This window comes from Hordeum vulgare, chromosome 6H, assembly GCF_904849725.1.
Source record: "Hordeum vulgare subsp. vulgare chromosome 6H, MorexV3_pseudomolecules_assembly, whole genome shotgun sequence".
In the NCBI taxonomy this organism is placed as follows: domain Eukaryota; kingdom Viridiplantae; phylum Streptophyta; class Magnoliopsida; order Poales; family Poaceae; genus Hordeum; species Hordeum vulgare.
Window position 1 is genome coordinate 93,007,098 of NC_058523.1, and position 72,089 is coordinate 93,079,186.

Sequence of the window (72,089 nt, forward strand, 5' to 3'; positions counted from 1 at the left end):
GTGCAACTAGTTTTAGCTTTTGAGTAAGTTAGTTCGCGAGATATTTTGCCATGTTGCCCTCTTGTTTATTTCATAGGATTTATTCTGTGCGTCGTTTGACGGAGTTGTCAACTAGGAAGTTGTTCTTGGGTGTTTAGACTAGCCTATGGTATTTTTAGTTGCAATAGAAATGCATGCATAGGTGTGGTTTGATTGCCCTCAAGTTGCTAGAAATAGTGCTGATTTGGAGGAGCTGAAATATTTCTAAGTCTGAAATATGTTATATTTTGTTGTTGTCTTGTCTTGCTTGTATCTTGTGATGTGTAGCTCTTTTGAGGTTGGTCCAATGGAGTTAGTTGTACCCCTTGTGTTGCTCTAGCATGCTGTAAGTTTTCATGTCATTTGGAGACCTGTAGCTATATGTTTTGCTGCTGTCAATATAGCTTCAGATCGAAAACTGCACTTTCGTGAGGTGTAATTTTCACTAAGTCTGAAATTGTGTGTGAGATGCCATTTTGTGTCTTCTTTTCCTAGTGCTCCTTGCTGCCATGCTAGTTGTTGTTAGTTGTTCGTAGAAGTGATTCTTGCCCTCTTTTGTGTCATGCCGTTCTTGAATTTATCGGAGTTGTGTAGCTCGTAGTTGTGGGGCGTAGAAAATGCTATGTGGCTGATTTTGGCAGATTGTACTCAGTTCTTGTTTTGCTCGTAGTTGTTGAACCGTAGCTCCGATTTGATCGTGTCCTACATGAAACTTGCTTAGAATCTCGTGTAGTTTCATTTTCTATTGCTGGATGTATGTTTTCAAGTGCTCGTGACAGTCGTTGCACACATATTGCATTCATGCCATCATATCTTGCGGTGCTTGTAACTTTTGATCCGTAGCTCCGTTGGAGATGTTCTTTATGTGTAGATTGCGTGAAATGACGCGTAGAATCACGTGAACCTATTTGGTTTGCTGTTTAACAACTAACTAAATGCATTAGTTCAGATCTGGACAGAATTGTAAATTAACATATGAGGTCGTCTCGGAGATGCTATATGTCATTTCCGACCTCATTTAAAATGTCTAGATAGGTAGATTAATTTCCGCTTCACCTCTCGCATGTTTGACAACATTAATATTGCCGTGTATCTAATCGGGATAGAACTAAATAATTAAACATTGAGTTTCGCCAATATGCAACTCGTTGCAAATTGAACTTCACTTAATGTGTAGTGTTTGATTGTTGTGATTGTCTTGCCTTGCATTAGACCGTTCATGCATCATATGTGTTGTGCACCGTGTGGTGAATTCTCTGTGTTGATGCTTGTTTCCGTTTTCCTCCGTCTCGTTAGAGTTCCGCAAGCGTGTCGGATGTGAGGACCCGTTCTACTATGTCGGTTCGTCTGCTTCACAGAGGCATTCTTCTTCCAAGCGGGACCTCAGGCAAGATGATCATTTCCCCAGATACCATTACTATCATTGCCATGCTAGTTTACCGTTTCTATCGATTATGTCTCGTTGTCTACCACATGTTAAATATTAGCCTCTCAACAATGCCATGAAACCTTCAACATGTTCAACCTAGCAAACCACTGATTGGCTATGTTACTGCTTGCTTAACCCTGTGTTAGCTTTGCTAGTTGCAGGTGCAGTTGCTTCCATGTGAAAACATGGGTTCCTTGTTATATCACCATATCAATTGCTATCTAATTTAATGCACCTATATATTTGGTAAAAGGTGGAAGGCTCGGCCTTTCTAGCTTGGTGTTTTGTTCCACCTTTGCCCCCTTAGTTTCCGGCTACCGGTGTTATGTTCCATAAATGAGCGCTCCTAACACGATCTGGGTTGTTACGGGGACCCCCTTGATAATTCGTTTTAGATTAAGGCTGGTCTGGCAAGGCCCAACTTTGGTACTACATTTGCCTAAACACCTAATAAAATTGCATAGGGACTTTCCGGACCCCGAGGATAATTTAATCAACCCCCGGGCCAGTGCTCCTCATGAGTGTTGGCCCCACCTGAGCGATGTCCGGTGCCCCTTTGGTCACCCGGAGGTTTAGCGATCCCGACGTCTAGCTCATCCGCCGTGTCCTGAGAACGAGGTACGCGACTCCTATCGGGATCGTCGACACGTCGGGCGGCCTTGCTGGATTAGTTTTACCTTTAACGGAATATCTTGTGCATCGGGATTCCAGTGATGCTTTGGGTAATCTCAGAGTTGAGGTTTTCCACTAGGGAATCCTACGAGATCGCGAGCTTCGTGATTGAGGATTTCTATGCGGCTTGTGGTAATTTGTGATGGACTAGTTGGAGCACCCCTGCAGGGTTAAATCTTTCGGAAAGCCGTGCCCGCAGTTATGTGGCAACGTGGAAGCTTTGTTTAACACTGGTTCTAGATAACTTGAAGTTAACTTAATTAAAACTTGCCAACTGTGTGCGTAACCATTACTGTCTCTTTCGTGAGTTCCTTCTCCGATCGAGGACACGGTGGGGTTATGTCTGACGTAGGTATGTGTTCAGGATCATTCTTTTGATCATCAGTAGTTCACGTCCGTTATGCGTAGATCTTCCCCCCCCCCCCCCTCTTATTTCTTGTACTCGTAAGTTAGCCACCATATACATATGCTTAGCCGCTGCTGCAACCTCACCACTTAACCATACCTTACCCATTAAGCTTTGCTAGTCTTGGTACCTTTGGAAATGAGATTGCTGAGTCCCCTGTGGCTCACAGATTACTACAACACCAGTTGCAGGTACAGGTAAATGTTACTTGACGCGAGCGCGTTGATTGTTCATTTGGAGTTGCTTCTTCTTCTTCTTCTTCATCGATCTAGGATGGGTTCCAAGTCGGCAGCCTGGGATAGCAAGGATGGACGTCGTTCTTCTTTTGTCGTTTGTTTTCGTCCGTAGTCGGACCCTGCTCTTACTCTTGATGAATATGTAATATATTGATGTGACTCTGATGTAGCTTGTGGCGAGTGTAAGCCAATTCTGTATATCTCTTCTTTTTAGTACATGTACTTGCAACGATATCCATTCTTGTGACACGACGAGATGCCCTTCTATCCCTGACGAGGCCCTCATGCCAAATTGAGGATAGGGGCGCATCTTGGGCGTGACAAGTTGGTATCAGAGCCGTACCGACCTAGGAGCCCCCTTGATTGATCGAACTTGGCCGAGTCGAGTCTAGGGAAAAACTACTTTGAGTCTAGTTATATATCGGAGAGTAGGATTCTTTTTTCTCCTCTTCTATGCTCTGGTGAGGAATCTTGACGTAATAATTTACTCTACTCCTCTTCCCACTCAAAAAAAATTTAGGATCACGCGGATATTCTTGGAATCTATATGATGCCGATGTGACGGAGTTCTGTCTTGGTGCCTCCTGTCTGACTTGATTTTCTTCCGAGGAGTTGAGCTCCAGGGGATTCTTGAGCACATCGTTATCATTCAGATTTCTTAGTATCTCAGAACGAAGAATGTTCGTAATTGCTTCAATACTAGTAGTGGCGAGATAACCCCGATGTCCCCAGTACTGGTGCAGATTGTTCGGGAGTACTGCCATACTTTGTATCATTGTGATTGTAGATGAAGGTCCGAGATTCTGGTTGTGTGTTGACGGATGTGATACAGGTGACGGGTTAGTATAGGAGTTGTGTGTTATTACTCCTTGTATCCGTGTACCAGATTGCATGACCAGATATTTCGGGAATTCATAGGTGGGAATTCAAGTAGTTGCTTATAGGACAATCTTCTAACAAATGCATGATGTTAGGTTGGGGTTCGACGTCTAGTGGATTCGTTTGTTCACGGTCGACTTAAAGTGGTACACGTTGTGTCTTAAAGGTTACTTGACGCGAGCGCGTTGATTGTTCATTTGGAGTTGCTTCTTCTTCTTCATCATCATCGATCTAGGATGGGTTCCAGGCCGGCAGCCTGGGATAGCAAGGATGGACGTCGTTCTTCTTTTGTTGTTTGTTTTCGTCCGTAGTCGGACCCTGCTCTTACTCTTGATGAATATGTAATGTGCTGATGTGACTCTGATGTAGCTTGTGGAGAGTGTAAGACAATTCTGTATATTTCTTCTTTTCAGTACATGTACTTGCAACGATATACATTCTTGCGACATGACGAGATGCGCTTCTATCCCTGACGAGGCCCTCATGCCAAATTGAGGATAGGGGCGCATCTTGGGCGTGACAAAGAGCTCTCGCTGTCCGTGACTCCAATGTCTCCAAATGGTGTTTGCGTGCTAGAAATGGGAGATGGGTTGAGAGTATAAAAATATTTTTTAATTGATAACTCAATCTACTCAACTTCACACTTGGTCTCCTTCAGAATCTTATTTTGACTCATCCCCGGACCACTAGTCAGGCACAAGTCAAAATGATCCTCTCCTTTTCGGCTTTGAGCACTCATGCAATGGATGAGTGCTACTGCAACAAATGACCTTCCAACGGCGCCAGAAATAGGAGTGTTTCTTGATACTCCTCAGCAACGGCACCAGGAATCCTTCAGTTGCGGCTACGCCTTAAGGGACTTCCTACGCAAGTATGCAAAGGATTTCCCCCGTGGCCTTCGAGCCTTTCATTGGTGTTCCCTCGAAGCGGAAAAGGTGATGTAGCGTAGCGGTGGTAAGTACTTCCCTCAGTTTGAGAACCAAGGTATCAATCCAGTGGAAGAGTATCTCAAGATCCTGCACAAACACAAAAAACTTGCTCCCAACGCTATGAAGGGGTTGCCAATCCCTTATAGATTGTTTGCCAAGTGATAATTGAAAGCAACAAAGTAACAAAGCAAAGTAAAAGCGGAGGTGTAAACGATGGATGTGAATAGACCCGGGGGCCGTAGTGTTTACTAGTGGCTTCTCTCATGAAAGCAAGTAGACGGTGGGTCAACAAATTACTGTCAAGCAATTGATAGAACCGCGCAAAGTCGTGACGATATCTATGCGATGATTGTTTCTATAGGCATCACGTCCGAAAAAAGTAGAACGATACTTTCTGCATCTACTACTATTACTCCACACGTCGACCGCTATCCAGCATGCATCTAGTGTATTAAGTCCATAAGAACAGAGTAACGCCTTAAGCAAGATGACATGATGTAGAGGGATAATCTCAAACCAATGATAAAAACCCCATCTTTTTACCCTTGATGGCAACTACTTGATGTGTGCCTTGCTGCCCCTACTGTCACTCGGAAAGGTCACCACATGGTAGAACCCAAAACCAAGCACTTCTCCCATTGCAAGAATCATAGATCTAGTTGGCCAAACAAAACCCAAGACTCGGAGAGACTTACAAGGATATAAAATCATGCATATAAGAAATCAGCAAAGACTCAAATATATATCATAGATAATCTGATCACAAATCCACAATTCATCGGATCTTGACAAACACACTGCCAAAGAAGATTACATCGGATAGATCTCCATGAAGATCAGGGAGAACTTTTATTGAAGATCCAAGAGAGAGAAGAAGCCATCTAGCTACTACCTACGGACCCGTAGGTCTGAAGTGAACTACTCACAAGTCATTGGAGGGGCGATGATGATGATGAAGAAGCCCTCCAACTCCAAAGTCCCCTCCGGCAGGGTGTCGGGAAGGCTCTCCAAATGAGATCTCGCGGAAACGGAAGCTTGCGGCGGCGAAAAAGTATTTTCGAGGCTCCCCTGATTTTTTGCGGAATATTTGGGAATTTATAGGCCAAAGACCTAGGTCAGGGGGCGGCCAGGGAGGCCACAAGCCTGCCCACCACCGCCTCCCCCCTGGTGGCGGAGTGGGGGCTTGTGGGCTCCCTGGAGCCCACCTGGCTTGGCCTAAAATCCCCCTGGTCTTCTTCCATTAGGGAAAAAATCATTTCAGGGTTTTTCTTCCGTTTGGACTCCGTTCCAAAATCAGATGTGAAAAGAGTCAAAAACACGGAAAAAACAGGAACTGGCACTTGGCACTGAATTAATAAGTTAGTCCCAAAAAAGATATAAAAGGTACATAAAACAACCAAAGAAGACAAGATAACAACGTGAAACCATCAAAAAATATAGATACGTTTGAGACGTATCAAGCATCCCCAAGCTTAACTCCTACTCGTCCTCGAGTAGGGAAGTGATAAGAATGAATTTTTTATGCTTTCATGCTACCTAGCATAGGTGTCCTTTGTAATTCCTCTTATGTGACGTGAATGTTCAGATCCATTAGATTCAAAACAATAGTTTTCCATTGATCTGGAAACAATAATAATTCAAGCAAACTAGCAAAGTAGTCATGAACTTTCAAAATAACAAGGCCAAAAGAAAGTTATCCCTACAAAAGCATATAGTCTGGCTATGCTCTATCATCATTGCACAATGAATTTAAATCATGCACAACCCTAGTATTGGACAAGTAATTGTTTCACACCTTTACTTTCTCAAACATTTTCAACTTTCACGCTATACATGAGTGTGAGCCATGGTTATAGCACTATAGATGGTGTGGAATGTAGTGGAGGTTGCAAGACAAAAAAAGGAGAAGATAGTCACATTAACTAGGCATATCAATGAGCTATGGAGATGCTCATCAATAGATATCAATGTGAATGAGTAGGGATTTCCATACAAACGATGCACTAGAGCTACGAGTATGTGAAAGCTCTTAAGGAAAACTAGTGGGTGTGCATCCAACTTGCTTGCTCACGAAGACCTAAGGCAATTTTGAGGAAGCCTGTCATTGGAATATACAAGCCAAGTTATATAATGAAAATTTCCCACTAGCTATATGGTGGTGACAAAACGAGAGACTCTCAATCATGAAGATCATGGTGCTTAATATGCACAAGTGTGGAAAAATTGGTAGCATTGTCCCTTCTCTCTTTTTCTCTCATTTTTTTTATTTGGTGGGCTCTTTGGCCTCTTTTTTTCTTTTTTCTTTTTTTGGTGGGCTTCTTTGGCCTCTTTTATTTCCTCACATGGGACAATGCTCCAATAATAATGATCATCACACTTTCAACTCAAAACTTAGAGCAACTATGACTCTATATGGAATGCCTTTGGTAGTGTACCGTGGCAATGATCTAGCATGGCATAGACATCAATGGAAACATCATGCTAGCTATCTTACGATCGTGCAAAGGCAAAGTAGACGTGGTGGCACATGTCATGGTGGTAGTTGCATGGCAATATATCTCGGAATGACTTTGAAAAGGCCATAATAGGTAGGTATGGTGGCTGTTTTGAGTAGACCAAACTTCACATGGGAGGAGTCCGTTAAGAGAGACCTCAAGGTTTGGAATATCGACAAAGACTTAGCCATGGATAGGGGTGCGTGGAAGTTAGCTATCCACATTCCAGAGCCATGACTTGGCTTCGAGAACTTTTGGGTTTCAACTCTAGCCTACCCCAACTTGTTTGGGATTGAAAGGCTTGGTTGTTGTTGTTGGTGGTGGTGGTGGTGGCTGTTTTGCGGGAGGCTAATGCTGGTTTTTGTGCACCGGCAAAAGTTGCACGGCACTAAGAAGATAGTGATGGTGGAAGATGAAAGTGCATCTAAACCAACTTGTTTGGGATTGAAAGTAAAAGCGGAGGTGTAAACGATGGATGTGAATATACCCGGGGGCCGTAGTGTTTACTAGTGGCTTCTCTCATGAAAGCAAGTAGACGGTGGGTCAACAAATTACTGTCAAGCAATTGATAGAACCGCGCAAAGTCGTGACGATATCTATGCGATGATTGTTTCTATAGGCATCACGTCCGAAAAAAGTAGAACGATACTTTCTGCATCTACTACTATTACTCCACACGTCGATCGCTATCCAGCATGCATCTAGTGTATTAAGTCCATAAGAACAGAGTAACGCCTTAAGCAAGATGACATGATGTAGAGGGATAATCTCAAACCAATGATAAAACCCCCATCTTTTTACCCTTGATGGCAACTACTTGATGTGTGCCTTGTTGCCCCTACTGTCACTCGGAAAGGTCACCACATGGTAGAACCCAAAACCAAGCACTTCTCCCATTGCACGAATCATAGATCTAGTTGGCCAAACAAAACCCAAGACTTGGAGAAACTTACAAGGATGTAAAATCATGCATATAAGGAATCAGCAAAGACTCAAATATATATCATAGATAATCTGATCACAAATCCACGATTCATCGGATCTCGACAAACACACCGCCAAAGAAGATTACATAGGATAGATCTCCATGAAGATCATGGAGAACTTTGTATTGAAGAGAGAGCAGAAGCCATCTAGCTACTAACTACGGATCCATAGGTCTGAAGTGAACTACTCACGAGTCATTGGAGGGGCGATGATGATGATGAAGAAGCCCTCCAACTACAAAGTCCCCTCCGGCAGGGTGCCGGGAAGGGTCTCCAGATGAGATCTCGCGGAAACGGAAGCTTGCGGCGGCGGAAAAGTATTTTCGAGGCTCCCCTGATTTTTTGCGGAATATTTGGGAATTTATAGGCCAAAGACCTAGGTCAGGGGGCGCCCAGGGAGGCCACAAGCCTACCCACCGCCGCCTCCCCCCTGGTGGCGGAGTGGGGGCTTGTGGGCTCCCTGGAGCCCACGTGGCTTGGCCCAAAAGCCCCGTGGTCTTCTTCCGTTCTGGAAAAAATCATTTCGAGGTTTTTCTTCCGTTTGGACTCCGTTCCAAAATCAGATCTGAAAAGAGTCAAAATCACGGAAAAAACAGGAACTGGCACTTGGCACTGAATTAATAAGTTAGTCCCAAAAAATATATAAAAGGTACATAAAACAACCAAAGAAGACAAGATAACAGCGTGAAACCATCAAAAATTATAGATACGTTTGAGACGTATCAATGAGCGCAAGCAAGATATGTTGGCACTTAGGATGGCAAACAGAATAATGATGGGGAAGGAAGACAAAAAGGGTGTGAAAGGCTCACATCAATGAGGACAACCATGGGCGAGAGAAAGCCAAATGATAGATATGATGTGAGGAGTAGGGATTGCCATGCAACGGATGCACATATGAGCTAAGGTAAGCTCTCCAATGGAACTAGTGGGGGTGCATCCAACTTGCTTGATCATGAAGACCTAGAGCTCATTCGAGGAGGCTCATCATTGGGATATACAAGCCAAGTTCTATAGTGTAAGGGTCCCCGCATAGTTATGCATGAATAATAATCTCTATGTAGTACATATATAAAAATGGAGTACGAGTGTGGATATTTCAAAAGGAATAGTAGTGTTGCCCCCTTATCTTTTTTTATTTCTTTTTTATTTTTATTTATTTTATTTTATTGTGGCCTCTTTCGCTCTTTCTATTTATCTCTCATTTGTCCTCTTTGGGATCTTTTAATTTGTCCTCTTTGGGGTCTTCTCCTCACTTAAGGGCAACACTCTATGTTTTACAAGAATAAAAATAAGATCCACACTTTATAAGAAGTACTCAACATAAAGACAAATGAAAACTATCATGATGTATGCAAATGTATGCCTCTGCCAGTGTAGCAGGATATGCAATGAAACTAGCGCGTCATGTAGCAATAATAAGGGCAAGGCCGAGCCAACATGCGGCTCCTCGATCAAGCAAAAGCATGTATGACAAGAAGATCAAGTCATGAGAATGTGGATGTTGCATGGCAATGTATCTCGGAAAGGGTATGGAAATGCCTTAATAGGTAGGTATGGTGGCTGTTTTGAGGAAATATATAATGAGGCTTATGAAGACACAGCGTATCATGCCAAGGGTTTGGATGCACCGGCGAAGTTTGCACCAACTCTTAAGGTGAGAAAGGGAAATGCACGGTACCGAAGAGGCTAGCAAAATATGGATGGTGAAAGTGCCAACAATCGAATACTCGCATTAGTCTGAAGAACTCATACACGTATTATCAGTAACTCCCTATCTGGTTAGGAAATTCACAAAGATACAAGTACCCAAGGAGGAGTGTTTGGGGGTTTGGTTATCCTTGCGCATCCTTGACCCATGGTAACGTGAGGGTACTCTATATATTCCAACCCCTCCAGAGGTTAGTGATCAATCTAGTAGCTAGAGTTCTCAACTAATTTTTAGTTTTTGAAAAACACACGGATTTCCCAAAATACGACACCTATCACTAATAGGCTCAAGATCTTGGCATCAATAGTCCAAACATTACTCAAATAAATACCTCAAAACTATTGCAAGTTACTACTACACTTAAATAGCAACCTCAATTACCTACTCATGCAAGACACACAACTCAGTGCAACAAGCCAACTCTCTAAACAAGATAAGCATGATAACTCAAGAGAGTTTCAGAAGCAACCTAAATAATAGCTCTTAAAAAGATATAGCATGAAAACTAAGAGCTAAGCATGACAACAGCTATGAAAAGATAAAGAACACACAAAAAGATAAGCATGAAAACCTATATTGTGTTCTAGAGTGGAATGGAGCGTGTTTCTCTCCCAAACAAGGAAGGCAAGGTTCCGACTTGTTATGAATAGCAAGAAAAACTAAAACAAACTAAAAAGTAAAGAGCAGGACGCTCCAAGCATAGCACATAACATATGAAGTGATAAAAATATAGCATGGAGATGGACGAACCGATGTTTGTTGATAGAGAAGGGGATGCACGGGGGCATCCCCAAGTTTAGACGCTTGAGTCTCCTTGAATATTTCTTGGGGGTGCATCGGGGCATCCCCAATCTTGAGCGCTTGACACTCATGGATCTTCTTTCATCATCTTCCATTGCATACTTGAAAACTCCCTTCGTACGAAACTCATCATAAGCTGATTAGAGTGGTTAATACCCATGATAAAATAATTCATTATCTGCTGGAAATAAAGATTTTCACGAAAATCTACTGTTTCTCATGATTCCCAAAAGGTTTTTGCACAGGAAAAGCAAGCTTAAGATTTGCAAAGTGATGAAAACGCAAAACGTGGCAGAATCTGTGAAAAAAAGAACAGCGGGTAGTAAATAATTTTTTCGGGGCACTTCTACAACTCAAATCAGAAAAACTCAGAACAGGCGCCAGAAGGCAATTATATAGAGCATGTTTTCAAAACAATTGAGATCAAAACGATGATCTGGTGATTTTTGGCGAATTTTTTCGTCAAGGAGACAGAATCTTTTTCTTGACGGCATGTCACAACTTTTGAACTTTCCTGCAATCGGAGGCTAAAACTTGGCACAAAGCTTGAAAATAAAGATACAATGATGTTTCTACAGTAGTAATAAGCATCAAGACCACTAAAACTGAAACTAGAAACAAATTGGGTTGCCTCCCATCAAGCGCTTTCTTGTATGCCTTTGAGCTAGGCATGATGCAAAAAAGATCAAGTTGTATCAATTGAACAATTATAAGGATCATCAAAAAGCTCTTCAATATTACAACTAATCTTAAGAGGACTCTCAAAGAGAGGCCTAGTGGCAAAACTTTTAGGAACAAAGCAAAGGTAGTAGGATCAATTGGATTTCATTTCTAATTATATTTAAGAGAGGTATCTGTTCCAATGTCTTCACAGTTTCAACACCCTTAGCAATAGGTATACTTGTTTTGGGTTGAGGAACCTTGGGTACGTTAAAGAACTTAGGTCCCTTCCTTGCGGGGGTTTCTACCTTTTTAGTCTTGATGGAGGATAGAGTAGTTCCTAAAGTTTCAATAATATCCTCGATCTTATCAATCCTAGAAGGATCCACATCATGGGATTTAAAGGTCTCCAAAGTTTTGTAAATTTTGTGCATGGTGCTATCAAGTCTATTTAAGTTCCCTTGAATCCTACGATCTACTTCATTTATTTTACCCATGCTTGGCATCTCTAGCTCTATATTCTCAAGTTTACTCATAATGTGAGCTAAAGTGATATCATCCTTTATGTCAACAATAGGTGGGATTCCGACAAGATTTTCCATAATGTTAAGAGCCTCCCAAACGGGAGCTTCCAAGAAATTCCCACCTATTGTTGTGTCTAGAACAAACCTATGCCAAGAAGTAATACCAACATAAAAATTTCTAAGCAAAATAGTTGTGGATTGCTTCTTGGTGGCTCTATCTTGAGAATCTTTAATTCTATACCAAGCATCTTTCATATTTTCTTCAACCCTTTGTTTGAAGGTGAGAATCTCTCCTTTGGGTGCAACGCCAAAGGCAAAGGACTTAGACATACTGACTAAACAAAGCAAAGTGACTAATTTTTTTGTGGTTTTTGGTATAAGACTCTAAAGCAAAAACTAGAAAGCAAACTAGCAAGACTAAAAAGCAAAGGTAAAAGGTAGTGTGCAGCTCCCCTATCTTGAAGACTAGAGTCCCCGCAATGGCGCCAGAAACTTGCTTGATGACGAGTTGATGGATATACTTCTCGCCCCTTATTAGTTACCCCAAGTGGAAGGTGGAGATGTAGTCAGCGGCGAATTTCCCTTACACGGGAACTGTAAGGTTTATCAAACCAAGAGGACTCCGAGGATCCACAAGTAGGTGTCCGTTGCTCTGGCGCTAGGAGAAGATGTGACCTGCACACACAACAAATAACTCTGCTCGCAACGAGTACAGAGAGGTTGTCAATCTCTTCGGCCGTATAGTTTGCAAAGGATCAAAACACAAGAGGGAATAGTGATAGTGATTGTGACAAAAAAGTAAATAAAAGCGGTAAATGATGGAGGTATAAGCAATGGTGGTGATATGGACCTGAGTCACATGATGTTCACTAGTGATGTCTCTCTCCCAAAAGACGATAAACAACTATTCATGGGTAAACAAATTACAGTTGGGCAATTGATAGAATTATAAACGCACCGCAATGCTAATTATGCTACTTGAAAGTTAGAGGCTCAATAGTAATGGGCAGTACGCCAAGACAAGTAGACCGTTTATTCATCAGCATCTACTTACTAATCATCCACCTTGAGATATCTATCTAGAACATCTCGCTGGTATTAAGTTGCGAGCCCCACCCAAAGTGTAAAATCAAAGCAACGAACAACTGCATTAACGAACTATGTGTAAGGTAAACAATCCTTGCAACCGCGGTCACAAGCACCGTTGTTTTCTCCCTGGTGGCAACAGCACATCCCCTAGTCTCATGTTTCTGTCACTCAAGCTAGACATCAGGGGGCATGAACCCACAATCATGCATAACGCTCCCTCTTGGAGTTACAATCTACTACTCGGCCAAAGCAATAAAGAGCAACGGAGAACATGCATGAATCACTAAAGAACATAATATAAAAGGATAATCAAATATATAACTCATCACAATCTGAACATGATCTCATAATCCATCGGATCCCAACAAACCAAGCATAGCAATAGCAGGAAAATTACATAGGTGCCTTGATCATGTAGGGCAGCTCACAAGGGCTAATCATTGAAGCACAAGATTGGCGAGAAGACATCACATAGCTACTGGTCATGGACTCATGTTCCAAGGAGGACTACTCACGGCACGTCCGGGAAGCATCCATTGTGACGGAGAAGCTCCCAGAGGTCAATCCCCCCTCCGGCAGGGTGCCGGGAAGAGGTCTCCTAACGCTCCCGATCTCGGAAGCGCTGTGGCGGCGAAAGATGGAGAAATTCGCGATTCTGGATATGGTGGAAGGGTTTCCGATCGGAGGGGTAAATATAGGCCAAAGGGGGACGTCAGAGGAGGTGGGGGCCACCCAGGCGGCGTGTGGGCGCGGCTAGGGGTCACGCCGCGCAGGGAGGCCGCCTGGGCAGCCCCTGGCTCCCGTGTGGCCCATCTTCGGTGCTCCGGAAGCTTTCGTCACACTGATTTGTATATATTTTTCTCGGGATTTTGGGGGCTCTGGAAATTTGGGTAAAAGCCCTTGCAAAAAAGACATCGGCAGACAGAAACTGGCACTGGGTGCACTGAGTTAGTAGGTTAGTCCAAATATGTGTAAAAAGATATAAAAGTGTACCAAAACATATAACAATGTCACCCAAAAGATCATGGATCAAGCAGAAATTGTAGATATGTTTGGGATGTATCACATAGAAGTAGGCCCCAAATGGAGTGATGAAGGACGTCCTCACCCGATCGGCTGGCTCCAGCTTGATCTGGTGGTAGCTGGAATAGGCGTCCAGGAAGGATAGCAAATCACAGTTGGCCGTGGAGTCGATGACTTCATCGATCCGGGGCAGGACGAATGGGTCCTTTGGACATGCCTTGTTCAAGCTCGTGTAGTCGATACACATGCGCCAAGTTTTGTTTTTTTCAGCACCAAGACTGGGTTGGCCAGCCAGTACGGGTGGAAAACTTCCATGATGAAGCTGGTTGCGAGCAGCTGGGCGATCTCTTCTCTTATAGTACGCCGCTTCTCCTCACAGAAACGGCGAAGGGATTGCTTGACCGTCTTTGCATCCGGCCGCACATGAAGCTTGTGTTTGGCATACTTGCTCGGAACACCCGACATGTCCTTGGGAGACCATGCAAAGATGTCCCGATTCTCACAGAGGAAGTCGACGAGCTCGCCTTCCTATTTGCTGCCGAGGCTGGCGCCGATGGTGATGCTCTACTTGGGTTAGCCGGGTCGAGCGGCACCTGCTTGGTGTCTTTGGACGACTGTAACGTCACCTCGCTCGCCGGCTGAGACGGAGGAGTCGGCACGGTCGGCTGCTCGGTGGCCTGGTGAAAGGATCGATGTGGTTGACTAGAGGGAGGGTGAATAGGCAACTAATAAATTTTAAACATTTCTTTAAAAAATAGATTTAGCAACAAATAAGTTGTCTAGATATGCAACTAGGTGAGAAAGCTATATGATGCTAACAACAACAATAATAAGCAAGAAGTAAATACAAGTAAAGGTAAGAAATAGCCACAAGTGGAACCGATGAAGACGAGGATGTGTTTCTAAAGTTCCTTCCCTTTAAGGGGAAGTACGTCTCCGTTGGAGCGGTGTGGAGGCACAATGCTCCCCAAGATTCCACTAAGGCCACCGTATTCTCCTCACACCCTCACACAATGCGAGGTGTCGCGATTCCACTAAGTGATGCCGTTGAAGGTGGTGACCGGACCTTTACAAACAAGGTTGGGGATCTAGCTACTGCAACAAAAGACCTTCCAACGGTGCCAGAAATAGGTGTGTCGACGGCACCACGAATCCTTCTACTACGGCTACGCCTTAAGGGACTTCCTAGGAAAATATGCAAAGGATTTCCCCCATGGCCTTGGAGCCTTGCATTGGTGTTCCCTTGAAGCGGAAAGGGTGATGTAGCGCAGCGGTGGTAAGTATTTCCCTCAGTTTGAGAACCAAGGTATCGATCCAGTGAAGGAGTATCACAAGATCCTGCACAAACACAAAAAGCTTGCTCCCAACGCTATGAAGGGGTTGTCAATCCCTTATAGATTGTTTGCCAAGTGAGAACTGAAATCAACAAAGTAACAAAGCAAAGTAAAAGCGAAAGTGAAAAGGATAGATGTGGATAGACCCGGGGGCCGTAGTGTTTAATAGTGGCTTCTCTCATGAAAGCAAGTAGACGGTGGGTGAACAAATTACTATCGAGCAATTGATAGAACCGCGCAAAGTCGTGACGTCATCTATGGCAATGATTATATCTATAGGCATCACGTCCAAAACAAGTAGACCGATACTTTCTTCATCTACTACTATTACTCTACACGTCGACCGCTATCCAGCATGCATCTAGTGTATTAAGTCCAAAAGAACAGAGTAACGCCTTAAGCAAGATGACATGATGTAGGTGGACAATCTCATATCTACGACAGAGCCCACCTTGTTACCCTTGATGGCAACTACACGATGTGTGTCTTGCTGCCCCTACTGTCACTGGGAAAGGTCACCACACGGTAAGAACCCAAAACCAAGCACTTCTCCCATTGCAAGAATCATAGATCTAGTTGGCCAGAAAAAACCCAAAACTCGAAGAGACTTACAAGGATATCAAATCATGCATATAATAAATCAGCAAAGACTCAAATATATATCATAGATAATCTGATCACAAATCCACAATTCATCGGATCTCGACGAACACACCGCCAAAGAAGATTACATCGGATAGATCTCCATGGAGATCATGGAGAACTTTGTATTGAAGATCCAAGAGAGAGAAGAAGCCATATAGCTACTAACTATGGACCCATAGGTCTGAAGTGAACTACTCACGAGTCATTGGAGGGACGATGATGCTGATGATGAAGCCCTCCAACTCCAAAGTCCCCTCCGGCAGGGCACCGGGAAGGGTCTACAGATGAGATCTCGCGGAAACGGAAGCTTGCGGCGGCGGAAAAGTATTTTCGTGGATCCCTTGATTTTTTTCTGATTTTTAGGGAATATATAGGCGCAAGATCTAGGTCAGGGGGGCGCCAGGGAGGCCACAAGCCTGCCCACCGCCGCCCCCCTGGTGGCGGAGTGGGGGCTTGTGGGCTCCCTGTAGCCCTCCTGGGTTGGCCCACAAGCCCCCTGATCTTCTTTCGTTCGGGAAAAAATCATTTCGGGGATTTTATTCCGTTTGGACTCCGTTCCAAAATCAGATCTGAAAAGAGCCAAAAACACACAAAAAACAGGAACTGGCACTTGGCACTGAATTAATAAGTTAGTACCAAAAAATATATAAAAGGTACATAAAACATCCAAAGATGACAAGATAACAGCATGAAACCATCAAAAATTATAGATACGTTTGAGACGTATCAAGCATCCCCAAGCTTAACTCCTGCTCGTCCTCGAGTAGGGAAGTGGTAAAGAATGAATTTTTGATGCTTTCATGCTACCTAGCATAGATGTCCTTTGTAACTCCTCTTATGTGACGTGAATGTTCAGATCCATTAGATTCAAACCAATAGTTTGCTATTGACGTGGAAACAATAATAATTAAAGCAAATGGAAATTAAATCATGAACTTTCAAAATAACAAGGCCAAAAGAAAGTTATCCCTACAAAAGAGTATGGCTATGCTCTATCATCATTGCACAACGAATTTAAATCATGCACAACCCCGGTATTGGCCAAGTAATTGTTTCACACCTTTACTTTCTCAAACCTTTTCAACTCTCACGCAATACATGAGCGTGAGCCTTGGTTTTAGCACTATAGATGGTGTGGAGTGTGATGGAGGTTGCAAGACAAAACAAGGAGAAGATGGTCACATTAACTAGGCATATCAATGAGCTGTGGAGATGCTCATCAATAGATATCAATGTGAATGAGTAGGGATTGCCATACAAATGATTCACTAGAGCTAAGAGTATGTGAAAGCTCTTAAAGAAAACTAGTGGGTTTGCATCCAACTTGCTTGCTCACGAAGACCTAAGCTAATTTTGAGGAAGCCTATCATTGGAATATACAAGCCAAGTTATATAATGAAAATTTCCCACTAGCTATATGGTGGAGACAAAACGAGAGACTCTGAATCATGAAGATCATGGTGCTTAATATGCACAAGTGTGGAAAAGTGGTAACATTGTCCCTTCTCTCTTTTTCTCTCATTTTTTTTATTTTTTTGGTGAGCTCTTTGGCCTCTTTTTTTCTTTTTTCTTTTTTTGGTGGGCTTCTTTGGCCTCTTTTATTTCCTCACATGGGACAATGCTCCATCAATGATGATCATCACACTTTCAACTCAAAACTTAGAGCAATGATGACTCTATATGGAATGCCTTTGGTAGTGTACCGTGACAATGATCTAGCATGGCATAGACATTAATGGAAACATCATGCTAGCTATCTTACGATCATGCAATGGCAATGTAGGCGTGATGGCACATGTCATGGTGGTAGTTGCATGGCAATATATCTCGGAATGACTTTGAAAAATCCATAGTAGGTAGGTGTGGTGACTGTTTTGAGGGAGGCTAATGGTGGGTTTTGTGCACCGGCGAAAGTTGCACGGCACTAAGAAGATAGTGATGGTGGAAGGTGAAAGTGCATCTAAACCATGGACTCAACATTAGTCATGAAGAACTCGTATACTTGTTGCAAAAGTTTTATTAGTAATCGAAACAAAGCATTCAGTGCATACTCCTAGGGGAAGGGTTGGTAGGTATAAACCATCGTGCGATCCCGACAGCCACGCAAAGGATGACAATCAATAGACTAATCATGCTCAGATTTCATCACATAGCGGTTCACCATACGTGCATGCTACGGGAATCACTAACTTCAACACAAGTATCTCTAGATCCAAAACACCTTATTAGCATGACTTGAATATTACCATAACCACAACTCAAAACTAATTGAGATGAATCAAACTTCTCTAACTATTCAATGCACATGAAGGTGGAAGTTTTCGTATCCCTTAGGATAACTAACCCTTTTGAGACTACTTTCAAAGAATAGATCAACTACCAAGTCACACACCGTTGTGCTCTAAAAGATATAAGTGAAGCACAAAGAGCAAAAGTATCTAGCTCAAAAGATATAAGTGAAGCACATGTGAGCTGAATTGGCTACCAAAAGATATAAGTGAAGCTCGACAAAATCACGGTGAGTGCATGTCTCTCTCTCTCTAGGTTTGCAGCAAGGATGATTGTGACACAACAAAAATAAAATACTCCTACGATACAAGACGCTCCAAGCAAAAACACATAACATGTGGTGAATAAAAATATAGCCCCAAGTAACGTTACCGATGGATTGAAGACGAGAGAGGGGATGCCTTCCCGGGGCATCCCCAAGCTTAGGCTTTTACGGCATCCTTGAATCTCTTGGGGTGCCTTGGGCATCCCCAAGCTTGAGCTCTTGCCACTCTTTATCTCTTTGTCCATAAGAACTTCACCCAAAACTTGAAAACTTCACAACACGAAACTTAAACAGAAACTCGTGATAACATTAGTATGAGAAAGCAAACCACCACTTCCTTAGGTACTGTAGCAAACTTAAATTCTACTTATGCTGATGTTGGGTTAGTGTATTTTCAATCTTCCATGGCTAATACCCCCCGATACTGTCCATAGTTTCATCAAAATAAGCAACCAACACAACAAAAACAGAATATGTTAACAGCAGACCAGTTTGTAGCAATCTGTATATTCCGTATACTTCTCGTACTTCAAAAATTCTGAACTATTACGACAGTCTGAAGAATTTGCTTAGCAATCAGCAGAAAGAAGAACCAACTCAAAATCTCTTACAAAAAAAATGAAAATTCGTTTTGTGAGCAGAAAGTTTCTGTCTTTTCGAGCATGACGAAACGATCATCCCCAAGACTAATCATAACGGTTTTGATTGGCACAAACGTAAAAAGAAACACAAAAAACACAATCATAACAGAATTATGAAAGTGTGGTAAACACAAAACAGAAAGAAAAAGGATAGATTCATTGGGTTGCCTCCCAACAAGCGCTATTGTTTAACACCCTTAGCTAGGCATTCAATGATGCTCTCACAAAAAGACAAGAATTGAAGCACAACGAGAGCATTCTAAAGCATGTGAAAACCACATCTAAGTCTAACATACTTCCTATGCATAGGCATTTTATAGGAAAACAGATTGTCAAGACAACCAATAGTTGCCATATGCAAGGAAGAAGAAAAAGACAATAGCAATCTCCACATAATGAGAGGTAATTTGGTAACATGAAAGTTTCTACCAAAATATTTTCCTCTCTCATAGCAATTACATGTGGGATCATATTCGAATTCAACAATGTAACTATCACATAGGATATTATTTTCATGATCCACATGCATGCAAAGTTGATGCTCTTCAAAAATAGTGGGATTATCATCAACTAAAGTCATGACTTCTCCAAACCCACTTTCAATATTATTGCAAATATCATATTCATCATGAGGTCTAAACAAATTTTCAAGATCATAAGAAAGATCATCACCCCAATCATGATTATTGCAATAAGTAGTGGTCATAGCAAAACTAGCATCCCCAAGTTTAGGGTTTTGCATATTTTTAGCATGATTGTCACTAATAGGATTTATAGTGAAACCATTGCAATCATGCTTTTCATCCAAGGAGCCCTCGTGAATCACTTCATGAATTTCTTCATCACAATTTTCAGATTCACGCATCTGAAGCAAAACTCCATAAAGATACTCAAGTGCCCTCAACTCACTAGCAATTCGTTCCACATAAGTGAGTCTCTTAAAGAGGTTAGCTAGTGGATGAGGATCCATATCACTAGATTTTCAGCAAGCGAAGATGCAAGCATATTGAAGGCACATGGCACACAAGAGAACAGAAAGCAAGCGAGAGAAAATGGCGAACGAAAAGGCAAACGAAATAGGCAAATGAAAACGGCAAATGTGAAGTGGGGGAGAGGAAAACGAGAGGCAACTGGCAAAAAAGTAAATGCAAGAGATGAGTTTGTGAGACCTACTTGGATAGATCTCTCCTTCCCCGGCAACGGCGCTAGAAATACTTCTTCTACTGCAACAAAATACCTTCCAACGGCACCAGAAATAGGTGTGTCGACGGCACCAGGAATCCTTCTGCTACAGCTACGCCTTAAGGGACTTCCTAGCCAAATATGCAAAGGATTTCCCCCGTGGCCTTGGAGCCTTGTGTTGGTGTTCCCTCGAAGCGGAAAGGGTGATGTAGCGCAACGGTGGTAAGTAGTTCCCTCAGTTTAAGAACCAAGGTATCGATCCAATGGAGTATCCCAAGAGCCTGCACAAACACAAAAATCTTGCTCCCAACGCTATGAAGGGGTTGTCAATCCCTTATAGATTGTTTGCCAAGTGAGAACTGAAAGCAACAAAGTAACAAAGCAAAGTAAAAGCAAAAGTGGAAACGATAGATGTGAATAGACCCGGGGGCCGTAGTGTTTACTAGTGGCTTCTCTCATGAAAGCAAGTAGACGGTGGGTGAACAAATTATTGTCGAGCAATTGATAGAACCACGCAAAGTCGTGACATCATCTATGGCAATGATTATATCTATAGACATCACGTCCAAAACAAGTAGACCAATACTTTCTACATCTACTACTATTACTCCACACGTCGACCGCTATCCAGCATGCATCTAGTGTATTAAGTCCAAAAGAACAGAGTAACGCCTTAAGCAAGATGACATGATGTAGATGGACAATCTCATATCTACGACAGAGCCCACCTTGTTACCCTTGATGGCAACTACACGATGTGTGCCTTGCTGCCCCTACTGTCACTAGGAAAGTTCACCACACGGTAAGAATCCAAAACCAAGCACTTCTCCCATTGCAAGAATCATAGATCTAGTTGGCCAGAAAAAACCCAAGACTCGGAGAGACTTACAAGGATATCAAATCATGCATATAAGAAATCAGCAAAGACTCACATATATATCATAGATAATCTGATCACAAATCCACAATTCATCGGATCTCGACAAACACACCGCCAAAGAAGATTACATCGGATAGATCTCCATGAAGATCATGGAGAACTTTATATTTAAGATCCAAGAGAGAGAAGAAGTCATCTAGCTACTAACTACGGACCCGTAGGTCTGAAGTGAACTACTCACGAGTCATTGGAGGGGCGATGATGATGATGAAGAAGCCCTCCAACTCCAAAGTCCCCTCCGGCAGGGCACCGGGAAGGGTCTCCAGATGAGATCTCGCGGAAACGGAAGCTTGCGGCGGCGGAAAAGTATTTTCGTGGATCCCTTGATTTTTTTTTCTAATTTTTAGGGAATATATAGGCGCAAGATCTAGGTCAGGGGGCGCCAGGGAGGCCACAAGCCTGCCCACCGCCGCCCCCCCCCCCCCCCTGGTGGCGGAGTGGGGGCTTGTGGGCTCCGTGTAGACATCCTTGATTGGCCCACAAGCCCTCTGATCTTCTTTCGTTCGGGAAAAAATCATCTCGGGGATTTTATTCCGTTTGGACTCCGTTCCAAAATCAGATCTGAAAAGAGTCAAAAACACAGAAAAACAGGAACTGGCACTTGGCACTGAATTAATAAGTTAGTCCCAAAAAAGATATAAAAGGTACATAAAACATCCAAAGATGACAAGATAACAGCATGAAACCATCAAGAATTATAGATACGTTTGAGACGTATCAGATCTCTCCACAACTTCACCATAATGGCATGTGGCTCTGAGGTGACCTCTTCCATCTAGGTGCTCAAACACCCAAGAGTAACAAAATCCACACAAGAAACTTTGGGGGAATCCATTTTCCTTTGGTGGAAGTGTAGATCTAGATCTCCTTCTTCAATCCCTAGCAAGACAACAAGTTTGGGTGGCTAGGGAGAGAGATCGGGCAAGAAAGCTTGGAGTGCATCAATGGTGGAGAGAGAGAGGTAAGAGATAAGAGGGAGGTGGAAGAAACCCCCCCCCCACCCCACCCACTACTGTTACACCCATTTTTACACGGCAGCGGTTCAACCGGTCGCTAGGGCGGTACAACCAGGCTGCCTATTTTAGCGGTACAACCGCCCAGCCACTGCCCAACAACTAGACCACAAGAGAAGGTTGGCCAACGGTTCCACCTACCATGGTTGTTGGGCTCGACTAAGTCCCAAGCGGTACAACCGCCGGGAACACCGGTAGTACCGGCTATACTAATATAGTTGTGCAACCGGGCCACCACCGCCCAACCACCATAGACAACAGAACCGTGTCCGGTTGTGGACCGGTGGTGGGTCGGTTCAACCGCCCTTGGGGGAGTAGTACAACCGCCCTAGGCAGCGGTACAACCGGTTAGTCGGGAAGGAGGCGCCTCTCTCTCAATTATGCGATGGAACGAGGTGGGTGCAAAAGAGTGTGAGAGAGAATTGATTCACCCATAGACTTCCAATATGGATTCCCTTTTAATAGTACGGGATCCCTATGACCAAAGAGAATAAACACGTAGGGAACACGTCTTCGATCTTTTCCGTTTGGAGGGAATACCTAACCGTCTTGTGTTTTACATATGGTACCTACACAACTTGACACCAGGTTAGATAACAAGTGAATTGTCATCATCACCAAAACATTTAAGGTAGGAGAATGCCCTTACACCTCAGCCACGAGCCGGTCGAGCTGACGCTTCTCCTCCGCAATCACGAGTACCCCGATCAGCCGGCTTCTGTCACGCACGCTCTCAATCGACTTCTTGTAGTCGCAGACTACGGTGATGATGCCCTTGGGACCCGACATCTTCATCTTGAGGTGGGTGGAGCGGGGGATCGCCATGAATCTGGAGAGCTTCGGCCTTTCCAGGAGCGCATGATAGGGGTTGTCTAGGTCCACCACCTTGAACCATATCACCTCGCGCGTGGAAGTGGGCCTTGTCGCCGAGGAGGACGTCGAGCTGGATCTTGCCGATGGGGGAGCAAGACTGCCCCGACACGATGCCATGGAACACCGTCCGAGTTGGCTGCAGGTATTTTTCCGTGAGCCCTAGCTTGAGCAGTGTGTAGCGGTAGAGGATGTTGATGTTGTTGCCGTCGTCGACCAGTACCCGCGAGAACCAGAGGTGAGCCTCCTGGAGGCGATCGTGGGGTCGAGAACGAGGGCGTAGCTGGCAGGGTTTGGCATCACGACCGGGTGGTCAGCCCGGCTCCAGGTGACCGGCTTCTCGGATCAGTTCATGTACTTCGGGACCGAGGGCACGGTGGTGTTCACCTCATGCCGGCGCTGACGCTGGCTGTGCTTGTCGCTACCTTCGCTGGTGAAGATGATGTAGGCCATATCCTGATCGGGGAACTGGTCGTGGAGGTGACCGTCATTGGGGGAGGTGGAGGAGCCGGAAGGTCCTCACCTCAAGCTAGTCGCTGGGAGAAGCTGCACTGCCGAAGTTTGTGCGTGTCCGGCTTCGCACCGGATTGCATCTTGTAGGGTGCGTCGAGCATGTGCTCGAAGGTGAGCTTGGGTTGCCACGTGCCCTTGTCGGCCCGCTGTCGCTGGTTGGCGGCCTATGCAGCTCGCTGCTCTTCCTCGGTGGTGGCGACATGTTTGCTTCCGTATCGGGGATCCTGCTGGTTGGCTTTCCGCTTGTTGTTCTGTTGTCCCCGGTTGTCGGCAGCCGGTGGCGGGGTGGCCTTGCCGGTCGCCGTAACTTGTTCCGCATCACGGAGTGGGGCCGTGGCGTACTTGTCTGCCTTGGCCATGAGCTCCGACAAGGTGGTCGGCTCCGAGCACATGAGCTTGTGCTTGAGGAGGGTGCCGTATCGGTAGCCCTCGATGAAGTATTGGATGGCCTGCACCTCGTATACCCCTTCATAGGAGCTGCGCAGATCGGTACAACACGTGAAGTAGTCACGGAGGGCGTGTTGATCAGTCTCGACGCGATGCGTCCGGCGGAGTTTGCGAGGGGTCCCGCCTGGAGTGTGACTCCGGCCGGCACCACGGACGACCCCACAGTGGGCGCCAATTGTCGTCGTTTTCTCACGACACATGCCATGGGGTGGCTTATCGAACGTGGTTGGGGTCGTAAGAATGTCGGCGGGCTCCGGAAACGGGATTGGGGACAAGCGGTGCGATACACACGATGCACCCGGGTTCGGGGCCCTTCGTCGGAGGTAACACCCCTAGTCCTGCTAGTTTGGTTGATGAACCGAATGGGGCTACAATGGTGCTCCTTCAGCTGTGCGATGGAGGAGGAAGAAGGAGCTAGTAGCGTTCTATCTCTCCTGTGTGCGTATGTGTGTATGATCCGCTGACCCCATGCATGGGGCGGTACGAGGGGGTTTTATAGGCCAACCCCTTGGCTTTACAATAAGAATAAAGGGTACCGGGGGGACCCGGCTGGCAACCTCTCTAGCCGTCCAGGGGACCCACCGGTTGGGGGAGTCTTGTCGCATGTAGGGCCCCGCCGGCTGCAGGGTCTCGCCAGGAGCCGGGACCCGCCGGCCAGTCGTCGTCATTGGTGCGTGCTTGTTACGCAGTTGTGTGCACCGCACTATGCAGCGTTGTAGCCACGCGCGGTGAGGTCAGCGGTACGTGAGCCGTTGTAGCCATGCCTTTGATGATGTGCCCCTGATGCGTTTGTTAGGGCGATGTGACTAGAGCTGACCCTCGCTGGCTAGCGGGACGCAGTCGAGCGGGATGGAGTGCGGCCTTGCCCCGAGTCGGCTCGGTTGCGCAACCGGCCAGAGGCATCCGGCCCTTCGTGGGAAGAGGTTGTCTCGCGTTGTTGTTTTCGAAGGAGGATGGGAGAAACGCTTGATTTTAGCCTACCCCGGGGTTATCCCCCGTCATAAATCTTGTTTAGTTCTATCTGTACCTGGCCTTGTACCATTCAGTTATGTTTCTCATAGTTCAATAGGCTTCGAGTGTATCAGCAACCAACAATTCTTGTCGTGGGAGTAACATGTTGATGATTAACTAGCCTCATTAGCATATTAGAATGGAAAACTTACTCTAGTGGAGTGCCTTGCAGTAGCAACACTGCAAGTGCTTTAATCTATATCATTTCTCTGACTGATTGCATCAGTCTTTTTTCTGTTAAGAAGACGTGTGTGTTCTTCCTTTATCTTGTAACTGGAGTAAATAGGGTAACGTAGATACTTGTTGTTATGGCTCAGAAGCTTGCATGGCCCATCAATGGCTATAGTGGGTGCTAGTGGTCATGAGGTTCTTGCTTGAGAGCACTTGCAATATTCTTCAACTTTAGAAAAGTCTGGTGAGGGAACATGAGAAATTCATAATAGACATAAGGAGGAAAACAAGGAGATGATGGCATCCTTTTATGCAGATCATCCTTTCATGATATATATGGGATTACTCCTAACATGATATTTGGGATTACTCCTAATACATCACCTAATACGAATCTCTGTTATTCAACCTTCAACATTACAGACACATACAAAACAAAACGTAAACAGGTTTATGTGAACAAGTTCCTTGAAGTTTTGCTTGAGAAAACAAAATAGTTTTGCTTGAGAAAACAAAATGTTGGGATTCGTTTGTTCTCCTTCATAGGAGCAACAAGTACACTACCAAATAAACAGGGTTAACCAGAGCAGTTTTAAAACAGCAAATCTCTCTGCCTAGCAGAATCTCAAGGCCATACAAGCCGCCCAGCTGGTTTTGAATCTGTTACATATTATCATGCGTTTTGAGACTTTCAAACAAAAGAATTTTAACAGTTTAACTATTGATTTGGTTGGGGTGCGCCGGGCCAGGGCAGCAGTGCAACGCCCAGGCGACGCATGTGGACCCCAGCAGCAAGCTACTGTGATGGGCCCACCCCCACGAAAAATAAATTTAATATCGTTGTGGACATGTAGTCCACATATCAGATATTAAACTGATAAGAACAGATACTACACTTGATCTTAGCCAAAAGGCCGAGAAAGGTATGAGTTGTATTGCTGCCCTCCCCCTCCTCTTATAGCAGCCTCGACCGCCTCTTCACCTCTCCGCGAGCGAGGTGGTACTAAACGAAACAAACGGCACAGAGAACGCGGCTGCTGCCGCGCACGGGCGACCAGCCGAGCCAGAGCCTCTCGTTCGTTTCGGCTTCAGCGGGCCCAACAAAAACACCACGGGCATGCATGCAGGCAGCATCCTCCACGGCCCAGCATTACGGCTTCTTTTCTTTCTTCCTGCTCGTTGTCTCTCTGACATGCGGGGATGGACGAGCCCAACCAAGCCGCACCAGTCCGTCGCGTACAAGTTCCTCCTCTTCCTTCTCCAATCCAACCGTAGCGATCGATCCAGGCTGCCGGCGATGTACGGCGCCATGAAGGACTGGTCCGGCGGGCGGTGCAGGAGGACGACTCCGGCGACTCCGCGGCCGCGCTGCAGCACTACGTGAGTCTAGGACAAATACAGGAAACATCAAGGGATGGAAAACGTATGATCGTCGTAATCAAGTACAGAGATCATTAACCGATGTAAAGTGCATGGAGGACGTGCCATTAACATAGTCTCGAAGGCTGCTCGACATTATGCCTGTTTGTGAGGATCAACTTGTACAGTTACCATGCTTAGCTTATTTTTATCTCAGAAAAGCAATGCAAGGGTGGCATAAACAGCACCAGGACAAAATATGATGAAGCTACAAATAACAAATTACGTTCAGCTAGTAGATTAGACGCTCAAAGAGAGCGTGTAAGCTGTTCAACTAGGCCCCACTTGGTATGGTTGTAAATTTCTTGCATCTGTATTTATTTTACACGGGTAAAATAGGAGCCATAGCTGATTTTTCTCCCGGAAACAAAACGATTGGTCTACACGTGTATTCTAACCCCGAGTGTAAACGATCGAAAACGCTAATCCAAACGAGGCCTAGAAGAAACTTTCGGTAGAAAGTGGAAACTTCACTAGGTTCAATTCAATAAAGCGAAATAATCTTCAATGCACGTCTTAATTTTTACCGGTATCTAACGGTTCTAAATCCTTAAATTGGTAGTATATGACACGAATGAAGTACGACACGTGATTGGGTAAATAGAAGCATCGGATTCAAATTGACTTTTTATCACTTGCTGCACCATATTCCGAAGATCATATGGAACTTCTCGACAAATGCGAGGGCAACGTGTGCGCGTGAATCCAAAATATAGCAGAGTCTGTCTAACATGAAACGGGCCGTCTTCCTGTTTTATAAATAAAGCAACCACCGCATTTATACAATTGCAACAAAGGGATAGGAGATCGATCTTCAAACCTTCCGCAACAGTCCGGGCCGCGAGGTCCCCGCTTGTGGGCGAATTTTGAATTCAAAAGCTCACTCAAGAGTTAAATAGAGGCAATCTCATTTATGTCAACAGAACTTGTCGTGTCCTAGTGGCAACGTCGTGCATTCCTTGGCAATGAGTCCCGTGTTTGATTCTTGTCGGTCGTTTTTATTTCGTTTTGAGAATGCAAAAGTTAAAAAATGTTTTTTAATTGTGGAAGAGAGTGGGAATAGAACTAGCGACTTACAACCAAGAAGCATCCCAGGGTATAGTGCCACTACTATAGGGCAAGGTTGACGGTCTTTAAGTGTTAAATACATATTCTATATGGACATGAAATTTTCTGAATTTAAATTTTGTCTGATTTTTTTTGGTATTTTGTGGTTACCGTGATAACCGCAAATTTCGGTGCCCATAAGTAAAAAAGAAATCCACTTGGGATCCAAATTGATTTTTTTATTCTTTTTGAGGATGCAAATGTTAAAAAATGTTTTTCAATTGTCAGACAAAGTGGGAACAGAACTAGCGAGCCAAGAAGCATACGCGGGTGTAGAGCCACTACGGTAGGGCAAGGTTGGCGGTCTTTAAGTGTTAAATACATATCCGTATGGACACGGAGTTTTTTGAATTTAAATTTCGTTTGAATTTTTTTCGGTATTTCATGATTACCATGGTAACCGCAATTTTTGGTGACCCTCGGTAAAAAAAAGTCCACTCGGGATCCAAATTGCTTTTTTATTTCTTTGTGAGTACGCAAAAGTTAAAAAAAATCCAATTGTTGGAGAGAATGGAAATAGAACTAGCAACTTACGACCAAGAAGCATCCGCGGGTGTAGAGCCACTACGTTAGGGCAAGGTTGGCGGTCTGCAAGTGTTAAATACATATCCATATGGACATGAAATTTTCTGAATTTAAATTTTGTCTGAATTTTTGTTGGTATTTTGTGATTACCGTGGTAACCATAATTTTTGGTACCCCTGGGTAAAAGAAGTCCAGTCGGGATCCAAATCTTTTTTTTATTTTTTTGTGAGTATGCAAAAGTTAAAGAATATTTTCCAGTTGTTGGAGAGAGTGGGAATAGAACTAGCGACTTACGACCAAGAAGCATCCGCGGGTGTAGAGCCACTACGGTAGGGCAAGGTTGGCGGTCTTTTAACTGTTAAATACATATCTATATGGATATGAATTTTTTTGAATTTAAATTCCGTCTGATTTTTTCGGTATTCATGGTTACCGTAGTAACCACAAATTTCGGTGCCCTTCGGGAAAAAAAGTCCACTCGGGTCCAAAACCTTGATTACAATGCACATAAATTGTCGTCGTTTTCTGACGACAGATGCCCATGGGGTGGCTTATGGAACGTGGTAGGGGCCGTAAGAACGCCAACGGGCTCCGGAAACAGGATTGGGGATAAGTTGTGTGAGACACACGATGTACCCAGGTTCGGGGCCCTCCGTGGGAGGTAACACCCCTAGTCGTGTTAGTTTGATTGATGAACCAAATGGGGCTACAATTGTGCTCTTTGAGCTATGTGATGGAGGAGGAAGAACGAGCTAGCAGACTCCTACCTCTTGTGTGCGTGTATGTGTGTGATCGGGCGACCTCGTGCATGCGGCGGTACCAGGGAGTTTTATAGTCCAACCCCGTGACTTTATAATAAGAATAAAGGGTATCGCGGGACCCGGCTGGCAGCCTCTCTAGCCGGCCAGGGGACCCACTGGTTGGAGGATTCTTGTCGCGTGTAGGGGCCCGCCGGCAGCAGGGTCCCGCCAGGAGCCGGGATCCGCCAACGAGTCGTCGTCATTGGTGCGTGCTTGTTATGCAGCAGCGTGTGCCGCACTATGGAGCGTCGTCTCGTGTAGTCGTCTGCAGTCAGCAGTACGATTGGGTGCACCATAGCCATGCCAGGGCAAGTAATGGAGTGGATGGCGGGCGTGCTGCCATTGTGCCACCTCGGCTAGTCGCAATCGGCAAGGGTCAGTGGTACAGTCGCCATCAGTGTAGCCACATGCGGTCAGGTCAGCGGTACATGAGCCGTTGTACCCATGCCTTTGATGATGTGCCCATGACGTGTTTGTTAGGGTGATGTGACTCGAGGTAACCTGCCGCGGCTAGGGGGAATAGTCAAGCCGGATGGAGTGCGGCCTTGCCCCGAGTCGGCTCGGTTGCGCAACCGACCAGGGGCATCCGATACTTCGTGAGAAGAGGTCGTCTTGCGTTGTTGTTTTTGAACGAGGATGGGAGAAACACTTGATTTTAGCAAATGCAATAGCAAGAACACACGAAGTGGAAAAGTCTCTCACACTCAAATCCCCCCACAACAATAAAATCTATGGAGAAATATGAGAGGAAGAACAAGGAGCTCGCAAAGAACTCCAAGATCAAGATCCAAGGGGTTACCCTCACATAGAGGAGAAAGTGATTGGTGGAGATGTGGATCGAGATCTCCTCTCTCTTTTCCCTCAAGAACTAGCAAGAATCATTGGAGGAATTGAGAGTTAGCAAGCTCGAAGAAGGTCAACAATGGGGGAAGAACATGAGCTAAAGAGATAAGGTTCAATGGGGAAGAAGACCCCCTTTTATAGGTGGGGAAAAACCAACCGTTGTGCTTTACAGCCCGCACAGAGCGGTACTACCGCTCATGGGAGCGGTACTACCGCTCATGGGAGCGGTACTACCACTCGGTAGGTTCACCAGCCATGCTGAGGCAAAAAGGATGCGCAAATAAAGTCCGACGGAGCGGTACTACCGCTCAGCACAGAAACTGCCTTAACTTTCGCATACGAACTCCAAATTCAACGAAACCAAGTTTGTTGGAAAGCTAACGACATGCGCTAACACAATCTTGGTAGAAATATCAATAATAATCAAGTGATAAAAGGCCCATAAGAAAATTGTGAGAACCCTTCTTTGAATAAGATTGGTAAAAACTCCCAACATTGAAAACATCACAGAAGATGCATATGGGCTCTGTTTTCGATGAACTCGAGCTTGTCATGAAGATGACCATAAGCTCTAAAACTCACAAATAGAAACACCAACACAAGAACCAAGAAGTATGATGCAAGGATGCAAATGGTTTGAGCTCTCAACGAACGATACGATCAAGCTACTCACTTGAGATCCCCCCTTGACAGTACGACAATCTATCCTAAAACAAAAAAAAACTATCAAGGGCAAACCTATACCTTGCACCTCGTCCTCTTGATCTAGATGATGATTATCTTGGCTTCCTCAAGATGGACCACCTTTCTTGATTGCGTTGGCTTGATGAAAACTAGTTGATTGCTCCCCCATACACACTATGGGTGAGCCTCTCTTCAGCATATCTTCACAAGTCCATTGCCACCATCCTCCACCACTTGACGTCATCCTCCATGGGTTGTATGAGATCTTACTCTTGATGCAAGCCCATGGAAACACACCTAACCCCACATAGAACTCTCACGAAGACCATGGGTTAGTACACAAATATGTAACGGCCAATGCTTACCATACCATGGGATTACTTGATCCCTCTCGGTACATCTTGTACGCTTTGTGTGTTGATCATATTGATTTACTCTTTGTCTAAAGATCTTGATCAACCTTGTGTCTCTATGACCATTCTTTGGATAATACCTAGAATACCACATTGGTCATCATATAAACTCCTTGAACCCAGCAAATGGACTTCAAGAAGTGCCTATGAACAAATCCTATAAATATAACTTAAGGCGACCATTAGGCCATAGGAATTGTCATCAATTACCAAAACCACATATGGAGAGATATGCTCTAACAATCTCCCCCATTTTGGTAATTGATGACAACCACTTCAAGAGAGTTTATATAAGGAAATAAGCATAACCAAGCGCACACATACAAAGCAATGATGCATGCGTGCAAGATGTAAATGCTTATGCAATAAAAGCAAAACCCTCTAAACATACCCAAAGTAAACTCTCTAAACTTCTCCCCCATTGGCATCGATTGCCAAAATGGACGAAAAGTTTTGAAAGCCAATATAGTAGGTGGTCCTCCAAAAAGTGTGTACTTCTCAGCAAATGATTGCAAAGAAATACACAAATACAATGATAAGTAGTTGGAGGAAAACAAACTATATCGAGGACCCAAATATTGCAAAAATAAGGATTGTATGGCACAAATACATACAAAATAGAAGAAAGCAATCAAAAGATACCATATGGAACAAACAATCACATGGTCCTTCAAACCACATGAATAAAAGATACTATGATGAAGTCAAAGGAGTGTTTTATCAAAACTAGAGAAGCTCCCCATGATTTGTGCACTAATAAGAGATTTTTGTATTTGATACAAGTGCACAAAATAGGATCGTTGCTCCCCCAAAATTAATAAAAACACACAACGAGTGCAAGAAGATAGATGAGACAATAAGCATATCACTTGCACAAAACAAATGGTTGAGCAACAAGTAAAACAAGCAACTTAAGATAGGCTCAACCAAAATAATGTGTGTGAGTCATGGCAAAGCACTTGAGAAGACTAAGATAAGGATGAGCATTACTCATCAACATTGTCTTGATGAAATGAGAAACAAAGTGCAAGACATATCCTTCCCACACACACACTACTAGAAAATGGGTTCACAAGCTTATTAAAAAACAAATTGAGAACCAACGCTTGTGACAGCCCATGGTGAAGATAGGAAATAATAACCTTGTTAAGAGGAGGGATACCAACCGAAATGGCAAAACCCTCATCAAGACAAGCATGAGGAAAAATAATCTTCACCACCAAAGAGTGCATCAAGATGCAAGAATATAAGATACGCACTCAAGACAAATCCTTTCACGAAGCCACCAAAAACGAAAAAAGGAAATGCAACGGTGGACGTGAAAGAAAAGAGGATATCAATTAGAGATGTAATTTCTCTCATGTGTAAAAGATTCTAGGTAGAAGACAATCATGATGATATTTATCCACAAAGAAGGATGTACACACGAAATGGTTACAAGAAGGAACAAACAAGATATCCAAAAGGAAGTCATAAATATATCAATAAGATCTTTGATTGGAAGCATATCACATGGCCTAATATTTTCTTATTGTACAATATGAACTTCCAACATATGAACATCAAAGACATCCCAACTAGCAATAATACATCATCATTCGGATGCTTTGAGAAAGGAAACAAGTACCACAAGAACGAATCAAGAGATTCATGCCATGATGCAACCTGGAAAGAGAGACAAAACCAAGAGAGGAGGGTATAACCCCTCGCGGTCCCGACGGCGCGGTAGTACCGCACGTCATCACCGTAGTACCGCCTGGCCAGCGGTTGTAAAATTACAACCGCTCGCTGGGCTGTAGTACCTCTCGTCCAACCACAAAAGAAAAATACTGTCGTGCTCGATGCGGTAGTACCGTGTCGGTGCTGCTAGTGCACGAGTGCAGTAGTAACACCTCTCCAGCGGTAGTACCGTGGCTATCCACGGTAGTACCGCTCAGCCAAGAAAAGGCAGGTTCGGGCCTTTGCAAGAAATGTATGCATGAAGTAGATACTTGATACCGAGACAACATTGGATTGATGTAGTAGAAAGTTGTTCATTGATCATCCTGACTTGGCTCCAATAAACACATGGTGTCAACACGTTCCTTGTACGTGAGCCGAGCATCCAATGCATCTCTAGTTGTTCCTAGAACAACAAAACAAACAAAATGGTGCCCAAACTCATTGGGACCAAAGAGTTAGAAAACCAATAGTACATAGGACAAACTCCACATAAATATGTGCATATAGATATGAAATTGAATTTCATGCAAACTTTAGCCAATTTATGACAAGGTGGAGTTTCCCTTATATGAGTCAAAGGAAGAAAGCATGCAAAAGGAAAAAAAATAAAGTAAATATGCATGCTCAAGGCTTTCAAGAATCACATCAACACATAGTTGATAAGACAACAAAAGGCAATGTATCAAGTGAAAATAAAATACCAAACGAAAAATTATCACTTGAAGGATATCAATTAAAAGATACATCAAGGAATGATATCCATTGATACAATCCAAATAAAAAGCAACAAGATACAAATTGAAAGGAAAGCAAACACGAGGTATCTAGTTCCCAAAAGAGAGCAAGGTTCCAAACAAACCAAACCCTCGACAAATTTTCATGATGGCACAAAGCATCATAAAGAGCAAGACTTGCCTCCCATCAACACGCACTTGATGGGGATCAAAAGATGTTATAATAAACACATAAAGAGAGTGTTCTAAAGAAAATAATATAGCTCCCCCAAGATATATGCATTATATATAATTTGCATTTGAATACAAAATGCACAAGATGGAATCATCAGTTTCACTATATTGATAAGAACACTAGACATGTTTAAATAGATCCACAAAAGGCAAGGAAGACAAACGATACAAAAAATCCAATGTAAAGATGATTAGCAATTTCTACCACATGAAGGGAATACCAATTTTCAAAGGACAAGAACTATTTGGAAATAATTCCTATTGGTAGAATGAAAATATATCCAACATCATCTTTACTCCAAAAACACAAGCAAATGACACTTGTAGAGCTAACATGCCACCTAGGAACAAGATAATTTACAATATCAACACTAAGTGGCAATATCTCAAATATACACATTTTCTATGCTTGTAATACCCACATAGCATATTACTCCCCCATAATGTGATAACCTAACGTTATTAACAAGTGGCAAATGAAAATCAATAACAGATAATTAATGGACAATTTAGAATTTGAATTTCTCATGAGTAAGACATGCCACATAGAGTCTAGATAATTTTGAAATATCAAAACTAAGTGGTATCCTCATGTATACCCATTTATAGGATTGTGAGGTGCGCAAAGCACATCACTCTCCCACAATGGGATAATCCATTAACCGCTCACAAGAGCCAACACAGATACAAAGAGGATGCAAAAAGGCTCAATACAAGACTCACATGTACATGATGTGCAAACCAACATACACATACTCGATTACTCACGATAAGTCAGTTGGAAGCACGACATATACAAACACATGCAAGGTACAAATCCACAACATGCAAAGGGGCAAGTAACTAACAATGTAAACAATTTAAGTACAAGTTATCGTAAGGAGGCACATTGGATATGAGATAGAAACTCGATAATCCAAATGACTTGGCTTGAGATAATATGAATGATGAAGACCCCTTAATTCTTCATTATGTATCCAAGTCTCCAATATCCTTCACAATCACCTATTGATCAAGTTTGAGCTTGTTGGTCCCCAACCACGTTGGGTCCTAAGAGGTTAGTCACAATAGGCTTGGCAACCCAAATGGTGCTTTTCTTGACACCACTTTGAGTACCAACAAACTTGGCAAACACATTGCCAACCTTATCCTTCCCAAGAGAATAGATATCATCAATAATGATTGGGTTGGATAAATTACCTCTCGTGCAAGAAGAAGCGAAGTGACCCTTCTCACGACATAAGTAGCAACATCTACCCTTTAATTTATTCCCTATTGATTTCTCAACACGAGGAGTCTTGGCTTGGGTATTCTTGGGAAGAGGCATTTCTTCAACTTGTAGGTGTGTATGTGATTGAACTAGTGTCCGCTTCCCTCGTTGCTTGTGACTTCGGGGCTTCTTCTTTAGTGCGCAACATCTAACATGGTGCCCTTCAATTTTGCACTTGAAGCAAACAATCTTGGTCAAAACCTTGAGATAGCTCCGAGATCTCATTAGCGTAAACTCGAGGAAATAGATACATTTTTACCATGGCAACAAGATATAGAAAGCATATCATCATGAGATTTAGTCAAGCAGTTTTTACATCATATGCACGGACTATCAACACAAGCATGTAAAACATTTAGAGTGCTCAAAGTGTTAACGCCCAAATATGAAGCATTGCAATAATATAGTGATGAAGGATCATCAACAATAAGCCCACTATCATCATTGCAATGATCTCCACTACTCACCATATCATTACCTTGTGGCAATCCACATGTAGGTGAAGTAGATGACGTTGAGAAGACCACATGACCGGAGGTGGAGGGAGAACAATCATTCCCACAAATCTTGGACGTACCATATTTATCTTGAAGCTTTGTCCATAACTCATGAGCATCCCGAAATGGCATGAGTTGAAATATAACTACATTGCTCAAAGCATCAAAAAGCACATTAGAAGCTTGAGCATCGAGATAAGAGTTTTTATCATCCTCTAAAGATATATTTTGAGAATCCTTTGGAGGCGAAAAAACCATATCTACAATTCGCTCTAAATTTGGGTCCAAGACCCGAAAGTGATTAAGCATGCGAATTACCCAAACATCAAAATTTGTGCCATCGAAACTAAGAGTGTCAGTAAATCCTAAACCCCTAGTCGACATCCTTAGTCTCTAGGTGGTTAAACCTAATAAAGAGAAATCTGGCTCTGATACCAATTGAAAGGACGTAGATGCCGCCTAGAGGGGGGTGAATAGGCGCTTTAAAATAATTACGTTTTAGGCTTGAACAAATGCGGAATAAAACTAACTTTTAATTTGTCAAGCACAAAACCTGAAATCAACTAGGCTCACCTATATGCACCAACAACTTATGTTAAGCAAGATAAACAACTAAGTGATAGCAAGATATATGACCAGAAACAATATGGCTATCACAAAGTAAAGTGCATAAGTAAAGAGTTCGGGTAAGAGATAAACGAGGCACGCGGAGACGATGATGAATCCGAAGTTCACACCCTTGCGGATGCTAATCACCGTTTGAAACGATGTGGAGGCACAATGCTCCCCAAGATGCCACTAAGGCCACCGTAATCTCCTCATGCCCTCGCACAATGCAAGATGTCGTGATTCCACTAAGGGACACTTGAGGGCACTTGAGGGCAGTCACCGAACCCATACAAACAAGGTTGGGGCAATCTCCACAGCTTAATTGGAGGCTCCCAACAACACCACGAAGCTTCACCACAATGACATATGGCTTCGAGGTGACCACAAATGCTCGAGGCAATCTCCACAACTTAATTGGAGACCCCGAAGTTTGTCCGGAGCTTTACACCACAATGATTGAGCTCCGAGGCACCACCAAGCTTCTAGGGGTACCAAGTACCCAAGGGTAATAAGCTTCTAAACTTCTCACTTCCATGTATCACCGTGGAGACTCAAACCGATGCAACTAATGCAATGGCAAGAACACACGAAGTGGTCAAGTCCCTCACACTCAATTCCCTCCACAACAGCAAAATCTATGGAGAAATATGAGAGGAAGAACAAGGAGCTCACGAAGAACTCCAAGATCAAGATCCAAGGGGTTCCCCTCACATAGAGGAGAAATTGATTGGTGGAGATGTGGATCTAGATCTCCTATCTCTTTTCCCTCAAGAACTAGCAAGAATCATTTGAGGGATTGGGAGTTAGCAAGCTCTCAGAAGGTCAACAATGGGGGAAGAACACGAGCTCAATGGATGGATAAGGTCCAATGGGGAAGAAGACCTCCTTTATATAGTGGGAGAAGGAATCCAACCATTACCCCCACTCACAGCCCGACTGGAGCGGTACTACCGCTGCCCGGAGCATTACTACCGCTCCCAGAACATCCGAGGCAGCTGTACTACCGCCCGAGAGCGGTAGTAAAAAATTACTACTGCTCCACGGTCAGTACTACCACTCGCACCAGGAGCGGTACTACTGCTGGATACTGAAACCGCCATAACTTTCGCATACGAACTCCGAATCGAGCAAACAAAAGCTTGTTGAATTCACGACGACAAGAGCTATCCAACACCGACATAAAATCTTAAGAACATGCAGTTATGAGAACGCCAATGATATGGAAATGTGAGACCTTTATGAATGAAGAACCGACAAAAAATTCCAACATCGAAAACATCATAGAATATGCATATAGACTCTGTTGTCGATGAACTCGAGCTTGTCATGAAGATGACCATAAGCTCTAAAACTCACAAGGAGAAACACCAAACAAGAAATAAGATATGATGCAAGGATGCAAAAGGTTTGAGCTCTCAACGAATGATACGATCAAGCTACTCACCTGAGAGCCCCCCTAGACACTATGACAAACTATCCTACAATAGAAAACCCTATCAAGGGCAAACCTATACCTTGCACCTAGTCCTCTTGAGCTAGATGATGATGATCTTAGCTTTCTCAAGATGGAACACCTTTCATGATTGCTCCCCCATACTCACTATGGGTGAGCCACTCTTCAGCACATTCTTCACAAGTCCATTGCCACCACAATGGACGACAAGTTTCAAGCATGATATCTTTGTGATGCTCCACTTGGACTTGCACACCGCAATCTTGATGACGATCACCACTTGATGTCATCCTTCATAGGTTGAATGAGATCTTCCTCTTGACTCAAACCCATGGAAACACACCTACCCCACATAGAACTCTCACGAAGACATGGGTTAGTACACAAAAGCGATATGGACAATGCTTACCATACCATGAGATCACTTGATCCTTCTCGGTACATCTTGTACGCTTTGTGTGTTGATCATATTGATTTACTCTCTTCTTAGTCTTGATCAACCTTATGTCTTTATGACCAATCTTTGGATAATACTTTGAATACCACCTTGGTCATCATATAAACTCCTTGAAACCAACAAATTGACTTCAAGAAGTGCCTATGGACAAATCCTCCGAATATAACTTAAGGCAACCATTAGTCCGTAGGGATTGTCATCAATTACAAAACCACATATGGAGAAATATGCTCTAACAGATGCACTTTATATGATTTATTTAGAACTAACTGGATTGATGTTGTTTTCAACAAAACTACCGTGGTGCTGTTTTTTATGCAGAAAATGAAAGTTCTCGGAATTGCGAGAAAATTTTCTATGATTGTTTTCTGGAACATATGAGCAACGTTGGAGCGAAGAACCACCAGAGGAGGGCTGCCACGGAGGCACAAGACAACATGGCACGACCTAGGCCTTGGTCGCGCCTTGATGGCTTCTGGGGCCCACATGGCTTCGTTGCGCGTGATTCCAACACTAGAAAATCCTATAAATCCCAGAAACCATTAAAATAAAGAGAGAGCTTCCACTCCGCCGCCACAACTCTCTGTATTGCCGAAAAACCAATCTGGAGCAATTCCAGTACCCTGCCGGAGAGGGAAAACCATCACCGGTGGCCATCTTCATCATCCCGGCGGAGGCCATGACGAGGAGGTAGTAGTTCACCCTCGAGGCTAAGGGTGTATACGAGTAGCTATCTGTTCAATCTCTCTCTCTCTCTCTCTCTCTCTCTCGTGTTCTTGGGATGGCACGATCTCAAGAACACGGGCTTTGTTAATATAGTTAGATCATATGATGTGTTTCCCTTACCATCTAGTTGTGTTGAATTGAGTCTTTTCCTTTAAGATCTCGTCATGTTGGATTGAGCATATTGGTATGACAACACTTGATGTAAGTCTTGCGTGGGATACCCGTACTGACATTGGGGTATTCTATTGATTCACTTGATATATGTTGAGGCATCAACTTGCACGTTCCGGTGACCTTGGGGATCTATGCATAGGGGTGGATTGCACGTTTTCATACCATGTTCTCAGATAGAAATCTTGGGGTGCTCCTTCCACGTTTTTTTGTTGGATTGAATATGATAGCTCTGAAATTGTATGATGCATGTCGCATAATTTACCCACAGATACTTGAGGTGACATTGGAGTATCTAGGTGATAGGGTCGATTGATATGTATCATTGGTGTTATTCTAGTACGAACTCTTAGATAAATCAAACGGAAAGGATAGCTTGATGTTATCTTAGTACAAACTCTTGAATAGACTGAACGGAAAGGATAGCTTGATGTTATCTTAGTATGAACTCTTGAATAGATTGATCGGAAAGAATAACTTTGAGTGGTTCTACTACCTGCACCAATTTCATCTTATTGTTCTCCACTAGATACGAACTTTGGAGTGATTCTTTATTGCACATTGAGGGATCCAACTATATTAGCATTGTTGAGAGATTGCACTAGTGGAAGTATGTACCCTAGGCCTTATTTCCAAGCATTGATACAACATTTTGCTCGCTGTTTGCCACTTGTGACCTTGCTATTTTTATATTTTTAGATTATAAAAACCTATATCTACCATCCATATTGCACTTGTATAACCATCTCTTCGCCGAACTAGTGCACCTATACAATTTAGCATTGTATTGGGTGTGTTGGGGACACAAGAGATTTCTTGTATTTGATTGCAGAGTTGCTTAAGAGAGACCATCTTCATCCTACACCTCCCACGGATTGATAAACCTTAGGTCATCCACTTGAGGGAAAATTGTTATTGTCCTAGAAAACTCTGCGCTTAGAGGCCCAACATGAGTCTACAAGAATAAAGTTGTGTAGTAGACATCAAGCTATTTTTTGGCACCGTTGCCGGGGAGGTGAGTGCTTGAAGGTATATCTTTAGATCTTTCAATTAAATCTTTTAGTTTCTTATTTTTAACTAGTTTGGTTTTATAAAATAAAACTTCAAAAAAATGGAGTCTACGTTGCCTAAATGGTTTCATCGTTTTAAAGTCTTCCGTGAAAAAGTTGGTTTGAATTTTTTTGCTCATGTGAGTTCCTTGAATGATGAGCATGATTTCAATGTTGTTAGTACAAGTTCTCTTAATATCCATTATGCTAATGATGATTGCACTAGTCATGATAAAAAGGTTTCCTATAAGCATGTCAATTTTGAGGAGTGAATAAAATTTACAAAGACATGCCATATAGTGACGATAGATTTTGCAAGAAGCATAAACATGATAAAACGAATTGTTGGCTTAAAGTGATAGATGAAAGTGCCATAGAATTATGCTCTCTTCATCCCATTACATGTTAACTTTGCAATAGAGTTAGTCATCTTAATTTCCAATGCAAGTTATTTTATGATCGAACCGTTTCCAAATATTGTGATAATATGATCTCCCATGAACTCTATAATGAACTTTGTTTATTTTTGGGACAGGAAGACTTGTCACATAAAAATGATTGGTTTGATATATTCCTTATCACAAATGGTAATGAAACTATCTACAAGAAATCTATATGTTTTGCATAGTGAACTGCAATGAGAATGGTTATATCGCCAACTATAGAAAGAATGAGAAACCAATAGGATATAAAAGGAACACTAATGAAAGGGTAAAGGTCTCCCAATACCACCCTATTGTTTCTCGTGATGAATCAGGTTGCAAGGGAGAGCTTTCCATCAAACCAATCTCTTTAAGAATCTCAAAAAAATCACTTGGACCCACACATAAGGTGGTGAAGAAGAAGAAAAGAAGGAAAAGTAGAGGTAAAAAGGTATCTCCCCCAAATAATGTTGTTCCTATAATCATTGAGAATGAATACAAAAATAGTGTGGATGATGATACACTTGATGATTATTTTGGTATGCCTACTACTTGTGATGAGGATGATTGGTAAGATAATGATACTCCTTATAATATTGAAAATCTTTTTGGCACCAACTTGGAAAAGTGTGATGATAATAATTGTTACACTATTGGTGCTATTAATGCTATTGATGATTATGCTAATGATATGCAAACCCACAAGCTTGGGGATGCTATGCTTGATGAGAATGAAATATTTGAGAATACATTTGCTGCAATTGATGTGTATTCCAAGCTTTGGGATGCTATGCATAATGAAGATGATATTTTTAGTCCCCCAAGTTTTGATGAGCAAATTTATTATGATGATGGCATGCCTCCTATTTATGATGATTATGATGATGATATGTATGTTATAAAGAGTAATGATAGCCATGAAACTTATCATCATGATTTTAATATTCAATTTGGTTATGTCAATCAATTGTCTCATGATAGTTATTTTGTTGAGTTTGCTCCCACTACTATGAATGGGGAGAAAATTACTTAAGTGGAGAGTAAAGAAAATTCTATGCTTGTGAATCATGAAGATAATGCTTTATGTGATAGTTATATTGTTGAATTACTTCATGATGCTATTGAAAATTATTATGAGGGAGGAACTTATGCTTGCAGGAATTGCAATAATATCAAGTTTCCTCCCTACGTACTGAAAATCTTGAAGTTTTGCTTGTTTTGCCTTCCTATGCTAGTTGATTCTTGTTCCCAAAAATTGTTTTCTCACAAAATACCTATGCATAGGAAGAGGGTTAGACTTAAATGTGTTTATCATATGCTTCATGATGCTCCCATTGTGTCCCAACTCAATATTTTTACGTGAGCATCATTGAAATCATTAGGCCTAGCTAAAAAGGCTTTAAAGAAAAGCGCTTGTTGGGAGACAACCCAACACTTTTAAATTCTGTTCTTGTGTGTTCACATGATTAATCTACTTTATTAATCATGTTTTGTGTATTTTATTTCAGTAAAGTGTCAAGTAAAGCCTTTGGGATAGTGTGGAAACTTGTTAGTTTGAATCTGTGCAAAAACAAAAACTTTTGGCTCCAGTATATGAATTATGTGATTTTACTAGAAATTCAAAAAATTCTGAAATTTTTAAGAAGTTTTTATATGAAAATTCTATGTGTTGTCCTAGGTTTTTCAGAATTTTAGAGTTGGATAAGTATGGTGTTCAGTCATATCTTCACAAACTGTTTGTTTTTTGACAGATTTTGTTTTGCATGCATAATTTGCTTGTTTTAGTGGTTCTATAGCTTATATTGAGTGATATAAATTATGGTAATGATATAATACAGTAGGTATCATGTGGTCACAATTATGAATCTTGTCTTGACAATACCTAAGTGAATGATCTATCTTTATTATACTAACCCATCTCATGAAATTCTGTTAAGTTTTGTGTGATTGAAGTTTTCAAGTTTTGGGTGAGATACCGATATGAGGAGGATAAGGAGTGGAAAGACCCTAATCTTGGGGATGCCCAAGGCACCCCAAGGTAATATTCAAGGAAGACCCAAACATCTGAGATTAGGGATGCCCCGGAAAGCATCCCCTCGTTCGTCTTCGATACTATCGGTATATCTTACTTGGAGTTATATTTTTATTCGTCACGTAATATGAGTTTTGCTTGGAGCGTCATTTTATTTTGTTAGTATTTCGTTCCTGTTATTTATAATCTTGCTTTTCAATAAAAATTTCCAAGATTTGCCTTTAGAATGCTTGAATTGCATGTGTGATTTGTGTTGTATAAAAACAAAAAATGTTTCTGTAGGATTTGAATTATGTAATTTTACAGGAAAATGGGAAGTTTCTGAAATTTTTACACAGCAGGTTAATAGAAATTATTAATAATGTACTAAATTTTCATAATTTTTGGAGATAGAGAAGTACACTGTTTTAATAAATTACTACAGACTATCCTGTTTAGACAGATTGTTGTCATAGTTTTGTTATCTACTTCTTCTATAGTTTTCATGACTTATATTGGTAGATATAAATTGTGGAAATGATAGCATACAGTAGATAATGTTTTAAAATTATTATGAAACTTGCCTTAGTAGTACATGAAGTGTTGATTTATTCTTATGTCTACTAACCTATCTCACGAGTTCTTTTCAAGTTTTGTGTGGATGACGTTTTTGAGACATAGGTGAAACCGGGATATGAGAGGATTGAACGAGATACAAAAGCTCAAGCTTGGGGATGCCCAAGGCACCCCAAGAAAATATTACAAGAAGTCTCAAGCATCCAAGCTTGGGGATGCTACGCATCCCACCCCTCTTCGTCAACTATCAGTTAGCTTACGTTGAGCCTAAATTTTTCTTCATTCAAATGATATATGCTATTCTTGGAGTGATATTTTTGTTTTTTGTGTGGTTTGAATAAAATATCAAGATCTAAAAGGCTTTACTGAGATATAGTCCTCATATATCTACTTAATTGTTTGACTACTCATTGATCTTCACTTATATATTTTGAGAGTAGTTTGATGTTTACTCTTGTGTTTCACTTATATCCTAAGAGTAAAACATTGAATTAATTGAATATCATAATTATGAAATTATATATATGCTTCATATGCTTATCCCATGGGGACTAGTGACTTCACATTATAGGAGTATAAGCGGTAAAATTTGTTGGAAGTTAGCAAACATAACATTGGTCATTTAAATGATTCATGAAAAAACATTGAAGGAAGAGAGGTTTCACATATAGATATACTATCTTGGACATCTTCTATGATTGTGGGCCCCATTAATGATTTTCAAACTTGATCAAGTAGTTGACGTTGGACAAGGAACACAACTTAATGGTTATGTTTGTTTATATTCACATATCAGTTATATTGTCATGGATCCTCTAACATGTGGTGCTTGTTTAGAACCTTTTGCTAGCCAAAACTTTGTACTAACTAGAGATACTACTTGTGCATCCAAATACTTGAACCTAGTTTCTTGCCATGAGAGTCCACCATATTTACCTATGGATTGAATAAGATCCTTCAAGTAAGTTGTCATTGGTGCAAAAAGCAATAAAAATTGCTCCTAAATATGTATGATCTTTTGTTAGAAGGGAAAATAAGCTTTGTACAAACTTGAGATGGTGAAGAAATAAAAGCGACAGACTGCATAATAAAGGTTGCCATCACAAGGGGCAATATAAAGTGACGTTCCTTTTCATTAACAGATTGCGCATCCTAAAATAAAAAGCACATGACAACCTTTGCTTCCCTGTGCGAAGGGCCTATCTTTTACTTTTTATGTCAAGTCAACTTCTTATTCCAATCCATGAATTCCTTGGTTGGCAAGCATCATGTGGTGGGGAAGGATCCATACACATATATCCAATTGAATATAGGTGATCATAATTCATTATTTGTTGACATTATCCCTGCGATAAATAAGTTGGGAGGCAAAACTTTAAGCCCCTATCTTCCTTGTGTTTGACTGAAACTGTTTGTTCTAAACATATACTTTGAGTGTCAGCAATCATGGAAGACTAAATGATAGCTGAGCATGTGGAATTTGCTGAACCAAAGCTCTTGCATAGAATCTTCCTGAAAATAAGATGAATTGTAATTGTTTGTTTGCTATTATTCAAAAAAGTTTATGTTCTATACATTAACATGTGAATAACTTGCTACTCAGTCTTGAGAAGCTTTATGACAAATACTTGCTGGTTATGATGCTAGAAAAATGGCTGAAATTATCCTTGACCAATATTATACATTATGCTAGCATTCACACTTTATAAATTATTTCTTTTATCATTTACCTACTCGAGGACGAGTAGGAATTAAGCTTGGCGATGTTGATATGTCTCCAACGTATCGATAATTTATGAAGTATTCATACCATATTTTCCTATGTTTATAATAACTTTATAGGGTATTGATGCACTTTATATGATTTATTTAGAACTAACCCGGACTGGTGCTCTTTTCAGCACAATTACCATGGTGTTTTTTTTGTGCAGAAAATGAAATTTTTCGGAATCGCCCAAAACTTTTCTATGATTTTTTCTAAAACGTATGAGCAACGTTGGAGCAAAGAACCACCAGAGGAGGGCTTCCACGGAGGCACAAGCCAACAGGGCGCGACATGGGCCTTGGTCACGCCGTGCTGGCTTGTGGGGCCCACGTGGCTCCGTTGCGCGTGATTCCAACACTAGAAAATCCTATAAACCCCAGAAACCCCAGAAATAAAGAGAGAACTTCCGCTCTGCCGCTGCAACTCTTTGTATTGACGAAAAACAAATCCAGAGCGATTCGAGTACCCTGTCGGAGAGGGAAAACCATCACCGGTGGCCATCTTCATCATCCCGTCGGAGGCCATGACAAGGAGGGAGTAGTTCACCCTCGAGGTTTAGGGTATATATTAGTAGCTATGTGTTCAATCACTCTCTCTCTCTCTCATTTTCTTGAGATGGCACGATCTGAAGAACATGGGCTTTGTTAATATAGTTGGATCATATGATGTATTTCCCTTACCATCTAGTTGTGATGAATTGAGTCTTTTCCTTTAAGATCTCGTCATGTTGGATTGATCGTATTGGTATGACATCACTTGATGTAAGTCTTGCATGGGATACCCGTAGTGACATTTGGGTATTCTATTGGTTCACTTGATATATGTTGCGGCATCAACTTGCGGGTTCCGGTGACCTTGGGGATCTATGCATAGGGGTTGATTACACGTTTTCATACCATGCTCTCCGATAAAAACATTTGGGTGCTCCTTGCACGTTCTTTGTGTTGGATTGAATATGATAGCTCTGAAATTGTTTGATGCATGTCGCTTAATTTACCCACGGATACTTGAGGTGACATTGGAGTATCTAGGTGACATTAGGGTCGATTCATATGTATCATTGGTGTTATTCTAGTACGAACTCTTAGATAGATCAAGCGAAAAGGATATCTTGATGTTATCTTAGTACGAACTCTTGAATAGATTGAACGAAAACGATAGCTTGATGTTTTCTTAGTACGAACTCTTGAATAGGTTGATCGGAAAGAATAACTTTGAGGTGGTTCTACTACCTATACCAATTTCATCCTATTGTTCTCCACTAGATACGAACTTTGGAGTGATTCTTTGTTGCACGTTGATGGATCCAACTATGTTAGCATTGTTGAGAGATTTAACTAGTGAAAGTATGTACCCTATACCTTATTTCCAAGCATCAATACAATGTTTTGCTCGTTGTTCGCCACTTGTTACCTTGTTGTTTTTATATTTTCAGATTACAAAACCCTATATCTATCATCCATATTGCACTTTTATCACCATCTCTTCGCCGAACTAGTGCACCTATATAATTTACCATTGTATTGGGTGTGTTGGGGACACAAGAGATTTCTTGTATTTGATTGCGGGGTTGCTTGAGACAGACCATCTTCATCTTACACCTCCCACGGATTGATAAACCTTAGGTCATCCACTACACGGAAAATTGTTATTGTCCTAGAAAACTCTGCACTTGGAGGCCCAACATGAGTCTACAAGAATAAAGTTGTGTAGTAGACATCAGTCATCAGACCAACCCAGCAGCACAGACTTAACAAACTCACCAGCCGCCTCGGGTTCCTTTGACTCTGTCGTGCTGTCTCTCGATGCTCCGTCTCCGGCGCGGGTCGTCTCCCTCGACTCCACCTCGTCGGCGTCCTCGACACGTCATCTCATGACCTGCCATAAATCTGCAGCCGGGGAAACAGCTCCTGCCGCAACCGACATCTAGCGTCACGCACAGAAAAGCGACGTGAAAGACATGAGAAAGGAAAACTAACTTGCCACTCACGCACGGGAGCCGGATGATCCTAGCCATAGGGGGCCTTGCCCCGTCGCCACTCCCCTTCGTCCATCTGGGTGGCGGAGATCAGGTTCACCCGCCTCGCCATGTGCACCAACCTCAGCTCCTTCATGGAGAGGCGACATGGGTCACGTCGGCCACCCATGTGATAGATGAGGTGCGGGTGGCACTGCAGCGGTTGAACCCGACACGCCACCATGGTGGCAAGGAGATCCGCGCTCGTGAGGCCTTTCTCATCGGCCATCTGCGTTAGCCGGGCGCAGATCTGATCCACCTCGTCGATCGGATATGGCAAGGCAGACTGCTAGTTCAGCTTGTCAACCGGAGGCATGTCAAAGAAGTCGGGCATGTTGATGAAGTTGTGGGCCGGATCGATGTTCTTCACGTAGAAGAAACACTTCTACGAGCTCTTCACCGAGTCCTGCAGGGGGGGGGGGGGCTTCAGGAAGTTGGCTCCCGTGCGGTGATAGACAAGTGCCACCCCGCACGCGGTCATCTCCTTCATGTTCGTGGACTTGTTCACCACCGTATGCTGCTTGAAGTTGAAGAGCCGACGCCAGAGATCCAGGCGCGCCTCGATTCCCAGGAAGCCCTCGCACAGGGTGACGAAGGCGGCCAGCTGCAGGATGGTGTTGGTGGTGAGGTGGTGGGGTTGCAGGTAGAAATGTGTAAGGAACCGACGAAAGAAGGTGCACGCCGGTAGCCCAAGCCCTCGGGCGAAGTGCTCGGTGAACACCACCACCTCGCCGTCTTGCGGGGCCCGAGCATACTCCACTCCCACAATGTGCACGACCACGTGCTCATCCGACGGCAGCTTGCGGTGATGGCAGAGGCACTCGATGTATTCCTCATCGACGTCGCTGCCGTCCGAGACGCCCCTGGTCGTTGTCATGCTCGGCGACGGCTCAGTGCGCGGGGCCAAAAACAAGAAAGGTCGGCAGGTCGTAGCAGGCATCGACGGCGAATGACGTCACGACGGCCGCGAGACCGACGCTTCTCTCTCTCTCTCTCTCTCGATGCGGGAGGGGGATCATCGGAGAAGGCAAGGGACGGGGACGTAGGAACGAATGGCACCCTCGGCCCCCTCCTGTCCCTTTAAACCCCGTGCGGGGTAGTGGGGAAGGGGATCTGACGCGCACGATCCCCACTACCCCTGCACTGCGCGGGCAGCGTTACTGCTCCGTGGAGCGGCAACCGTCGCCCCCGATCCACAGGAGATCCAGGCGTATGGCCCAAGGCCACAGTCGAGCTGGCCCCGCGCCACGGAACGGTGTTGTCACGCGCGTGCCTTTTAAGGCCTCGACCCGCAGCATGCCACACGTGGTATCGTTCCTCTGCGCGTCGGAGAGCCCGAGGTGGTCCGTGCTACGGCCGACTATGGATCGGGTCGCCTCCGGCTGGTATGCGATCCGGTTGCGGCTCCGCAAGCCCGCGGGCGAAGAATCCAAGCCAGTGAGGACCATCGTTCTGAGCCGGCGGGCCTCCCCTCCCCGGGGTTTGCTAAAATCAAGCGTTTCTCCCATCCTCATTCGATAACAACAACACAAGACGACCTCTTCCCACAAAGTACCGGATGCCCCTGACCGGTTGCGCAACCGAGCCGGCTCGGGGCAAGGCCGCACTCCATCCGGCTCGACTATTCCCGCTAGCCGCGGCGGGTTAGCTCGAGTCACATCACCCTAACAAACGCGTCATGGGCACATCATCAAAGGCATGGGTACATCGGCTCATGTACCGCTGACCTGACCGCATGTGGCTACACTGGTGGCGACCGTACCACTGACCCTCGCCGATTGCGACTAGCCGAGGTGGCACAATGACAGCACGCCCGCCATGCACTCCATTACTTGCCCCGGCGTGGCTATAGTGCACCCAATCGTACCGCTGACTGCAGACGACTACACGAGACGACGCTGCATAGTGCGACGCACGCTGCTACATAACAAGCACGCACCCAATGACGACGACTCGTCGGCGGATCCCGGCTCGTGGCGGGACCCTGCTGCCGGCGGGCCCCTACACGCGACAAGAATCCTCCAACCAGTGGGTCCCCTGGCCGGCTAGAGAGGCTGCCAGCCGGGTCCCGCGGTACCCTTTATTCTTATTATAAAACCACGGGGTTGGACTATAAAACTCCCTGGTACCGCCGCATGCACGAGGTCGCCCGATCACACACATACACGCACACAAGAGGTAGAAGGCTGCTAGCTCGTTCTTCGTCCTCCATCGCATAGCTCAAAGAGCACAATTGTAGCCCCATTTGGTTCATCAATCAAACTAGCACGACTAGGGGGGTTACCTCCCACGGAGGGCCCCGAACCTGGGTACATCGTGTGTCTCACACAGCTTATCCCCAATCCTGTTTCCGGAGCCCGTTGGCGTTCTTACGGCCCCTACCACGTTCCATAAGCCACCCCATGGGCATCTGTCGTGAGAAAACGACGACAATTTATGTGCATTGTAATCAAGGTTTTGGACCCGAGTGGACTTTTTTTTTCCGAGGGGCACCGAAATTTGTGGTTACTTCGGTAACCATGAATACCGAAAAAATCAGACGGAATTCAAATTCAAAAAATTTCATATCCATATAGATATGTATTTAACACTTAAAAGACCGCCAACCTTGCCCTACCGTAGTGGCTCTACACCCGCGGATGCTTCTTGGTCGTAAGTCGCTAGTTCTATTCCCACTCTCCAACAACTGGAAAATATTCTTTAAATTTTGCATACTCACAAAAAAATAAAAATAAAAATTGGATCCGGACTGGACTTCTTTTACCCAGGGGTACCAAAAATTATGGTACCACAGTAATCACAAAATACCAACAAAAATTCAGACAAAATTTAAATTCAGAAAATTTCATGTCCATATGGATATGTATTTAACAATTGCAGACAACCAACCTTGCCCTACCGTAGTGGCTCTACACCCGCGTATGCTTCTTGGTCGTAAGTTGCTAGTTCTATTCCCACTCTCTCCAATAATTGGAAAATATTTTTTAAACTTTTGCGTACTCACAAAGAAATAAAAAAGCGATTTGGATCCCGAGTGGACTTTTTTTTACCGAGGGTCACCAAAAATTACGGTTACCAAGGTAATCATGAGATACCGAAAAAAATTCAGACGAAATTTAAATTCAAAAAATTCCATGTCCATATGGATATGTATTTAACACTTAAAGACCGCCAACCTTGCCCTACCGTAGTGGCTCTACACCCGCGTAAGCTTCTTGGCCGTAAGTCGCTAGTTGTGTTCCCACTCTGTCCGACAATTGGAAAACATTTTTTAACTTTTGCATCCTAAAAAAGAATAAAAAAATCAATTTGGATCCTAAGTGGACTTCTTTTTCACTTAGGGTCACCGAAATTTGCGGTTATCACAGTAACCACAAAATACCAAAAAATCAGACAAAATTTAAATTCAGAAAAATTCATGTCCCTATAGCAATATGTATTTAACACTTAAAGACCGTCAACTTTGCCCTATAGTAGTGGCACTATACCCGGGGATGCTTTTTGGTTGCAAGTCGCTAGTTCTATTCCCACTCTCTTCCACAATTAGAAAACATTTTTTAACTTTTGCATCCTCAAAAAGAAAAAGAAAAACGATCGACAAGAATCAAACATGGGACTTACTGCCAAGGAATGGAGAGCGTTTCCACTAGGACACGACTAATTCCGTTGACATAAATGAGATTGCCTATATTTAACTCTAGAGTGAACATTTGAATTCAAAATTCGCAAGTCGGGACCTCGCGGTCCGGACTGTAGCGAAATTTTTGAAGATCGATGTTGGAGATGCCGCTATCCCTTTGTTGCAATTGTACTTATTGCATAAATGCGGTGGTTGCTTTATTTATAAAACTGGAAGACGACGCGTTTCATGTCAGACGGACTCTGCTATATTTTGGATTCACGCGCACACATTGCCCTCGCATTTGTCGAGAAGTTCCATATGATCTTCGGAATATGGTGCAGCAAGTGATAAAAAAGTCAATTTGAATCCGATGCTTCTATTTACCCAATCACGTGTCGTACTTCATTCGTGTCATATACTACCAATTTAAGGATTTGGAACCGTTAGATACCGGTAAAAATTAAGACGTGCATTGAAGATTATTTCGCTTTATTGAATTGAACCTAGTGAAGTTTCCACTTTCTACCGAAAGTTTCTTCTAGGCCTCGTTTGGATTAGCGTTTTCGGTCATTTACACTCGGGGTTAGAATACACGTGTAGACCAATCGTTTTGTTTCCGGGAGAAAAATCAGCTATGGCTCGTATTTTACCCCTGTAAAATAAATACAGATGCAAGAAATTTACAACCATACCAAGTGGGGCCTAGTTGAACAGCTTACACGCTCTCTTTGAGCGTCTAATCTACTAGCTGAACGTAATTTGTTATTTGTAGCTTCATCATATTTTGTCCTGGTGCTGTTTATGCCACCCTTGCATTGCTTTTCTAAGATAAAAATAAGCTAAGCATGGTAACTGTACAAGTTGATCCTCACAAACAGGCATAATGTCGAGCAGCCTTCGAGACTATGTTAATGGCACGTCCTCCATGCACTTTACATCGGTTAATGATCTCTGTACTTGATTACGACGATCATACGTTTTCCATCCCTTGATGTTTCCTGTATTTGTCCTAGACTCACGTAGTGCTGCAGCGCGGCCGCGGAGTCGCCGGAGTCGTCCTCCTGCACCGCCCGCCGGACCAGTCCTTCATGGCGCCGTACATCGCCGGCAGCCTGGATCGATCGCTACGGTTGGATTGGAGAAGGAAGAGGAGGAACTTGTACGCGACGGACTGGTGCGGCTTGGTTGGGCTCGTCCATCCCCGCATGTCAGAGAGACAACGAGCAGGAAGAAAGAAAAGAAGCCGTAATGCTGGGCCGTGGAGGATGCTGCCTGCATGCATGCCCGTGGTGTTTTTGTTGGGCCCGCTGAAGCCGAAACGAACGAGAGGCTCTGGCTCGGCTGGTCGCCCGTGCGCGGCAGCAGCCGCGTTCTCTGTGCCGTTTGTTTCGTTTAGTACCACCTCGCTCGCGGAGAGGTGAAGAGGCGGTCGAGGCTGCTATAAGAGGAGGGGGAGGGCAGCAATACAACTCATACCTTTCTCGGCCTTTTGGCTAAGATCAAGTGTAGTATCTGTTCTTATCAGTTTAATATCTGATATGTGGACTACATGTCCACAACGATATTAAATTTATTTTTCGTGGGGGTGGGCCCATCACAGTAGCTTGCTGCTGGGGTCCACATGCGTCGCCTGGGCGTTGCACTGCTGCCCTGGCCCGGCGCACCCCAACCAAATCAATAGTTAAACTGTTAAAATTCTTTTGTTTGAAAGTCTCAAAACGCATGATAATATGTAACAGATTCAAAACCAGCTGGGCGGCTTGTATAGCCTGGAGATTCTGCTAGGCAGAGAGATTTGCTGTTTTAAAACTGCTCTGGTTAACCCTGTTTATTTGGTAGTGTACTTGTTGCTCCTATGAAGAGAACAAACGAATCCCAACATTTTGTTTTCTCAAGCAAAACTATTTTGTTTTCTCAAGCAAAACTTCAAGGAACTTGTTCACATAAACCTGTTTACGTTTTGTTTTGTATGTGTCTGTAATGTTGAAGGTTGAATAACAGAGATTCGTATTAGGTGATGTATTAGGAGTAATCCCATATATCATGTTAGGAGTAATCCCATATATATCATGAAAGGATGATCTGCATAAAAGGATGCCATCATCTCCTTGTTTTCCTCCTTATGTCTCTTATGAATTTCTCATGTTCCCTCACCAGACTTTTCTAAAGTTGAAGAATATTGCAAGTGCTCTCAAGCAAGAACCTCATGACCACTAGTACCCACTATAGCCATTGATGGGTCATGCAAGCTTCTGAGCCATAACAACAAGTATCTACATTACCCTATTTACTTCAGTTACAAGATAAAGGAAGAACACACACGTCTTCTTAACAGAAAAAAGACTGATGCAATCAGTCAGAGAAATGATATAGATTAAAGCACTTGCAGTGTTGCTACTGCAAGGCACTCCACTAGAGTAAGTTTTCCATTCTAATATGCTAATGAGGCTAGTTAATCATCAACATGTTACTCCCACGACAAGAATTGTTGGTTGCTGATACACTCGAAGCCTATTGAACTATGAGAAACATAACTGAATGGTACAAGGCCAGGTACAGATAGAACTAAACAAGATTTATGACAACTATGAGAAACATAACTGAATGGTACAAGGCCAGGTACAGATAGAACTAAACAAGATTTATGACGGGGGATAACCCGGGGTAGGCTAAAATCAAGCGTTTCTCCCATCCTCCTTCGAAAACAACAACGCGAGACAACCTCTTCCCATGAAGGGCCGGATGCCTCTGGCCGGTTGCGCAACCGAGCCGACTCGGGGCAAGGCCGCACTCCATCCGGCTCGACTGCGTCCCGCTAGCGAGCGAGGGTCAGCTCTAGTCACATCGCCCTAACAAACGCATCAGGGGCACATCATCAAAGGCATGGCTACAACGGCTCACGTACCGCTGACCTCACCGCGCGTGGCTACAACGCTGCATAGTGCGGTGCACACAACTGCGTAACAAGCACGCACCAATGACGACGACTGGCCGGCGGGTCCCGGCTCCTGGCGAGACCCTGCAGCCGGCGGGGCCCTACATGCGACAAGACTCCCCCAACCGGTGGGTCCCCTGGACGGCTAGAGAGGTTGCCAGCCGGGTCCCCTCGGTACCCTTTATTCTTATTGTAAAGCCAAGGGGTTGGCCTATAAAACCCCCTCGTACCGCCCCATGCATGGGGTCAGCCGATCATACACACATACGCACACAGGAGAGATAGAACGCTACTAGCTCCTTCTTCCTCCTCCATCGCACAGCTGAAGGAGCACCATTGTAGCCCCATTCGGTTCATCAACCAAACTAGCAGGACTAGGGGTGTTACCTCCGACGAAGGGCCCCGAACCCGGGTGCATCGTGTGTATCGCACCGCTTGTCCCCAATCCCGTTTCCGGAGCCCGCCGACATTCTTACGACCCCAACCACGTTCGATAAGCCACCCCATGGCATGTGTCGTGAGAAAACGACGACAATTGGCGCCCACTGTGGGGTCGTCCGTGGTGCCGGCCGGAGTCACACTCCAGGCGGGACCCCTCGCAAACTCCGCCAGACGCATCGCGTCGAGACTGATCAACACGCCCTCCGTGACTACTTCACGTGCTGTACCGATCTGCACAGCTCCTATGAAGGGGTATACGAGGTGCAGGCCATCCAATACTTCATCAAGGGCTACCGAGACGGCACCCTCCTCAAGCACAAGCTCATGTGCTCGGAGCCGACCACCTTGTCGGAGCTCATGGCCAAGGCAGACAAGTACGCCACAGACGACTCTGTGATGCGGATCAAGGTTACCGCGGTCGGCTGCCTCGCGGCCGGGTGCTGACATCCGGGGACAACAGAACAACAAGCGGAATGCCAACCAGCGAGATCCGCGATACAGAAGCAAGCAGGTCGCCACCACCAAGGAAGAGCAGCCAGCTACCCAGGCCGCCAACCAGCGCCAGCGGCCAGCAAGGTCGACTGGCAGCCCAAGCTCACATTCGAGCACATGGTCGACGCACCCTGCAAGATGCACTCCGGTGCGAAGCCGTACACACACACACTTCGGCAGTGCAGCTTCTCCGAGCGACAGGCCCGAGGTGAGGGCCTTCCGGCTCATCCACTGTGACAACCCGGTGCCGACGTTCCAGAAGATTCCCCCTTCCTTCCGTTTTCGTCGTGTGTCTATTTTAATTGTCGCATCATCATTGCATCATTCACATCATCTGCATTGCATCGGCATCTCCGTTGCCGCCAGTTTTCAAAACTTGCATCCGTTATTAGTTGCCACTTCTCTTCGCGTTCGTCGTTGTCCGTTCTGAGTCCGACCGCACACGCACGCGCCCGCGGCACCGTCGTAACCCTGTTTCTAAAGCGTGCGTAAAACTTTCTTTGATCGGGGTGGAACTTGGCATGCGGTCGTAATTTATTTTAGTTAGGCCGCCTGTCGAATTTCGTCGCGATCAGAGTTCGTCTGGTACCCGAATGGTCGACCGTAGCGGCACCGTCTTCGGGCTACCGTCGGACGTCTGTCGGTGTTTTAAAATTCGTTGCCGCGCCGCCCGTTTTCCCTCTCGTCTCCGGATACTCCCTCTACACGGCCGCGTACCCGTACCCGCGTTTGGAATCGTCTGAATCCGACCGCACGGTTGGATCCGAAACGAAATTCCGGCTAACCTAGCCCCCCATTTGTCTATATATAGCCCCTCCTATTATTTTTAGACAACCCCCTCTTTCTCCTCCTCGATTTCCGTGCCAACCCCCGAAACCCTAATCCTCCCGCAGCCTCCTCCCACCTCCTCGCGCCGTCGGGCCCGCGAGCCCGCGGTTGGCCCGCCGGGCCCGAACCGCCGCCGCCGTCTCGCCCGTTCCTCCCGCGGCTTTCGAGCAGCCCGTGCTCCCGTGCCCCTCTGCTCGCCGCCCATGGCCGTCTCGGCTTTGCCGGAGCCCCTCGCCGTTCGCCGCCCCGGCCGGAGTGGCTCGCCGGAGCCGGCCAGGACAGCCCACCGGACCGCCTCCTCTCCTCCCTTTCTCTGCTGGTCTCCTTCTCTCACCTCCCGTTCTCTCTCCCCGCAGGAACCAGGACGCCGACGATCTCCTCGCCCGGCCACCGCCTCGCGTCGCCACCGGCGGGAATGGGATGGTCTGCCCCGGATCTACTCGGATCTGCAACCTCTGGGCCCTCTGCGCCTTGGCCGGAGCTGCCCGCCGTCGGGAACCGCCGCCAGGAGCCTGCGGTGTCCTCGGTCCCAAGAGAGGGACGACCGAGCTCCTCCACGCCTCGCCTGGGCCGGCCTTCGCAGCCGCCCAGCTGACGTGCCCCAGCAGCCGCCGCAGCCCCCCCTTCGGCCCAACAGCACCACCTCGAGGCAGGCCCAGTTGGCGCCCTCAGCCAGGCCGCCTCTCTGCTCCTGGGCCAAGGCCCGCAAGGTGAGAGCCCCTGCCCAAGCCACTACTCCACGCCCATGTGCAGGTTTGCTATTTTGCGCCCACCAATTCGGCCCAATAGGTTTATTGGAGTTCTCCAAATTAGTTATATTTCCAGAAAATATCCGTATATTAGAACGCCCGTAGTTATTTATCCGTAAGTCGGATCGCGATGTTTTAGACATGGATTTCGTGTAGTTTTACGCGTAGAACCCGTTTATAAAACTTGCATAATTATTTGACGAAGTTTAACGTGCCAAACGCCTAGTTTTGCGTGTTGTTTCAATAGGATACACCCCGTATTTAATTTTTGCGCAAGTCCGGACTGCCCGTATACCGTAGATTAAATGTCCACGTTTTAGGAATCATTTTTGCATGTATTTTAGAGCGGTCAATTGTATTTTTATGTCTAGGGATTTGCCGGTAATTAATTTTCCCGTGTATAGGTTAGTTTTCTCGCATTTATGTGCGGCATTATTTTGTGTTGCATCCCCACATATTTTATATGTTTCCGTGGTAGAAAAATCCATTGGATTTTTCTGTGCAATTAGTTTTAGCTTTTGAGGAAGTTAGTTCGCGTGATATTTTGCTGTGATGCCCTTTTTTTTTCGTAGGATTTATTCCGTGCGTCGTTTGACGGAGTTGTCAACTAGAGAGTTGATCTTGGATGTTTTGTTTAGCCCCTGGTATTTTTGGTTGCAATAAAAATGCATGTTTAGGTGTGTTTTGATTGTCCTCAAGTTGCTAGAAATAGTGCTGATTTGGAGGAGCTGAAATATTTCTAAGTCTGGAATCTGTTATATTTTGTTGCTGTCTTGTCTTGCTTGCATCTTGTGATCTGTAGCTCTTTTGAGCTTGATCCAATGGCGTTAGTTGTACCCCTTGTGTTTCTCCAGCATGCTGTAAATTTTCATGCCATTTGGAGTCCTGTAGTTATAGGTTTTGCTGCTGTCAATATTGCTTCAGATCGAAAACTGCACTTTCATGAGGTGTAATTTTCACCAAGTCTGAAATAGTGTGTGGGAAGCCATTTTTGTGACTTCTTTCCCTAGTGTTCCTTGCTGCCATGCTAGTTGTTGTTAGTTGTTCGTAGTAGTGCTTATTTTCCTCTTCCGTGCCATGCCTTGCTTGAGCATATCGGAGTTGTGTATCCGTAGTTGTGGCGCGTAGAAAGTGCTATGTGGCTGATTTTGGCAGATTATAGTCATTTCTTGTTTTGCTCGTAGTTGATGAACCGTAGCTCCGATTTGAATGTGTCCTACATGAAACTTGTTTAGAATCTTGTGTGGTTTCATTTTCTCTTGCTGTCTGTTTGTTTTGAAGTGCTCGTAGCCGTCGTTGCACACATATTGCATTCATGCCATCATATCTTGCGGTGCTTGTATCTTTTGATCCGTAGCTCCGTTGGAGATGTTCTTTATGTGTAGGTTGCTTGAAATGACGCGTAGAATAACGTGAACCTACTTGTTTTGCTGTCTAACAACTAATTAAATGCATTAGTTTAGATCTGGACAGAATTGTAAATTAACATGTGAGGTCGTCTCGGAGGTGCTATATGTCATTTCCGAGCTCATTTAAAATGCCTAGATAGGTAGATTAATTATGCTTCACCTCTTGCCATGTTTAGTCACATTTAATATTGCCGTGTATTTAATCGGGATATAACTAAATAAATTAACGTGGAGTTTCGTCAATATGCAACTCGTTGCATATTGAACTTCACTTAATGTGTAGTGTTTGATTATGTGAATTGTCATGTCGTGACCTGCATGTATTCAGCTGCTCATGCATCATATGTGTAGTACATCGTGTGGTGAATTCCATGTGTTGATTTGTGTTTCTGGTTTGCTTCATCTCGTTAGAGTTCCGCAGCGTGCCGGATTGTTAGGACCCGTTCGACTACGTCGGTTCGTCTGCTTCACGGAGTTGTTCTTCTTCCAAGCGGGATCTCAGGCAAGATGATAATTTCCCCAGATACCATTACTATCATTGCCATGCTAGTTTATCGTTTCTATCGTTTATGTCTCGTTGCCTACCACCTGTTAAACATCAGCCTCTCAACAATGCCATGATTACCTTCAACCTGTTCGACCTAGCAAACCACTGTTTGGCTATGATATTGCTTGCTTAATCCTGTTGATAGCGTTGCTAGTTGCAGGTGCAGTTGCTTCCATGTGAAAGCATGGGTTCCTTGTTATATCACCATATTAATGCTATTTAATTTATTGGACCTATATACTTGGTAAAAGGTGGAAGGCTCGGCCTTTCTAGCCTGGTGTTTTGTTCTACCTTTGCCCCCTTAGTTTCCGGCTACCGGTGTTATGTTCCATAATTGAGCACTCCTAACACGATCGGGGTTGTTATGGGGACCCCCTTGATAATTCATTTTAGATTAAGACTGGTCTGGCAAGGCCCAACATTGGTACTACGTTTGCCTAATCACCTAATAAAATTGCATAGGGACTTCCCGGGCCCCGAGGATAATTTAATCTACCCCCGGGCCAGTGCTCCTCATGAGTGTTGGTCCAAAACAGAGCAGCTTATTAACGCTACCCGGGGCAACTCGGCGTTTGGCGTGGTAACCATCGCTCATCCGTCGTGTCCTGAGAACGAGGTACGCGACTCCTATCGGGATCGTCGACACGTCGGGCCGCCTTGCTGGATTAGTTTTACCTTTGACGAGATATCTTGTGCATCGGGATTCCGGTGATGCTTTGGGTAATCTCAGAGTTGAGGTTTTCCACTAGGGAATCCGACGAGATCGCGAGCTTCGTGATTGAGGATTTCTATGCGGCTTGTGGTAATTTGTGATGGACTAGTTGGAGCACCCCTGCAGGGTTAAATCTTTTCGGAAAGCCGTGCCCGCGGTTATGTGGCAACATGGAAACTTTGTTTAACACTGCTTCTAGATAACTTGAAGTTAACTTAATTAAAATATGCCAACTGTGTGCGTAACCGTGTCTGTCTCTTTCGTGAGTTCCTTCTCCGATCGAGGACACGGTGGGGTAATGTCTGACGTAGGTAGGTGTTCAGGATCATTCATTTGATCATCAGTAGTTCACGTCCGCTACGCGTAGATCTTCCCCCTCTTATTTCTTCTACTCGTAAGTTAGCCACCAAATATATGCTTAGCCGCTGCTGCAACCTCACCACTTAACCATACCTCACCCATTAAGCTTTGCTAGTCTTGATACCTTTGGAAATGAGATTGCTGAGTCCCCTGTGGCTCACAGATTACTACAACACCAGTTGCAGGTACAGGTAAAGGTTACTTGACGTGAGCGCGTTGATTGTACATTTGGAGTTGCTTCTTCTTCTTCTTCTTCTTCTTCATCGATTTAGGATGGGTTCCAGGCCGACAGCCTGGGATAGCAAGGATGGACGTCGTTCTTATTTTTCTCGTTTGTTTTCGTCCGTAGTCGGACTCTGCTCTTACTCTTGATGATTATGTAATGTACTGATGTGACTCTGATGTAACTTGTGGCGAGTGTAAGCCAACTCTCTATATATATCTCTTCTCTTGAGTACATGTACTTGCGACGATATCCATTCTTGCGACACGACGAGATGCGCTTCTATCCCTGACGAGGCCCTCATGCCAAATTGAGGATAGGGTCGCATCTTTGGCGTGACAAGTTGGTATCAGAGCCGTACCGACCTAGGAGCCCCTTTGATTGATCGAACTTGGCTGAGTCGAGTCTAGTGAAAAAATACTTTGAGTCTAGTTATATATCGGAGAGTAGGATTCTTTTTTCTCCTCTTCTATGCTCTGGTGAGGAATCTTGACGTAATCATTTACTCTACTCCTCTTCTCACTCAAATTTTTTTTAGGATCACGCGGACATTTTTGGGATCTATATGATGCCGATGTGATGGAGTTCTGTCTTGGTGCCTCCTGTCTAACTTGATTTTCTTCCGGGGAGTTGAGCTCCAGGGGATTCTTGAGCACATCCTTATCATTCAGATTTCTTAGTATCTCAGAACGAAGGATGTTCGTAATTGCTTCAATACTAGTAGTGGCGAGATAACCCCGATGTCCCGAGTACTGGTGCAGATTGTTCGGGAGTACTGCCATACTTTGTATCGTTGTGATCACGAGGGTCTGTTGTAGATGAAGGTCCGAGATTCTGGTTGTGTGTTGACGGATGTGATACAGGTGACGGGTTAGTATAGGAGTTGTGTGTTATTACTCCTTGTATCCGTGTACCAGATTGCATGACCAGATATTTCGGGAATTCTTAGGTGGGAATTCAAGTAGTTACTTATAGGATAATCTTCCAACAAATGCATGATGTTAGGTTGGGGTTCGACATCTAGTGGATTCGTTTGTTCACGGTCGACTTACAGCGGTACACGTTGTGTCTTAAAGAGTCCTTGTAGCTTGCTATGACTCGGGGACGCTTTGTATGTCGGGTGCACTGCCTTGCACTTGATGGCTACTGTAAAATCGTGCCCATGCGATCCTGTCGATGAAAATATCGGACGGAATCTTTCTCATGAGTTGTTCTGGCTAATTGCAAGCCGCATCCTTGTTTTGTTGAATATGGTAATTCAAGTTGCTTCGATATCAAGTGGTGATTTCAGATCTTTCCTAATATGTGTTCTCATATTTTTTAATGTGAGAATGCAAATTCTTTGCTCAATCAGTTGTCTTATCAATTCTTGTCAACCGGAGTCGTCATGTTAATTCCTTTTTAACCGGTGTTCTCCTCTTCAAGTGTACTCCATCCTCTCTAATTTTGCAAGATCGTTCTCTCATTTCATCCGGAGTTCATCTCATCTGTCCCAAGTCGTCTTTGTTTTTCCCCGCCCTCCTGCCCTTTTTCTTCGATGATTGGATTTCATCCAAGCGCATTCATTTCATTGTGCTTCAGCTATCTTTTATTCCGTGTCCTATCCGGTGATTCATCGTGAAGATTCTCAGGAGCTTCATGTTCATCTTTATTCATTCTTGTTTCTTTATTCATATTTCAGTAGTTTCTTGTTTTCAATTATTTTAATTATTTCGAGGTGCTAACCTCATCTAGTTCTCTTATACCGGTGCAATATCTCTCTTCTAAGCAATATTTTCTAACGGTGGTTTCTTTGAGTGAGCCCATAACCCACAGGTTTTCCCAGGATCTTGTCTGGCTCTTTTAATCATCCGGAGATCTTTAATTCTTTCCAACTATGACGTAAGTATGATTTTCATCAGTCATATTCATTCTTCAAGATCAATTGGAGTTAATTCTCATATTTGGCTCAATCTTGCATTCTTCTTTATTCCGGAGGTCTTAGCTATTCTTGGTGTTGTTCCTCGTCATCATTCTTAGCTTGCAAATACGAAGGAGTGTTTCTCTTAGTCTTTTTCCATTCTTGTGAAGATTGTCATCTCAGCTTCGTGTTATCATCTTGAATTTGTTTTCAATCATGAGTAATTCCTTTCTTTCTATCCGGTTCATTTCTGAGTTGTTTTTATTTCTTATTCCTCCGAAGGCCATCATTTCTGAAGATTCTTCGTTCTCAGCTTTCAGCTTTCATCCTCAATTCTTCTCAATTGTTGTCTATTCGTTCGTCTCTCGATTGTCTGGTGCCTTGTTCAAGTTTTCTGTTAGGTGGCTCGTGATCTCTTCGTTCTCTTGTATCTCCACTAATTCGTTGTGTTCCCATTTATTTGTGAATTCTCATTGGTGTTTCTTGCAACATTTCTTCTAGTTTGTGCTCATATATCTCTCCTAAATCATTTCTAGAAGAATAAGTGGTATGCTAAATCCGTTGATTGTCATCAGTTTAACTTGATGAAGGATAAGCTTAACATAATTCTTATTCTTGTTCGTAGTATTTTGAATTCTTCTTCCGGAGTGGCTCATGATGTCAATTCTTTTCTCAAGTGTTCTTATCTTTTCTTTTCCGGAGTTCCAAGTTTTATCAACTATCTCTTTGTGTAGCTTCATCTAAATCTTGGCAGGTCGTAATCATATTCTTTTCTACCTTCATATCTTTGCATCGTTCATTTGTATACGGAGGTCCTTCTTGGTGGTGCATCAAGGTTTTTTATCCTTTATCAAATGTTCTTCAAGATTTTGTTGGAGTACCTCAAGTATCCTTTCTCTTGCATCTCCAGTGCATTTGTTCTTCCTTTATCCTTTGAGGTGGTATTATAGCATTCTTGATAGTGTAGGAGTTTCGAAGAGATTTCCTTTCCAGAATGAGATAATTAAATCCACCAATTCTATGGTCATGAGATATTTCAACCCATGATTCCTTCATTGAGCTATCTTGGTTTGGATTTCACCTAAAGCTTTTCCTATGGATTGTTGCTATCATGGTGTTTATCATTTATCCAAGTTCTCAAGGTATCCTCTTGGTGCAAGTAATTGTTCATATCTTGTTTCTCCCAATCAATCCTTGTTTCTGTAGTGGCTGGTTGTCACTTCATTAGTTTGAAAAGGTTTCCATAAGCCCACTACCATCTTATTCTTTTAGTTGTTGTTTTTCCAACAACTTCGTCCAATTCTTGTTGCAAGGATGCTTGCCAAGTTCATTTGAGTTAGTAGTTGTCATTTTTCTCTTCATTCTCTCCTTCCGTATGAGCTAGTTCGTATTCTCTTGTTCCGGAGGCATTGTGATGTTGCTCTTTGGGTCAATCTTGTTGTTCTATCAAGATCATGGTGTTCCCTTGTTCTATTTAGTTGTTTGTTATGAATATTGTCTATTTCTTCTACCTTTTCGAATTTTTTGTCCCATTTTCCTACCGAAGTGCTGCCGAAATTTTCCGTGAATTCTTGCTTCTTTCCCATATCATTCCTTATCGCCTTGCAACTTTCAAGGGTCGTTGGTTTCACTCGTTTGTCAAAGAAGCGACTAAGTTTTTACCTCTTGTTCTTTCTCATCCTCTCCCCCTTTCATTCTTGGATCTCGGGGCGAGATCCTCTTGTAGTGTAGGAGAGTTGTGACAGCCCGGTGCCGACATTCCAGAAGATTCCCCCTTCCTTCCGTTTTCGTCGTGTGTCTATTTTAATTGTCGCATCATCATTGCATCATTCGCATCATCTGCATTGCATCGGCATCTCCGTTGCCGCCAGTTTTCAAAACTTGCACCCGTTATTAGTTGCCGCTTCTCTTCGCGTTCGTCGTTGTCCGTTCTGAGTCCGACCGCAGACGACGCGCCCGCGGCACCGTCGTAACCCTGTTTTTAAAGCGTGCGTAAAACTTTCTCTGATCGGGGTGGAACTTGGCATGCGGTCGTAATTTATTTTAGTTAGGCCGCCTGTCGAATTTTGTCACGACCGGAGTCCGTCTGGTACCCGAATGGTCGACCGTAGCGGCACCGTCTTCGGGCTACCGTCGAACGTCTGTCGGTGTTTTAAAATTCGTTGCCGCGCCGCCCGTTTTCCCTCTCGTCTCCAGATACCCCCTCTACACGGCCGCGTACCCGTACCCGCGTTCGGAATCGTCCGAATCCGACCGCACGGTTGGATCCGGAACGAAATTCCGGCTAACCTAGCCCCCCATTTGTCTATATATAGCCCCTCCTATTATTTTTAGACAGCCCCCTCTTTCTCCTCCTCGATTTCCGTGCCAACCCCCCAAACCTTAATCCTCCCGCAGCCTCCTCCCACCTCCTCGTGCCGTCGGGCCCGCGAGCCCGCGGCTGGCCCGCCGGGCCCGAACTGCCGCCGCCGTCTCGCCCGTTCCTCCCGCAGCTTTCGAACAGCCCGTGCTCCCGTGCCCGTGTGCTCGCCGCCCATGGCCGTCTCGGCTTCGCCGGAGCCCCTCGCCGTTCGCCGCCCCGGCCGGAGTGGCTCGCCGGAGCCGGCCAGGACAGCCCACCGGACCGCCTCCTGTCCTCCCTTTCTCTGCTGGTCTCCCTCTCTCACCTCCAGTTCTCTCTCCCCGCAAGAACCAGGACGCCGGCGATCTCCTCGCCCGGCCACCGCCTCGCGTCACTACCGGCGGGAATGGGAAGGTCTGCCCCGGATCTACTCGGATCTGCAACCTCCGGGCCCTCTGCGCCTTGGCCGGAGCTGCCCGCCGTCGGGAACCGCCGCCAGGAGCCTGCGGTGTCCTCGGTCCCAGGAGAGGGACGACCGAGCTCCTCCACGCCTCGCCTGGGCCGGCCTTCACAGCGGCCCAGCTGACGTGCCCCAGCAGCCGCCGCAGCCCCCCCTTTGGCCCAACAGCACCACCTCGAGGCAGGCCCAGTTAGCGCCCTCAGCCAGGCCGCCTCTCCGCTCCTGGGCCAAGGCCCGCAAGGTGAGAGCCCCTGCCCAAGCCACTACTCCACGCCCATGTGCACGTTTGCTATTTTGCGCCCACCAATTCGGCCCAATAGGTTTATTGTAGTTTTCGAAATTAGTTATATTTCCAGAAAATATCCGTATATTAGAACGCCCGTAGTTATTTATCCGTAAGTCGGATCGCGATGTTTTAGACATGGATTTCGTGTAGTTTTACGCGTAGAACCCGTTTATAAAACTTGCATAATTATTTGACGAAGTTTAACGTGCCAAACGCCTAGTTTTGCGTGTTGTTTCAATAGGATACACCCCGTATTTAATTTTTGCGCAAGTCCGGACTGCCCGTATACCGTAGATTAAATGTCCACGTTTTAGGAATCATTTTTGCATGTATTTTAGAGCGGTCAATTGTATTTTTATGTGTAGGGATTTGCCGGTAATTTATTTTCCCGCGTATAGGTTAGTTTTCTCGCATTTATGTGCGGCATTATTTTGTGTTGCATCCCCACATATTTTATATGTTTCCGGGGTAGAAAAATCCATTGGATTTTTCTGTGCAATTAGTTTTAGCTTTTGAGGAAGTTAGTTCGCGCGATATTTTGCCGTGATGCCCTTTTTTTTCGTAGGATTTATTCCGTGCGTCGTTTGACGGAGTTGTCAACTAGAGAGTTGATCTTGGATGTTTTGTTTTGCCCCTGGTATTTTTGGTTGCAATTGAAATGCATGTTTAGGTGTGTTTTGATTGCCCTCAAGTTGCTAGAAATAGTGCTGATTTGGAGGAGCTGAAATATTTCTAAGTCTGGAATCTGTTATATTTTGTTGCTGTCTTGTCTTGCTTGCATCTTGTGATCTGTAGCTCTTTTGAGCTTGCTCAAATGGCGTTAGTTGTACCCCTTGTGTTTCTCCAGCATGCTGTAAATTTTCATGCCATTTGGAGTCCTGTAGTTATAGGTTTTGCTGCTGTCAATATTGCTTCAGAACGAAAACTGCACTTTCATGAGGTGTAATTTTCACTAAGTCTGAAATAGTGTGTGGGAAGCCATTTTTGTGACTTCTTTCCCTAGTGTTCCTTGCTGTCATGCTAGTTGTTGTTAGTTCTTCGTAGTAGTGCTTCTTGCCCTCTTCCGTGCCGTGCCTTGCTTGAGCATATCGGAGTTGTGTATCCGTAGTTGTGGGGCGTAGAAAGTGCTATGTGGCTGATTTTGGCAGATTGTAGTCAGTTCTTGTTTTGCTCGTAGTTGATGAACCGTAGCTCCAATTTGAACGTGTCCTACATGAAACTTGCTTAGAATCTTGTGTGGTTTCATTTTCTCTTGCTGGCTGTTTGTTTTGAAGTGCTCGTAGCCGTCGTTGCACACATATTGCATTCATGCCATCATATCTTGCGGTGCTTGTATCTTTTGATCCGTAGCTCCGTTGGAGATGTTCTTTATGTGTAGGTTGCTTGAAATGACGCGTAGAATAACGTGAACCTACTTGTTTTGCTGTCTAACAACTAATTAAATGCATTAGTTTAGATCTGGACAGAATTGTAAATTAACATGTGAGGTCGTCTCGGAGGTGCTATATGTCATTTCCGACCTCATTTAAAATGCCTAGATAGGTAGATTAATTACGCTTCACCTCTTCCCATGTTTAGTCACATTTAACATTGCCGTGTATTTAATCGGGATATAAATAAATAAATTAACGTGGAGTTTCATCAATATGCAACTCGTTGCATATTGAACTTCACTTAATGTGTAGTGTTTGATTGTGTGAATTGTCATGTCGTGACTTGCATGTATTCAGCTGCTCATGCATCATATGTGTTGTGCATCGTGTGGTGAATTCCATGTGTTGATTTGTGTTTCCGGTTTGCTTCGTCTCGTTAGAGTTCCGCAGCGTGCCAGATTGTGAGGACCCGTTCGACTACGTCGGTTCGTCTGCTTCACGGAGTTGTTCTTCTTCCAAGCGGGATCTCAGGCAAGATGATAATTTCCCCAGATACCATTACTATCATTGCCATTCTAGTTTATCGCTTCTATCGTTTATGTCTCGTTGCCTACCACCTGTTAAACATTAGCCTCTCAACAATGCCATGATTACCTTCAACCTGTTCGACCTCGCAAACCACTGTTTGGTTATGATACTGCTTGCTTAATCCTGCTGATAGCGTTGCTAGTTGCAGGTGCAGTTGCTTCCATGTGAAAGCATGGGTTCCTTGTTATATCACCATATTAATGCTATTTAATTTATTGGACCTATATACTTGGTAAAAGGTGGAAGGCTCGACCTTTCTAGCCTGGTGTTTTGTTCCACCTTTGCCCCCTTAGTTTCCGGCTACCGGTGTTATGTTCCATAATTGAGCGCTCCTAACATGATCGGGGTTGTTATGGGGACCCCCTTGATAATTCGTTTTAGATTAAGACTGGTCTGGCAAGGCCCAACATTGGTACTACGTTTTCCAAATCACCTAATAAAATTGCATAGGGACTTCCCGGGCCCCGAGGATAATTTAATCTACCCCGGGCCATTGCTCCTCATCAGTGTTGGTCCAAAACAGAGCAGCTTATTAACGCTACCCGGGGCAACTCAGCGTTTGGCGTGGTAACCATCGCTCATCCGTCGTGTCCTGAGAACGAGGTACGCGACTCCTATCGGGATCGTCGACACGTCGGGCGGCCTTGCTGGATTAGTTTTACGTTTGACGAGATATCTTGTGCATCGGGATTCCGGTGGTGCTTTGGGTAATCTCAGAGTTGAGGTTTTCCACTAGGGAATCCGACGAGATCGCGAGCTTCGTGATTGAGGATTTCTATGCGGCTTGTGGTAATTTGTGATGGACTTGTTGGAGCACCCCTGCAGGGTTAAATCTTTTCGGAAAGCCGTGCCCGCGGTTATGTGGCAATGTGGAAACTTTGTTTAACACTGGTTCTAGATAACTTGAACTTAACTTAATTAAAATATGCCAACTGTGTGCGTAACCGTGACTGTCTCTTTCGTGAGTTCCTTCTCCGATCGAGGACACGGTGGGGTAATGTCTGACGTAGGTAGGTGTTCAGGATCATTCATTTGATCATCAGTAGTTCACGTCCGCTACGCGTAGATCTTCCCCCTCTTATTTCTTGTACTCGTAAGTTAGCCACCAAATATATGCTTAGCCGCTGCTGCAACCTCACCACTTAACCATACCTCACCCATTAAGCTTTGCTAGTCTTGATACCTTTGGAAATGAGATTGTTGAGTCCCCTGTGGCTCACAGATTACTACAACACCAGTTGCAGGTACAGGTAAAGGTTACTTGACGTGAGCGCGTTGATTGTACATTTGGAGTTGCTTCTTCTTCTTCTTCATCGATCTAGGATGGGTTCCAGGCCGACAGCCTGGGATAGCAAGGATGGACGTCGTTCTTATTTTTCTCGTTTGTTTTCGTCCGTAGTCGGACTCTGCTCTTACTCTTGATGATTATGTAATGTACTGATGTGACTCTGATGTAACTTGTGGCGAGTGTAAGACAACTCTATATATATCTCTTCTCTTGAGTACATGTACTTGTGAGGATATCCATTCTTGCGACACGATGAGATGCGCTTCTATCCCTGACGAGGCCCTCATGCCAAATTGAGGATAAGGTCGCATCTTGGGCGTGACATCCACCTCCCCCAATGACGGCCGCCTCCTTGACGAGTTCCCCGATCAGGACCTGGCCTACGTCGTCTTCACCATCGAAGGTAGCGACAAGCACAACCAGCGTCAGCGCCGACATGAGGTGAACACCATCGTGCCATCGGTCCCGCAATACATGCACTGATCCGAGAAGTTGGTCACCTCGAGCCGGTCTGACCACCCGACCGTGATGCCAAATCCTGGCAGCCACGCCCTCGTTCTAGACCCCACCATCGCCTCCAAGAGGCTCACCTCCGGTTCTCGCGGGTACTGGTCGACGACGACAACAACATCAACACCCTCTACCGCTACACGCTGCTCAAGCTAGGGCTCACGGAAAAAGACCTGCAGCCAACCCGGACGGTGTTCCATGGCATCGTGTCGGGGCAGTCTTGCTCCCCCATCAGCAAGATCCAGCTGGACGTCCTCCTCGGCGACAAGGCCCACTTCCATGCGCGAGGCGATATGGTTCGATGTGGTGGACCTCGACATCCCCTATCATGTGCTCTTGGAAAGGCCAGCGCTCGCCAGGTTCATGGTGATCCCCCACTACGCCTACATCAAGATGAAGATGTCGGGACCCAAGGGCATCATCACCGTAGCCGGAGACTACAAAAATTTGATTGAGAGCGTGCATGACTACCGGCTGGCCGAGGTACTCGTGATTGCGGAGGAGAAGCGATAGCTCGGCCGGCTCGTTGCCGAGGTGTAAGGGCATTCTCCTACCTTAAGTGTTTTGGTGATGATAACAATTATCTATGTTATCTAACCGGACATCAAGTTGTGCACGTACCATATGTAAAACACAAGACGGTTAGGTATTCCCTCCAAACGGAAAATATCAAAGACGTGTTGCCTACGTGTTTATTCTTTTTGGTTGTAGGGATCTTGTACTATTAAGAGGGAATCCACATTGGAAGTCTATGGGTGAATCAATTCTCTCTCACACTCTTTTGCACCCACCTTGTTCCATCGCATCATTGAGAGAGAGGCCCCTCGTTCCCGACTAACTGGTTGTATTGCTGCCTAGGGCGGTTGTAATGCTCCCCCCAAGGGCAGTTGAACCGGCCCACCACCGGTCCACAAACGGACACGGTTCTGTTGTGCTGTGGTGGTTGGGCGGTGGTGGCCCGGTTGTACTGCTATATTAGTATAGCCGGTACTACCGGTGTTCCCGGCGGTTGTACCGGTTGGGACTTAGTCGAGCCCAGCAGCCATGGCAGGTGGAACCGCTCGCCAACCTTCTGTTGTGGTCCACTTGTTGGGGGGGTAGTGGTTCGGCGATTGTAACGCTAAAATAGGCAGCCCGGTTTTACCGCCCTCGCAACCGGTTGAACCGTTGTCGTGTAAAAATGGGTGTAACGGTTAGAAAGTTGGGGGGGGGGGCTATATAAAGGGGGTTTTCTTCCACCTCCCTCTTATCTCCTACCTCTCTCTCTCCACCATTGATGTACTCCAAGCTTTCTTGCCCGATCTCTCTCCCTAGCCACCCAACCTTGTTGTCTTGCTAGGGATTGAAGGAGAGATCTAGATATACACTTCCACCAAAGGAAAATTGATTCCCCCAAAGTTTCTTGTGTGGATTTTGTTACTCTTGGGTGTTTGAGCACCCTAGACGGAAGAGGTCACCTCGGAGCCACATTCCATTATGGTGAAGCTTCGTGGTTTCATTGGGAGCCTCCAATTAAGTTGTGGAGAGAGCCCCAACCTTGTTTATAAGGTCCTGTCGCCACCTTCAAGGGCATCATTTAGTGGAATCACGACACCTCGCATTGTGTGAGGGCGTGAGGAGAATACGATGGCCTTAGCGGCATCTTGGGGAGCATTGTGCCTCCACACCGCTCCAATAGAGACGTACTTCCCCTTAAAGGGAAGGAACTTCGGAAATACATCCTCGCCTTCATCGATTCCACTTGTGGCTATTTCTTACCTTTAGTTGTTTTTACTTCTTGCTTATTATTGTTGTTGTTAGCATCATATAGGTTGCTCACCTAGTTGCATATCTAGACAACCTATTTGTTGCTAAACCTAATTTGTTTAAAGAAAAGTTTAAAATTTGTTAGTTGCCTATTCACCCCTCCCCCTCTAGTCAACCATGTCGATCCTTTCAATTGGTATCAGAGCCTCATTTCTTTATTAAGGGTTTCACCACCCAAAGAGTATGGCTGGCGACGAGGACCGGGTTGAGGAGGTGCCCGTCGGAGCTCCTGCGAACTCGGTCACCCGAAAGGAAATAAATGAGGTCATGTCCACATTTAAATCCTTAGTGGATGTCAAAGTCAAGAACATGCTTAAATATTTCCTTGATATTTACGAACCATCTACCGACCCGTTGTTGGTGGCTAATGCCACAACTCCGGATATGGGGGCCAATTCCAAAAAGGAAAATGCTAGTAGTGAAAAAGATAAATCACCTCAAGGAACGAGTGGGGCAAATACCTTTGCCTCGGTTCCTCCTCCCATGGTCTATGGAGGACTGGTCCACACACCGCATATTATTAATCTCGGTCCTCCACCAAAGCTTGTTAAGTATGATTTTGCTAACTGGGTTTTCGTATAAAGGCTCATTTGAATCACAACTCAACACAACTTTGGAGAATCATCGAGCAAGGCTACTACCCTCATGATCCAAGAAACCTCACTTCAAGAGAAGAGGTTGAAAATCATCTCAATCATTCAGCCCTGCTCATCCTTCAAGGAGTTGTTCCCATTAAAGATCTTGCACATTTGTGTCCCTTCACTCGTGCCAAAGATTGTTGGGAGCACATCATTTCCATGTACAAGGGAAGTTCTAGTGTTCAACAGTTAAACTATGAAGTGATACTTGATGAGGCCGATGAATTTGTTATGATTGAGGATGAAGATCCTCGTGAGCTATACCGAAGGGTGAAGACTCTTGTTGTCGCTCTTCAAGATCATGGAAGCAAGGATGTGGATGACAATTGGATCAAGAGTAAGTTTCTTAAGGCTATTATGCCCTTCAACAAATCCATGTCCTCCGTCATCCGTGAGAGGCCAGACTTTCACTCCTTGTCTTCAAGTGATGTGTTGGATGAGTTCATTGCCATGAACATATTGAACAAGACCGCTGACAATGCTCTTGCTCGTGTTCAACGGTCAAGAAAAGACTCTCCCAACCTTGCCTTGAAGGCCAAAGCTTAATTGGAGGAAGATGAGGAAGAAGAAGAGGAATTGTGCCCCGAAGACACCAAGTATGCTTATCAGGAGCATATGGCTCTTGCATCAAGATAGTTTGGGGGCAACAAGAGAAAGTTAAAGCCAAATTTCTCCAATAACAACTCAAATGGGCCCAAAGGTAAGCAACATGTGAGGACTTGCTACAACTGTGGTAATGCGAGTCACTTTGTGGTTGATTGTCCTTATGAGAAGAGGGAAGACAACGGTGGCAAACTCATTCGCAAAGACAAAGCCAAGCCCTTCCCCAACAAGAAAAACTTCTTCAAGAACAAGCCCCAAAAGGTGTTGGTGGCTCATGATAAGTACCTCTCCGATGAGGATGAGGATGATGATCCAAGTGGTGAAGTCATGGGGATGGCCACCGTGGCCATTGCATCCTCTTATCCAAGCAAGATGTCCCTCTTCAACGCCCCCAATGAGAACCGCATTGCCAAGTGCCTTATGGAAAAGGCATCCAACAAGGTAACATGCAACATTAAAACTTCCAATCTCAATGCTACCATTTCCACTACCTCTGTTAGTGTTGATGAAAAGGAAGAGGTTGAGGAGGAGGAAAACTCCTTTAATAAATTCATGAGAAAACTCAAGGGTAAATCCAATAAGCATTTCGTTGCTCTCTTGGAACAACTTGGAGAGGCTAATGACCTCATTGAATCTCATGAAGAAACTATCTCTACATTACAAGGGCATAGTCGTGACTATGCCGATGAGATTGCAGATATTTCTATTGACCTCGGAGAAGAGCAAGGACTTCGTTTATCTCTTGAGGAGTCACACAACGATGACCTTGCTAAAATAAAGAAAGACCTTGATCATGCTCTTGTTCTTACTCGTGTGTTTCAATCCGAAAAGGTTGCACTTGGGCTTGACCATGTTAGACTCAAGGAAGAGCTTGCAACACTTGACAAGGACCACAAGGCCTTGAAGAATGTTCATGCCTCTTTAAAAGAGTCTCATGCTCAACTCCAAGTAAAACTCACTAAGGAAATAGCCACTTATTCTCCATTTGTCTTAATTGATAGTGCCCATGCTACTAACTCTTGTTGTGAGCATGCCCGCCTCGTGGAAGAGAACACCAAATAAAAAGAGCATCTTGAGAAAGGCCTTGTGACTTGCATCCAAGGTGAAAAGAATCTTAATGACCTTGTGAGCAGTCAAAAGGAAGTGGTTGCAAAGGAAGGAGTTGGATTTGCACCCAAGTCCAAGAAGAACAAGAATAGGAAGACCAAGCAACCTCCCCAGCTTATGGAAACCTTTGTTAAATCTAGGGAGGGTACTCATGCGAAGAAAAAGGACCAATCTAAGGGTGGTAATGC

General features: G+C 44.4%; 2 non-coding genes across 2 annotated transcripts; one reads left to right on the forward strand and one right to left on the reverse strand.

Annotated features, from left to right (window-relative positions):
• Window positions 1-25,909: 25,909 nt before the first annotated feature.
• Window positions 25,910-26,106, reverse strand: LOC123406446. Its single transcript, XR_006612149.1, has one exon. It is a non-coding gene; the product is annotated as a U2 spliceosomal RNA (small nuclear RNA).
• Window positions 26,107-51,777: 25,671 nt separating this feature from the next.
• On the forward strand, window positions 51,778-51,974 carry LOC123406447. Its single transcript, XR_006612150.1, has one exon. It is a non-coding gene; the product is annotated as a U2 spliceosomal RNA (small nuclear RNA).
• Window positions 51,975-72,089: the final 20,115 nt, after the last annotated feature.